The 72,089-nt window shown below is 36.9% G+C and overlaps 1 long non-coding RNA gene and 1 pseudogene across 1 annotated transcript; one reads left to right on the top strand and one right to left on the bottom strand.

Annotated features, from left to right (window-relative positions):
• Positions 1 to 25,645: 25,645 nt before the first annotated feature.
• LOC140510607 (uncharacterized) lies at positions 25,646 to 50,839 on the bottom strand. The gene is made up of 3 exons (XR_011969301.1): positions 50,753 to 50,839; positions 37,579 to 37,620; positions 25,646 to 25,735 (listed from the first exon to the last, which is right to left on the bottom strand). It is a non-coding gene; the product is annotated as an uncharacterized lncRNA (long non-coding RNA).
• Positions 50,840 to 60,387: 9,548 nt separating this feature from the next.
• Positions 60,388 to 61,476, top strand: LOC140512023 (perilipin-2-like; annotated as a pseudogene).
• The last annotated feature ends 10,613 nt before the right edge of the window (positions 61,477 to 72,089 follow it).

The following is a 72,089-nucleotide window of genomic DNA, read 5'->3' as shown; positions in this document are numbered from 1 at the left end:
TCTCATTCTGGATAAATAATTAGCTACATGAATCTGGGTAAGTCCCTTATTCTTCGTCATTCAGAGAAGGTCCCAATAGTCACTGGGACAATTTCCTCCTTTCAGAGTACTCTATGACAGTGAAATCCCAGATTCAATCTGTGATATCTCATCCCTGTGAAAAGTGATATGAGAGAGCTAGGTGGCGCCATAGTGCATATAATGCCAGACCTCTGGTCAGGGAGAACTGAGTCTAGTGTGGCCTCAGGCATTTAGTAACTATGTGACCCTGATCCAGATGCTTGACTGATGTCTCTCTGTTTCCTCAGCTGCAAAATGGGAATAATTATAGTATCAACTTCTCAGGGCTGTTGTGATTATGAAGTGAGATAATATTTGTAAAGCACTCAGCACATTTATTGGCGCCATGGTAGATACTTAACAAATGCTCATTGCTTCCCTCTGTGTAAAGAGATATTGAAAGACGTATGAGGTGATACAGTTTGGAATTAGTATAATTAATACCACATATATGTGAATATATGTATATGTACTCACAAATATATATACACACACACACAATAACATGCACAAATATGACACTACATGTAACTATAGCGCTTTATAATATATGTATGTATGTATCGTATATATAAATTACTGGAAAACAAAAAGGAAAGAAAGTCAGGGAATTTCAGATCGACAAGGAAGGGAACAAAAAACAAACGCAAATTCGTTGCTTTTTAAAAATTTTTAAAAATTGTTTGTAATTTATTTGGTGTTTGTTATATGTGAACATTTCGTGTAAGACTCTAGGCCCTATTTTGTAGGCTTATTGGATTGTTTTGATGATGATTGTCAAGTCTGAATAGATAGGTAGAAAAAGAGTGGGTCTGTTGTACCCCTCCCTCCTTCTCTCCCTCACTCCCTTCTTTGTTTGTTTGTCCAGGAAACATCCAAAGACAAAGTAGCATCTTCCTTTCAGATCCAGGGCTTAGAAGGCTTGGCCCTGGCTTGATGAAGCCTGGGAAGACCCATAGTTTATAGGTAGAGGCTTTGTTTCTCTTTCAAAATCCCAGAGCTAACAATGCAGGAGGAAGGGAACAAGTTAATTATTAAAGGCCTTGAATGAAAAGCTTTCCCAACATACTTTAATAGTCTGCACTTCTCTCTACTCCCCAATGAGACTTGGATTGCATCTGAGTGCTGCTCCCAATTATGCTTTTGGGGCCAGTGGCACTACTTAGACCACGCTTGTCTCTTCCCTCAGGGGCAGGAATGCCTGCCAACACACAATCCCTCTTCCTACCATTTTTTTTTTGTAAGAAAACTCCAAATGGGGTCACAAAGAGTTGGACAAGACTGAAACAACTGAACAGCGCCATCCTTTTATATGTACACTTGTGGGTGGGACACCGAGGGGTCCAAATGGGAAAAGCAACTGAAGTCTCTTCCTTTAGATAACTTAAACTGGAACAGATATTTGGTATTTGATGTGGTAAAGTGAAAACCAAGTTATATTTGTACTCAGAAAACCTGGAATCAGATTCTGCCTCTCCTCTTTCCCACCTACTTGATGTGAGGTAAATTGGTTCTTCCCTTTGGGTTCTTGGTTTCTGGATATGTAGAATGGTGAGGTTAGACTGGATGGCGTCCAAGTTGCAGTTCTAAGTTCATGTCCCCATGATCTATAAGTCAAATTAGAATGCTATGTGTACATAGGTGACACATAGTTCTTGAATTGTGGGGACTCCAGAAGACCAGTGCAGTCCAACCCCTTCCTTGTTCAGGGGCCCCAGGAGACTGTGATTTGCCCAAGGTCATACAAACACGATTTGAACCCAGGCCTTCTGATTGGATAGAGGGTGCTTTTTTCTACCAACTAGGTGGCACAATGAATAGAGTGATGGACCTGGAGTCAGAAAAACCTGAATTTAAATCTAGCCTCAGACATTTACAAGCTGTGTGACCCTGGGCAAATTACTTATCCCTGTTTGCCTCAGTTTCCTCATCTGTAAGATGCAGATAATAATAACATGTACCTCCCAGGATTGTTGTGAAGGTGAAATGAGATCATAGTTGTAAAGGGCTCAGAACAGTTCCTGGCACACAGTGGGTACTATATGAATATTAGTATTATTTTTAATGTTCAGATACGATGACTACAAATCTGAATGTCCTGTCACCTTCCGACATGTGGGAGGGTTAGCTCCCACCTGAGAAAAAACAACATGTTTTCAGCCATCAGAGGGTGCGTGTAATCAATTATTCAATAATTGCCTGAACAATGAGATCATGCCCTTAAAGGCTTGACCCAGTCCCTGGCACACAGTAGGTGCTGTAGAAGCGTTAGTTGTTGCTATAATCATTATTGCTACCAGATGGCTGCCTTACCTTATTCTACAAATGCCTGGTCATCTCTCCTGTTGGGGTTTCACACTGATGCCCAAAGTTTTCTGTCTCCTCCACACTCTCCATGGAGCATTCTTCTTCAGCTAAGGCTGTATTTCATGAGGCAGCATGGCATAATATTAGCACATGGTGGGAGTTGAAGTCAAGAAGACTTGTATTCAAATCCCACCTCAGATACTTTTTGACTTTCTTACCATGGGAATATCATGTAATCTCTGAGTCTCACTCTCCTCACCTGAAAAAAGAGAAAAATAACTCCTATCTTCAGAAGGTTGCAGTGAGAATGAAATAAGACAATATATTTAAAATCCATTGCCAAACCTAGTTCTATATAAATCTATCATTACTATTATTATTCACATCTCTTGCTCAGAACATCTTTTTTTTGAACTTTACCCTAACACCCTGTTAATGGCTCAGATTTTTCTGCAAGAACCCTTTATTATTTCCCCTTTGAAATCTTGAAAATCAGATGCTTTTCCACGGAAAGATTTTTTTTTTTTTGCTCGGACTGAGCAATTTAGATTGTTCGCTTTAAATAGCCCTGTAAATATGGGAGGAATCAAGCTTGCATTTGTAATGATGGAAGAAACAATATAAATGCCATACAGCGAGGCTGAAGCAATCATTAGTTGTTTGCTTTTTAAATGAATAATATGGAGGGAAGAGAACGCCTCCACAAATCAGAAAGGCTGCTTGAACTCTTCTGCCCCAGGAAGCTTTTTCTTGACATTTCTACTTGGGAAAAGTTTTCCTGAGTCATAAAGAGCAAAGAGGCAAAGTACAGCTGTCTGTTGTGGAGAGAAGGCTGACTTTGAATTCAAGAAATCCTCGATTCAAGCCTCACCTCTGGCACATATGAGCTGGGTGACCTTGGACTAGTCACATAATTTTTCAGTGTGCCGGGCAACTCTCTAAGACTATAAATTATTTATAGCTTGCTAACTTCCAACAGTGAAGTAAATTTCTGCATCTAGCACACACACACACACACACACACACACACACACACACCATAATATTGGGTGATTGCATCACTTGCATAAATGAAATCTGTGATCTGCACTGGTAAAGATCCCAAGCCACTCATGCCTGCTCACCTTCTCGTATTCCTGTACATGCCTCTGTGTAACATCCCATAGAGAATGTATCTACCCAGAGGAATTCCTCTGGTCCATGGATGGCAGTCACGTAAAGCTCAGACTGTCCATCTGTTTTCCCAGCACAGTGCTAATCTTTTATTCTGAAGTTATGGAAATGTTTTATGATGATAGTGAATAGTTGAAAAAAAGTTTCATGATTTTGGAGTTTTTGCTTGTTTGAGCGAACTTAAAGCAACAACTCATTAAAGCGCTGTTAAAATTGGGATCATTAAGCAATGTCTCCTATTTTGAGAGTTCAAGCAGCACTGCAGGGTATGATGGTGATGAGTGGAATTACTTAATGTATTCAATCTCATATGAATTTCTCATTATAATGTTGCTTAGTCACAGTATCAGAGGGAACTTAATCTCTGATCCTCCACACACTGAGACCTAACATATGATTTAAACTAAATATGAACAGATGAGATTACAAGCACTATGAACACAGGGCATGTATTATTGTTATCCTTGGATCTCCAGCTGTGTCTTATGTATAATAGGCCCTTAATGTTCAGTGGAAAAGAACAAAAGTTATCAAGAATGGTAAATAGCTCAATTAACTTGAAACAAATTAACGTGAACACTCAACCAAATTTTTGAGAGAGAATTCCAAAACCACTTGTAGAGGAAAGGCACATTGCAACAAAGAATACAATCTAGTGTGAAAAAGTCAATAAAACATCCTACAAATAAAAAAAATACTGTTAAGCTATCCATCCGTCCATCCGTCCGTCTATCTATCTATCTATCTGTCTGTCTGTCTGTCTGTCTGTCTGTCTGTCTGTGTCTGTCTATCTATCTATCTATCTATCTATCTATCTATCTATCTATCTATCTATCTATCTATCTATCTATTTATCTATCTATCTATCTATCCGTCTGGCTGGCTGGCTGGCTGTCTATTCATGTGAATGCATAGCTCCATGTATTCCAATTTTTATATCAGTGGTGTTACAAAATCCTTATTACTATACACAATGATAAACCTAGACAGAAACTTAATTAGCTATCCTTGTGCCTAGAGAATCAGCATGAACTCAGGTCTACTTTTGAAGAGAAAATAAATTGAATAAGATTGGATAGAGAATGGGTATTAGAGGAAAACATTAGGTTTGAGGATGAAAGGAATAAGGGAAGGGACTCCAGGCCTCTAGCCATTGCTGAGAAGAACATTTTTGAGGAAGAGACATGTTCAGCTGGGTCAGAGAGCTTGGAAAGATTAAGCCTGAACAGTGGAAGAAAGTATATCATCTGACAACTTTTTAACCAAGTGACTCTTTAATTTTTTTTTAAATGTGTTCATTTTAATAAAATATTAATTACAATATTACAATGTGTGTTAATGACAATATTCATTGTAGTTGATCAATTTTGGTGCTAGAGAACAGGTCATGAAAAACACTTCTCTTGGTAGGTGGGAGACCATGAAACATAGTATATGCAGTTAGTTATTATGTTACGTGGTTTTACTTTACAATTTTTCTTTGTTCCAACGGAGGGTTATGTGAAGGGGTGTAGCATATCAGGACAAGCCTGAGGGATGAACAAAAAGACATCAATAAAACAAAAATAAAATAAGAGCAGGTGTTACCCCTTCCAACTTTTGTGTTCTAATTTCTTGGATGATGGATGCCCCATAGTAGAGACATTTTGAGTAGAGGGAAGTATGTACACAAGATTGCCATGTTGAAACCAGAAATGCATGGACAAGTCAAGAGTAACAGTGGCATATGTATGGAAAGCTAGGCTGGACCCATAAGTCTGATAGGGCTTGAATTCCATGCCAGAAAGATCCAAACACACTTTTCAGGCAATGAGGAGCCACTGAAGACCTTTAATAAGGCAAGAATTTGACCACAGCTATGCTTTAGGAAGACTGATCAGGCCTCATTGTGAAGGATGAGATGGAAAGAGGCAAGGTTACAGTCTCGTCTGATGTTTTTTTCTTTTTCTCCTTTATCTTTCCTCTTAATTTCTGACCTTTGGCAATAGCCTAGGAGGCAGATTCCTGATAATGCAGACCTGGGAAAACCCATTCCAGAGTGGGACAGATAGGATTCAGGCCAGATGAGAGGCTCCTGTAGAGAAGACAGCACAAGAACTCTAGGAGGTCAGAGGACAGAAGAGCAACAGAGTGGAAAATGACAGAGAGAGAAGGAAAACAGTAGAGGGGAGCTAGTATGTAAAGGGGGGAAAATCTTACAGTGGAGGGTGTCTCCACCCTCCCAGTCATCTAGGCTCACAGCCTAGGTAGCATCCTTGACTCTTCTCTCTCACCTCCCATATCCAATCTGTTGCCAAGTCCTGTGAAATCTACCTTCACACCATCTCTCAAATACACCTCCTTCTTTCCTCTGATACTGCTACCATCCTGATATCTACCATTATCACCTCACCCTCGAGCTACTGTAATAGTCTTCTGCTCCAAGGCATTCCCCACTCTAACCCATTCTCCACTTCGTGCATTTCCCTAAAACATAAGCCTGACCATGTTCCCCACTCCCAATCAATAAATTGTAGTGGCTCATTTTTTTTTTCCTGAGGCAATCAGGCTTAAGTGACTTCTCCAGGGTCACACAGCTAGTAAATATCTGAAACTGGATTTGAACTCAGGTACTCTTGACTTCAGGAATGGTGCTTAGTGGCTCACTCTTAACCTCCAGGATGAAACATAAAAGTCCTCTGTTGGGCTTTTAAAGCTCTTCATAACCTGGCCCCTTTCTGCCTTTCCAGTTTTCTTCCACCTTACCCTTCTCTACTTACTTCATGACCCAAATGAAACTAGTTTCTTTGCTAATTTTTTTCAAATATTTGTATTTTATTTGTTTTAACAAAGCAGATACATCCCAATGAACAAACACACCAAGTCTTCTCCCCCCAAAAGAGTTAAAAAAAAAAAAACTAGTTGAAAGAGTGGTTTTGGCTGATAGTGTACATCTCTTCCTTCCTTCCTTCCTTCCTTCCTTCCTTCCTTCCTTCCTTCCTTCCTTCCTTCCTTTCTTCCTTTCTTTCTTTCTTTCTTTCTTTCTTTCTTTCTTTCTTTCTTTCTTTCTTTCTTTCTTTCTTTCTTTCTTCCTTTCTTCCTTTCTTCCTTTCTTCCTTTCTTCCTTTCTTCCTTTCTTCCTTTCTTCCTTTCTTCCTTCCTTCCTTCCTTCCTTCCTTCCTTCCTTCCTTCCTTCCTTCCTTCCTTCCTTCCTTTCTTCCTTTCTTCCTTTCTTCCTTTCTTTCTTTCTTTCTTTCTTTCTTTAGAAAATTGTCCGCTTCATTCTGCATTCTGATTCCTTAGTTCTTTCTCTGGATGTGGATGGCATTTTGCATCATGAGTCCTTTGGAAATGTTTTAGGTCCTTGCATTGCTGTGAAGGGCTAAGTTTGTCAGAGACAATCCTCATGCACTGTGACTGTTAATGTGTATAATATTCTCCTGGTTTTGCTCACTTCACTCAGCATCAGTTCAGAAAAGTCCTTCTGGGTGTCTCTGAAGTCTTCCTGTTCATCATTTCTTTTTTTCACTCTCAATAATACATTTATTCACTCCAAATGACTTAGCATCCAAATTTGTAAAGGAAATCCAAGTTACAAGAAGACATAGATAGTAACACAATAGTGATGGGAGCCCTCTATCAGTTTTACATAAGTCTAACAGAAAGATAATCATAAGGGAAAATATGGAACTGAAAAAAATTGTAGAGAAATTTAGAGGTTAAAGAGTTTTGACATCTTCTAAATGGTAATGTAAATGAATATACATATTCCCTAGGATCACAAAAAGCTTTTACAAAAATTGATCACGTACAAGGGCACAGAGGTATTAAAAACTAATACAAAAAGGCAGAAATAGCTAATCTATCCTTCATAGACTATAACATAATAAAAATAGTCATTGGTTCAGGAACCACAAACAAAAAATACAAACCAAATGAAGACTTGAAAATGAAATCCTAAATAATTAGTGAATCAAAGAAAAAATCCTAAAAACAATCAATAGCAATGTAAAATAAAATGACCATGATGAAAAAACATATCAAAATTTCTGAGATGCAACTAAAGCAGTCCTTGGGAGAAAAATATCTTTACAAATATACATTAAACAAAATAGAAAAATACAAAATAAACTAACTGAATATGTTAAAAAAAATAGAAACCCAACAAATAAACAAATATAAATAATCACAAAAGAAGAGATATTAAAATTTAGAGTTAAAATAGACAAATTAGAAATAAAAATTCCATAGAAATGATTAAGTAAAACTAAAAGCTAGGTTTTTGAAAATACTAATAAAATTAATAAACCCTTTACCTAATCTAAATTTTTAAAAAGAGATCAGAAAAATGAATCAATAAAATAGAAAATGAACAAGGAAAAACCACAGCAACACCAGAAGAAATAAAGAATAATAATCAGGACATTATAAACAGTTATATGCTGACAAAACTAAAACCATACACAAAAAAATAGAGGAATACCTTCAAAAATATATAATACCCAAACTATCAGAAGACCAGTTGAAGATCTTAAATAACTCAATATCAAACTAGGAAATAAATTTAGTTGTAAAGGAACTACCAAAGGAAAAAGAATGGCTGGTCCTGCTGGATTCACAGGACAATTCTATCAAACTTTAAAAAAAAGCCAAAACAATATACTTAACAAATCATTTTCAAAAATTGAAAAATATCCCAAATGAATCCTTTTATGATATATATCCTTAGTCTTTTTCATGCTTCTCTTGATTCTTGTCTTGGAAAGTCAAATTTTCTATACAGAGCTGGTCTTTTCCTCAATATGAATTATTCAAAGTCCTCTATATCATTGAATGACCATTTATTCCAATGAAGTATTATACTCAGATTTGCTGGGTAGGTAATTCTTGGTTTCAGTCCCAGTTCCTTTGACTTCTGGAATAACCCATTCCAAGCCCTTTGATCACTTAATGTTGAAGCTGCCAGATCCTGTGTTATCCTGATTGTATTTCCACAATACTCAAATTGTTTCTTTCTAGCTGCTTGCAATATTTTCTCCTTGCTCTGGGAACTCTGAAATTTGGCCACAATATTCCTAGGAGTTTATCTTTTTGGATCTCTTTGAGGAGGTGATCAGTGGATTCCTTCAATATTTATTTTGCCCCCTGGTTCTAGAATATCAGGGCAGTTTTCCTTGATAATTTCATAGGAGATAATGTTTAGACTCTTTCTTTGATCATAGCTTTCAGGTAGTCCCATAATTTTTGTTTTGTCTCTCCTGGATCTATTTTCCACGTCAGTTGCTTTTCCAGTGAGATGTTTCGCATTATCTTCTATTTTTTCAAACTTTTGGTTTTGTTTTTTAACTGCTTGGTTTATCTCATCATCATTCATTTCCTTGAACTCAATTCTCTCTTTCAACGGATTATTTTGTTCAGTGAGCTTTTGAACCTTCTCCTTCATTTGTCTAATTCTCCTTTTTAAAGCCTCCATCTCCTCATTGGCTTTTTGGACCTTTTTTTCTAGTTGAGTTAGCCTCTTTTTAAAGGTTTTATTTTCCTCAGCATTTTTTTGGTTCTCCTTTAGTAAGCTGCTAACTTGTTTTTTAAGCTCTTCCATTGCTTGAGTCAAGTTTAAATTCCCTTTGGAGGCCCTGGAGGCTTTAGTTCCTCCAAGCCAGCACTGGGGGCTGAGATTTAGATGAGTTGCTCTAAACCCTCAGGGGCTTTAGGTTGGGGCAGGGCTGCTATTCATGTTATTCAGTGTGAGATTAAGATCAGCTGCTCAGGTTGGGGCAGGGCCACTACAAAGGTCTCAGTCAGATCCCTCAAGGGCTTTACAATGAGACCTTCAACAATGGATGTGGTCTATTGCCTGCTTTGGGAGCCCCCATCAGCTGCTGCCTCCGCTGCTGCCACCTGAGGAGGCCCGAATTATGGGGACAACCTGCTCCCTTCTTGGCCAGCCAAAAAAAGACCCTCTCACTGACCTTTAGCACCTGTGGGTTGAAGGATATGAGCTGCTGCTGGAGAGTCTGTCCCTGAAGCCTACTTGGATCTACTTCTCTTGGTGCCTCCTGGCCAAGGCTGGGCTGGTCTGTGCTCCACGTCTGATGGGACAGACCTTTCCCATCAGTCTTTCAGGTCACTCTGGTCTAGAAATCTCCTCCACTCCATTGTTCTGTGGCTTCTGCTGCTCTAGAATTTGTTGAGAGTTCTTCTTTAGAGGTATTTTATAGGCTGTGGGGTAAGAGCTAGTGTATGTGTGTCTTTCTACTCCACCATCTTGGCTCTGCCCCTTCTTTGCTCAATTTTTAAAAAAAACACATTTATTTTAATTCTTTCTTTTTAAGTGAGTTCCAGACTGTCTCCCTTTCAACCCTCCCTCACCCCCTCAGAAGGCAAGCAAAATAATACAAATTATATATGTGAATTCATGCAAAACATTTTTACATTAGTCACATAGTAAAACAAAGAAAAAATAAACCAAGAAAATTATATTTCAGTTTGTACTCATAGTTCAGCAGTTCTTTCCTTCTCTAGAGATGGATAACATTTTTTCATCATGAGTCCTTTGGAATTGTCTTGGATCATTATGTTGATAAAAATGGCCAAGTCATTCACAGTTGATCATTACAATATTGCTGTTACTGTACTCAATGATCTTCTGGTTCTTTTTGCTTCACTTTGCATCATTTCATATAATTCTTGCCATGATGTCTGAAGCCACCCCCTCCATCATTTCTTATAGCACAATAGTATTCCATCAATCATATGCCACAACTTGTTCAGCCATTCCCCAACTGATGAGTGTCCCCTTGATTTCCAACTCTTTGCACTGTGAAAAGAACTGCCATAAATATTTTTGTATTATTTAAATCCTTTTCCTTTGATCTTTTTAGGGCACAAACCTAGAAATGGTATTGCTCTATCAAAGGGCACACAGTTTTATAGCCCTTTGGGCATAGTTTCAAATTGTCCTTCAGAATGGTTGGACCACTTCATTATTCTACCTAAAATTCATTAATGTACCTATTTTCCCTCATATCCTCCAACATTTGTCATTTCTGATAAGAATGAGTTGGTACCCCAGAGTTGTTTTAATTAGGCTTTCTCAAATCAATAATGGTTGAGAGCATTTTTATATGACTATAGATAGTTTTGATTTCTTCTTCTGAAAACTGACTGCATATCACCTGACCATTTATCAATTGGGGAGCTGTAATTTTTTATATATAGTTGACTCAGTTACCTATATATTTGAGAAATGGGAACTTTATCAAAGAAACTTGCTGGGCTTTTTTTTTATATATAATACTTCATCGTCTATGGTACCTTTTAGCTAAATGTATTTTTCCTGATTATCTCTTTTAATTAGTTCTATTTTTGCTCTTTCTGTGTCTGTGATCATGATTTCTACCCCTGCATTTTTTACTTCAGGTGAAGCAAAATAAATTCTGCTTGAGGCCTCTGTTTTAATTCTCTGTGTGTCTTTCCGTTCCAAGTGTCTTTTGCACACAACATATTGCTGGGTTCTTTTTTCTAATGCATCCTGCTACCTGCCTTTTGGTTAGCTTCTGACTTAGCTCATCCCATTCCCATTCCCAGTTATGGTTACCAATTGTGTGTTTCTCTCCATCCTTTTTTCTTCCATTTATTCCTCTTTTTTTTTTTTATCTTTTTTTTTTTTTGGAAGTTGGTATGAATCAACACTTAATATGTAAAATTATTAAATTATGGAATGTTAAAATCAAAAGCAACATTTGAAGTTCTGTTGTGATGAATTTCTTTATTATAGAAGTAAGGAAAATAAATTCCAGAGGTGAAGTGATTTCTCATAGGTCATCTAGCTGATTACTGGCCATGATGGGACCTCTGTCTTCTGACTCCTTCCTTGCACACTGTCTTTCCTATGAGACAATACTGACTGTTAAATCAACACCTCTGGAAATGAGGTCAACACCCAACCCTTCATTTTATAGTCATTCATCCTAACCCATTCTCAACCTCTGTCCTCCAGAATGCTCTATGGACAGAATACTGAGTTTGTAGTCAGGAAGCTTTGAGTTCAAATTCTGCCTTAGATGCTTACTATCTCTATTACCCTAGGAAACTAATTTAAACTCTCCAGGCATCAGTTTCCTCATAAATAAATGAGGAGTTCCCTTATAAACATGTAATTCTCATTGTTTTAACCTGCCTTGTGAGCCCTTTTTTCATGAGCAAGACATGAATTTTTTGCTCAGTTTTGTTGGAATTCAATGGAAAGAGTGTTAACTTGGAGCCAGGGGAGCTGACTTCAAATCTCACCTTTTCCACTTATGATCTGGGTCACCTTGGGCAAGTCACTTAAACTCTCTGGTACTCACTTAACCATCTGAAAAACGATGGTCTCTAAGTTCCTTCCAACTCTGATCCTCTGATCATTCCTAGCTCAGTTCTGTTTCTCTGGTTGTATGGTGAGCAGAACTGAACACAGTCTTCCTGATAGAGATAAACCAGGATTTTATCCACTGTGCATTCTGCTCCTTCATTTTCGATTCTCTTTCAAATCCAAGGGCTAGAAACTTGTAGTTTTAGAAATAGAAATGTAAATACTATCAGGTTTCTCTGAGAAAGTAAGAAAAATAAAGTGGTAAATATATTTAGATTTCCAAAGTCATACTATAAACATATGAACGTTAACATAATTAGATTTTGGAATTGCCTCTTTGCCTTCTCATTTTACATGCTAATTTCTTCATTTCCGTTCCTGCATAGTGATATTATGTATATATTTTAACACATCCTTGATTAGCTCATTTGATGGATTTGTGACTAATATAATTTTATAAGCCTGATGTCACAGACTCCCCAAACATGACCTGAGTAGAACTAGTGAGAATTTCTTATTCATCAAGCAGCTAAAGATATCATTCTGAAATTCTGGGAAAATCACTAAACCACTGAGTATGTTGATGCCAACTCCTTATGCAAGAATGCAGTTTTCTAAATTAAAACAGGAACACTGTATTGATAGGTTGGGGAAAATAAGTCTGCTCCCTCAGAGGGAAACCCAAGTATCTGTGAAAATACTAGGTTCTCAAACCCCCTCATTGCGTACATTGCTCTCCTACTGATTTCCTCTTGCACTCAGTAAACATTTTTCTCCACCATAGTGTCCTAATAGGTGACAACAGTATTAGTCTCTATTGAGATCCTTTTGATGGGTTCTTACAGTGGTTTCCACCAAATGTGACTCCCTCTAAATCAGTTACCTTCCTTTTGCATGCCCAAAAAAGAACAAAACCCCATAGAGAGGCAAAGACTTTCTATATAGACATGTTTTGTCTTTACAACTATGGGAGAAAAGCCTCAAGCATCTTTCTTATGTGGCAGGAAACCAAGTTTTCTTTACTGCATCCCAGGTCTACTGATGCAGTACCAAGGAATTCTAGTCATTAGGGTGAATATCCTTTATCATTGTTCCTGCTCACCTGTCACTCCTTTGAAGCTCAGCCTGAGTCCCCTCACTCTCCAACTTCAAGGGAATCCTTATTGCCAACTAAGTAGCCTATTACGTAAAGGATTTGGCCTGGAAACAGGAAAATATGAGTCCAAATCTAAGCTGAGATGCTTACTAGCAGCTTCTGCTTGCTTCAGTTTTGTCACCTGTAAAATAAGGATCATAATAATCCCTACCTCCAGGTGTTGTGAAGATCAAGTGAGATCATCATTATAAAGTGCTTAGAATGGATCCTGGCACATAGTAGGTGCCTTATTATTGTTATGATCATTTGTAATTGCTGTTACTGTTCAGATACCATGACTACACTTCAGAATGTCCTGTCGCCTGCTGATAACTGGGAGGGATAACTTGAGAGAACGCTCCATTATTTTCAGAAGTAGATGAATCAGCCATCAGATGCAGCTTGTAAATAAGTAGACAGTAATTATTCACCAGTTGCCCAAACATTCCACATGTTGCCTGCCCCTATCTTTGTGCATAGCTCAAGATGTTCTATACCTATGGCTGGGCTGGGTGGGAGGTAGTATCACTTAACTACGGCAGAAAGGATGACAATTCATTCCATTTTTTGTTGGCTATTCCCCACATAATTATTTATTATTGAGATTGAACCACAGAATTGATGTAATTTTTTTTTTCACTGTGCTGTAAGAAGTGATGTTTCCAGGTCTTTTGGTTTTCCTTTCCCTTTCATAGGGTTGTAGGGCTAGGGTGGGATGTGCCTTTTAGGTCCTTTAGTTTATAAATGAGAAAACTTTGGGCTGAGAGACCCAAGTTCAGCCAGGAAAGAATTCTCAGAGGCAGGATTTGAAGTCAATCTCTCTAACACCAGAGCTGGTATTCTCTCAGTGGTACAGCAATGTCACCTTGAGCCCTGCTTCCCACAGGTGAATAACTAGCATCATTCCCATCATTTTGGAAACTAACCTGCCTTTGTGTGCATTGAGCATGTAAGGGGTATCTGAATTATTCCTACTGGCCACTGGGCTTCTCTTATCTACTGATACTTATAGTCCATGGCTTTGTGTATGTGCATATAGAGGCATATGTAGATGTGTGAATGTGCATGTTTATATGTGTGTATGTGCATATGTGTAGGTAATGAAGTGGATACAACATCTGGCCTGAAGGTAGGAAGACTCATCTTTCTGAATTCAAATCTGGTGCCAGACACTTACTAGCTGGGTGATCCTGGGCTAGTTACTTAGCCCTGTTTGACTCAGTTTTTCTCTTTTGTAAAATGAGCTGGAGAAAAAAAAAAATGGCAAATCCACTCCAATATATTTGCCAAGAAAATCTCATGGACACTATGGTTCACAAGGTCACGAAGAGTCACACATGACTAACTGGCAGAACAACAACAGTTGTCACTGCCTTTTTGGCAGTTGACCTTTTTCAGGGTAGATCCTGAGCAAGCTTACTATGGAAATGAATCCTTAAGCAGGAGAAATTCTAGAATTAGTTGAATCTCTCTGAGTGACCACATCTGTCCCATGTTGGGGTTTCTTATTATCAAAGTCTAGAACTCTAGTGTGAAAGGTTGTTTCACAGAACAGCCATCAGGTTGTAATTATGAAGATCAGTTATGAAGAATTTGCATGTAAGGGTTAGACAAAAATTGAGAGTGGGCAAAGCTGATGGAAGTGACCCGAGGTCATGTTGTAGTAGTCAAGGGCTATATGTGTTTCCCTCTTGGTTTGCTCTTTTATCTCTGAATAGAATCACTTCTATCTCTGAAAAAGCTTTATAAGAGCAAAAGTGATATGTGTTTCCTGGATCATCTGTGGGGTTCATGATTGAGGTGATACAGTGACAGTCCAGACATAGATTATACTAACTGAGGAAGCCATGCCATGGTAGAGAGAAGTACCAGATTCAACCTAGGCTGGTATATATGAGTGTATGAGTTGACCCCTCAGCCCCCAAGATCATTCCAGTGGCAGTGATCTGAGGACTTTTAACCATCACTTCCAAACTCTGGATAGCAGTGTTTACCTGGGTGGTGTGCTGACTTTTGGGCTGGATGAGAAATGAGGTTAACGTTGGACACAAATGGGAAAGAAGAGATTCAAGTAGATTTTTATCATTATTTGTGTCCAATTTATTTATTTGGCAAACAGTATGCAAATGTGAGCTAAGCTTTCAAAATAGGTTTATATACTATATGCAAATGAAGCCATCCTGTTTACTTGATCAAGTAAATCTGTCTCAAAGTGGTAAGCCATATTCCTTCCTGACAAAGTGCTGTTAATTTTATGTTCCCAAGCTATTTTTCTTTGTCCTATACTACTGTTACATAAAATGGGGTAATATACAGTGTCCTAAAAGTCTTAGTGCAATTCAAGCAGCTACGAGATCCTGAAGCTTAAACCGCACTAACTCTTTTGGGACACTGTACTAGGAAACACTTTTTGGAGCTAAAGTGCTGTACAAAGGTGTTATAAAAGTAAACACACACTGATACTTTGGAAAGCACTTTACAAAAGAGCAAAGTAGAATATAAATGCAAATTGTTTATATCCAGGCTTTTATTAATATGGTGAAGCCAATCATCAGTGTTTATTGCAACCCTACCTTACCGGAGTCCATCCTTCCATGTTCTGTCTCAAATTCCACTTCCTACATATGGCCTCTTTTGATCACCCCATGTCTTCCTGACAATGTGATGTCTACCCTAAAGCAGGTAAACTCCTTGAAGTCAAGGACTGAGCCATTTCCTTTTCTCTTTGTATCACCAGCACCTAGCATGGTGTCTAAAATGGTGCCTGACACATGGGAGATATTTAATAAGTGTTTATTGATTGATTGATTGATTTTGAATTTTGAAAATAAAAGAGATAATATCTGATGTTTCTATGGTAGTTTAAGGTTAGCAAAGCATTTATCACATAGTGTATCTCAGTTGTTACTCTCCACTATTCCTTGGGGTAGGTGATTAAAGATGTAATCCTTAGTTAAGGATGTTAGCCCCATTTTGCAGATGAGAACAGTGAGGTTGAAAAGAATTTGGTGGCTGGTCTATGATTTCACAAAGCTTATAGATGTATTGATATATTGTTTTTATTATTTTTGCTTCATCAGGTTAATTCTTTGTACAAAATTCATTCTCCCTTCTCTCCAAGGATTGATGCTGAATAATGAGGCATTTGAAGTCATTGACCATTGGCAGTAAAAAGCATTGCAGTCTTTTGTTTTGTTTCTTAAGATGGATTGAGACTTGTGCTTCAATGGTTTCTTTTTCAGCATTTTCCTTTCTCTCATATTTAATTAAACTATATGAATGTTTGATATTTTACTGGTCTTCCTTGTCTGAGTGTTTTTTTTTTTTTTTTCTGAAATATGATCTATATGATGGATTAAGAAAGCATTTAGATTTAGAACAGGAGGTACCTGGGATGACCTGTTTAGTCATCCCTGGCCATACTGTGCTGCTTCTCAACTGACACCTTCTTATGTTATACCTTTTGAGATTGGTGTATATGGATTGGAGGGGGGGGAAAGGGACATATCTCCTCTCTCCTATTGGCTATCGTCAGAATAAGAAGTGTCAGAAATCTGTGCTTTAAAATAGTCATGTGACTGAATTGAAAAGGCTACTTTATATTTTTAACAGGACTGAACCTACTTGATTAAAAACTGACTTGTCATGTGCAGAACCCATGTAAGGTTGCATGGCGTCTCGGGGAGAGAAGAGGGAGAGAGAGAGAGGGAGAAAATTTAAATCTTATAGGAGTGATTGTTGAAAAGTGAAAAAGAAATAAATCAAATAAAAAAATAAAAAAAAACCCAACTTGTCTTTTGGAGAGTGGGGTACTTTTTCTGATACTTAGATCTGCCATAGATTTTGGAATGCAGAAGTATGATGTTGCCTTCAGTCCTCCAGGGATGCTGTTCTAGATAGAGCCACTAGCTAGTAGAGAAATAACTGCCCATACCTGGCTGGTCTAAAATTTGTGGACAGGGCTGAAAAATTCCCAGTCTCTCTCTGTCTCTGTCTGTCTCTGTCTCTGTCTCTGTCTGTCTCTCTGTCTCTCTCTCCCTTCCCTTGAAGTCTTGTATGTGACATAGTTTCTCTTTGCAAGATTGCTTATGTAATTTTATTTTTCTTGTCTGCTGTTTATATATCCTGTAGGCACATAGTAATTTACATGTTATCTTCTCCAATAGACTATGAGCTCCCTGAGGGTAAGGACCATTCTTTTGCCTTTGTATTATTGCATAGCACTCAGCACAGCTCTAGGCGTATAGTGATTGTGTAAAATAGAGATTATTTGACTGAATGTCAACGTAAAGAATTACATTCTCAATTGCTCGAAGTTCTCTTTGATGGATTTGCGTATTTATACTGAGGTAGACATTTTTGTAAAAATACTACTGATTTCTAAACCTCATTCTTCTCAAGCAAAATACACTATTTATTCTGTGGGATGTAGTTAATAAAAATTAACTGACCAAAAATCCCCCAAAACAAACAAACACACCAAACAAACCAAAACAACCCAGTTTCTAAGTGGGAAGGTGGAGGTACTTTTCTCACTAAATATCTTTTCAGGGTTGTGGCCTTAAGAAAATCCAGTAGAGAATAAAATCAGAGAATTTTGTTTTTATTTTAATGTTATTTTATTTTGACAGAGAGACTTGGTGTCTTTAGTAGTTCAGATCTTGTCTTGGCTACTTATGATCTGTGTGATGTTTCAGATGGCCATTTCATCTGCAGTGAATCAATTTCTTTATCTCTAGAACAGATATAATAATGCCAGCAGTCACCTACTCTACAGGGTTGTTGTGAAAAGCAAGATACAGATGGATGATAGCCAGATATAGAGATAGGTAGATATACACACCTGTTGCTTTATGATTTATAAATTATATGTATATATATATAACGTACTTCATATATATACAACTTTGTAAGTTTACACACATATACAACTTTGTAAATCATAAAGTATCATATGAAAATATTATTTAAATGTAAGCTAAGGTAATATTTTATTTTTTAGGGGGGAGTGTTTTAAGTATTGAATAATTATTATGGATCAACAGATCATTCAATTACTGCCATATTCATTCCAAACTTACACCATTAACGAAAGCCAATTAATTTTTCAGTGTTGCCCAAGGAGATTTTAAAAATTGTTGAGAAATGACCATGTATGGGTTGTTATGGTTCCATTACCTACACAACTCTCTACCCGCCTCCCCCAAATCCTCTCCATGCACCCAAACAAGACTAAAAGAATGTCAAGGGAACACTTCTGGAACTGCTGTTCTGGCAGTGAGAAAGAACTCCGAATCAGCTGGCTTCATTTGCTGCAGGCACCCTTGCTGGAGTTTAGTAGCTGCATCTTTCCCAGGATTTGTGGGCTAAATCAATTCACTTCTTTTCCCTCTCCCCAGCCCTCTCCTCCCATCTCCTCATGTTCAATGTATTGTTTCCATATACAGGCTATTAAGTATTAAAATGTAACAAAATGATTAGAATTTCTTTGCTGATTCCATGAAACTTACCAAGGGGAACTTACCCTAGGGGCTCCCTTCAGTGCCAACCAAGAACTGTGAAAGCGGTTTTATTGAGTGCCATTTATATATTGTATAAAGTAACACCCATGGAAAAAGCTGAGTATAAAGTTGGTAGTTAGGAGCTGAGAAACACTGCTGATTTTATTTCTGGGTATGGTGCATTTTTTTTAATGTTATCATTGAAGGGAGAAGGGATTAATGGTTTCCATTATTTCTCCCAAGTTTTGCAGTTTTTCTTTAGGGTAATTGCAATGAAGTAATGCAAGATTAGCGTATGCTCTGTTGAGGGATCTCCCCAGGGCTCAGGTCTTGAGGGAAGGGGCTGGGCATACTGACCAGGTAAAAGATTCCTGTAAACAAAGAAAATTAAAAACAAACAAATAAGGCATTCTTTCTGCCCATCCACAGTAAGTGGTGGTGGGCTAAGACTGGGCTCGAGCTTTGTATTGAAGTGTCTCATTTGAAGAAAAATCAATCAAATGGGAATGGACTGAATATATGGCAGTTCATCTTAGCCAGCATCCATTCAGAGTTGTAAATATCATTTCCCTCACTGTTCAAATGCCTGTAAATACCATGAGACTTGGTGGCAGAACAAAGACTAAGAAATAAACAATGATTATATGCCTACTATATGAAAGGCACTGTGATAAATACTTTACAAATATTGTCTCCTTTCATCATATTATCTCATTTGAAAGGAAAAAACAAATATTCTTACTAGCTAGTTGTTAAACTTGGTTATTTCAGATTCCACATGGGTGGATAGAATGTTGGATTTTGAATCAAGAAGACTTGAGTTCAAATCCTACCTCAGACTCTTACTGGCTATGTCACCTGGACAAGTGACAATCTCTTTTGGCTCTCTGTTTCCTCATTTACTTTAATGGTTGATAGTAATATCACATAACCTTGTAGAGTCATTGTAAAGACTAAATAAATGAGGTGGCATATAATGTGCTGGGCAAACCTTGAAGCACTATGTGAATGCTAGCTATTTAGTGATGAGGAAGGAGTCTTTCCCCTTTTGCTGCCGGTTTCTCAGAAGGTCTGTCAGTGCAGTAATAATGAGGGTATAAGCACGCAGAATCTCCAAAGGTCAAGGGCTCCCTGGAGGTCACATGGTGGTGGACCCCTTCTTTATGCACTTGTTTGGCTGCTCAGGGAGTGCTCTTCTTGTTAGCCTAGATGGCCTCTGATTTCCCCCAGGTAGTAACTGATTGGGATGACTATTGTGTTCAGGGGGAAAACAAAACAAAACAAACAGAACAAGATTGGAAGTGGTAGTTTATATAAAAGGGCTTGTGTGAATGAGTGGACTGAGATATGACAACATATCATGGGGGGTAGAAGGATGGCCCTTTCTTCCTAATCATAGGCTCTATGGTGCTGAAGATACTCTTGTCAGGATTAGTTCAAGCACTATACATGTCTAATATGCTAGGAGAAGGTTTTTCTTTACCATGAAGAGTGGCATGGGTAATGGGTAATGTGAGATAAATTGAGTACCCTACTTGGACTTAATATGGAGGGAATATTCTGGTATTAGAAAGTCAGCATCAGAAAATTTGGGTACATGCTATCCTTCCTCCTACCCTGGATAAATCATATTCCTCAAAGGCAGACACTGTGTGTGTGTGTGTGTTTGTGTGTGTACACACAAACACATGCACACAACACATGTACACATGCAGATATGTGTGTTTATGTATCCCTAGGTTCTTACACAGGACTTTATATATAGTAGTGTATGGTAGCATATCAAGTAATACTTATTAGATTGGGTAGAATAAGAGTTAAGATGAGCAGCCATGGCCACGAGTTGAGACTCAGCACAGGGAAAGCAGTGAGCCATGTTTATCAGGGTGTCTATTCCCACCAAGATTGCCTCATCTCTTGAGGGAAAGGATAGGAGGATTGCAGTAAGATCTCATTAGTATCAATAATGAATCAGATAATGTTACACGTACTTTAAGAAGAACAAATGAAAAAATTTCACGGGTTTAAAATATATATTTTACAAGTAAAATATGGGACAGGTGTCTCTCAATGATAGTTTTTGTGAAAGAGAACTAAGTCAGCAAACTCTATATCAATAAAGAGTATGATAAGACATCAAAACAATAACCTTTATATAGGCACAAAAGAAACAATTTTGAAAATTAAAGGAGAGATAGATAAATTGGAAATTAAAAAGATGAATGAACTGATAAACTAAGCTAAATGCTGATTCTTTTAAAAGATTAACAGAAGTGATAAACCTTTAGTCAACCTGATCAGAAAAGGGAGGATAGAAATGATACCAACAAAATGAACATGATGAGAAGAGATAAAAAGGATTATGAAAAGCTACTGCATATACTTGCATGCCAACAAAAATGAACACACACTGGAAATAAAGACTTACTTTTAAAAATATAAAATACCCAAGCTAACAGTAAATCAACTAGAGAACTTAAATAATTTAAGGAAATAGAACTATCAAAGGGGGAAAATATTTCTGGTCCTAAGACATTTACAGGAAAATTCTGTTGTTCAAAGAATAACTAATGCTTGTACTATGCAAATAATTCTCAAAAATTGAAAAATCAAGTATTCTACCAAATTCCATTCATGAGAAAAACATAATCCTAATACCTAAACCAGGGAAGTATAAATTGTAGAAAGAGAACTATAAGTCAATCCCCTTAATGCATATTTATGAAAAACCTTAAATAAAGACATGGAAATAACAATGGCAGTAATAAATCTGTTCAGTGTTGGGTTAAATTAAAAGCAGCATAATGTCCAGGTAGAGAAGGGAGCTTGTTGTTCTGCTGAACTCTTTAATGGCCAAACTACATCTAGAGTATTAGAGAATTTACTTTTAGATGCTGTATTTAAACAAGGACAGCTACAAGTTACTATGCATTCAGAAGATATGATAAGGATGGTCAAGGGAAATAAGAATGTCATATGTGGATCAGTTGAAAGAAGATGAATGTTTAATTCAGTCAGTCAACTAACATTTATTAAGCACCTACTATGCTCTAAGTGCTACACGGGCAATGCAAAGAAAGGCAAAGGGGCAACATGCTCTCAAGGAGCTTAGAGTCTAATGTTGGGGATGTGTAAACCAACACTTCTTAAGCTGTGGGTTAAGACCCCAACATAAAAAGGTTTCTCAGTGTGCAATGACCAAATCTTAATTAAAAATTAAACATGTAATGAATCCAAGGTATTTGTGACAGTGTTGGCCATGTTTCATTGCACAACTTCAGCCTTAATTCTCAACACAAAGCTAGTGCACTTTACACTGCATGCCCTTAGGACAACACCAAGGAATGCTGCCTAAACTAGGAAAGGGTTCATGAGTGGAAAAAGGTTGAGAAGCCCTGAGGTAAACAACTATGTAAAAATTTTATATATATATATATATATATATATATATATATATACACACATATATATACACATATATATATATGATAAAATGGAAGTAATAAATGGTGTCTGTCACAGGCAGAGAACTAGAAAGATAAAAAGTATTTATTAAATGCCTACTATGTGCCAGGTATTTTGCCAAGTGCTTTACAAGTATTATTTTCATTTTTTTCTTATGGTAATTTTTAGGATGATATTTTTGTCATTCCCATTTCATAAATAAGGCAACTAAGGCAAACAAGTTAAGTGACTTGCCCAGGATCATACAGCTTTTGAGTGTCAAAGACTAGATTTGAACTCAGATCTCCAAAGGCTCTATCCACTGTGCCACCTAGCTGCCAAGGGTGGGGCAAGTGGGAGGTACTTCTAGTGTATTAATTCCAGAGCTGGAGTGATCTTTAGAATAAAGTGATTTCTGGGGCATGGTATAAAAGCTTCAGGTGTGTCTTTGCTGAGAATATGAAGATTTAGTGACTTACTTTCTGGACCACTTCTTATTATTCTCTGGTTTTCTTCCTTCAAATTATGTTTAGTTTATAGTTTACCATACAGGGATGGCAGAGAGAGAAAAGGCCTATAAAGAAGGAAAATGGAGGAAAAAAGGAAATATTTTTTCCCCTTAGACATGCAGGCAGGCATCAGTTCTCTCCAGCACAGTGCCTAGTGGTAAAGGGACTCTGAAGTTCCTGGCCCATGTGGAACAAAGACAGAAAAATTGCTAGGGAAAGCCCTAAATCTGGGAAGATTGGAGCTGAGAGGGGTTATTAACCCGTTTTCCATGAAAGAAGTTTCAGCTTTGCCCATATTGTGGGTTTTGCCTTTTTATATGAATTTATTCCTAGCTACTAGACAAAAGACCAAATCCCATTTATCTTATTTGTTTAGCTGGAATTAATGTTTGTGTTCAGAATCTTTATCACTTGCCTTAGCTGTTAGCTGACTTGAATATCCTAGAATTGTGATGATTCACAGACTGATTTGGGTAGTGACATAAGTCATGTGGCTATTATTTCTTAGTCTCTTGAATGGTACCAGATCTATCTGTCCTTAATTAACATGTGGGTTGTATATATTCCAAAATTATTAATTAATTAGCTAGATCTTGCTTTTTCATCTCTAACTGAATCATCTAATAATAACAATTAGGTTATTGTTTTCATTTCTAATTTTGCTATTATCTCATTCTTTGCTTTTACTCACTTAATTTTTTTTTCTGTTGCTAATTAGAGCCATTCTCCCTCCAGTGGGGTAGTAATTTTTTCATAAAAAAGAATTGCTATCCTCATTTCTCAATATGTCCATGCTTCCCGTATGTCATGTGTTCTTTTAAAAATTTTTCATATTTTTCACCTAATTTGGATATCTGATCATCTGATGCAAGCCTATCCAGTTGCCAAGTTCCTCATTTCCTAGCCTGTTTTTCTAATTTTATATCTTCCTTGAATCTAGCTCTAGATTGTCTTGCCTATAACTGCATGGTGGCTCTCTCCCTACTGATAATTCCTTTTCACTCTTCAAATGCTATCCCAAGGGTTGTACAGTTAGATCTATGCATAATTTTACAATAAATTGATTAAACAAAATTATTCATTCAAGCTTTTACAGTTCACAAATCATAATCTCCCCTTGCCCCCACCATTTTCATATAGTTCATGTCTATACCAAAGGGTGCTAAGCAATCGAAGGAGTTACTTCTTAGAAATATTTCCTTCCCATTGCTTTTTCCCCCCTAACAGGCAAAGTTATAGTTCTAAAGAAAAAAAAAAGAGATGGAAGATGAGGAATCTGAGAAAATGAGATGAAATGACTTGCCTATTGTCATGGGCCATTGTAAGAGGCAGCATTTAAATCTAAGTCTTTGTGATTCCAATTCTATCATTTTATCCAATAAGCAAATAAGCATTTATTGTGTACTTTTTAATATGTCAGGTACTGTGGCAAGTATTGGGGTTTGAAAGAAGGGCAAAACCATGTTCCCTGCCATCAAAAAGCTCATATTGTAATGGAGGAATCAAGACACTAACACTTAGATACGTTCAGAATAGGATGGCTGTTCCTAATGACCCTGTATTGTCTTGAGGCTAGGAAAATTATAACAAAAATCAAGAAAACTAAGAAATTAATAATAATTAAGAAAATCAGAGAATTTTGATCTATATGTCTAGTTGTAGTAGCAAGCACTGTGACACATACAGGAAGGTCTGATAGCACAGGTTCTTAGATCTACCTTTCTAAAAGGAAAGCAACTTTTGAAGAGTCAACAATCTTCTTTAATCACATATACCAACAGAGAAAATACAAGCAGAAAAATAAATACCAACACACAGGGCTTGTAGCTGTCTGACCATAAGCAATATATACATCATAGATCAACAGACAGGTCCAACTGTCTAACCATTACATACAGACAGTTACCAGAGAGAGAAGCACTGTCTGGGTTTTGAAAGAGTTCTCATTTGGCACATGAACTTTCTTCCAAGCCCCTTACCTCAAAGCAAAACCTCACCTCAGAGTATTTGTACACTTTTCAGAACTGGAGGGCAACAGAACCCTCATGACCCAGTGCGTCATTAGTTAGCAAAAGGTGTGGGCCTTCCTACAAAACAAGCCTCCCCTAATCAATCTTCCCTTAATTGCTTTACCTGAAGCCTATTAATGGGCAAGGAAGATCTTTAACTCTTACATAACAAGCCTCCCCTAATCAAGCAACTCTTATTAATATTATACTAGGTTGGGTTGAGGGTGAGAAGGTGAAATCTAACAAATACCTGTCTCAACTCTACTCTATGAATTGCTCCCTTAATTCTAAATATATCTCATCTCTCATAGTTATAAATTTATTGTCCTTGTTATTCCTGTTTTCTTCCCTTAAAAACATGAGGACTTCATCTAGAAAAGAGTCTAATATTACCAAAGTAAAAGAATCAAAAATAATGACAAAATTGGATATTAGGAGGTGTTTTGAAAGTCACTTCCTTGACTTAGTGTTTAGGAGCTAGATTTTCCTCCAAATATTCTTGTCTTTAGGCATAAACTTTTCTAATTTTCCATAGGGGATCAAACCTATATTACTTTAAAAAATAGAAGTAGAAAAAGTTATTTAAAGGGAAACAGGTCTTTATAAGCGGCATCAACTGGCTCCTCCTCCTCTAGCCAGTGAATCATACAAATAAACAATGGTTAAGGATTGAATTTGGTGATTTGTCTTAACCATTTCACTCATCCAATAGATGAAGTTTTACATAGAATTGTTGACTCTTGGGGACAAATGCTTGAACAGCTTAATATGAACAAAAGAGCTCTGCAACCACAAAGTTTGGAGTATCTCCATATTTACTATTCACATGCATATCCTTTTCTCTTGTGAGTTAGCATACTTCTAAGAAAGCTTGGGTATTCACATAAAGGATTGGGATAGGGGAATTGTTTCTATTCTCTATCCCAATAGAGGAGGAATCTTAAATAAAGACCCTGTTTGTACATATCTTTCTGTAGGAATCCAGAAACAATTAGAGAACATTATTTCTAATTGATGGAAAGAGTTGCCACCAAGGATTGGACTACCCTAGGGAAAAGATGGTGGCTCAAGTGTTAAACTCTTGGCAGCTGGGTTATGTTATAGCAGGGAGCAAAAAGAGGAGCCAAGAAAGGAAGTGAATGATGGTAAAGGAAGACGGATCTTTGTGGCCATGTCTGCTTGAGTCTCAACTTGTAGATACTGGGGCAATGCTTCCTTCACCTCACTCTTTTGTACTCTGTCAGCTCCAAGAAACACTCACCTCTCTGTAAAAGAAAATCAGCAATTAATGGCATAGTAGCTCAAGCTGGGAACATTCTCAGACACGCAACTAGCTTTTATTAAGTGGCTAGTATGTTTCAAGGACTGTGCTAAGAACTGGGGGTAGAAAAGAAAAAGAAACTCCCTTACATTTTAATGCTTTGGGTCACTGAAATCATGAGAGAAGAGCCCCAGAGACTTGGTTCTGAGGTTGTTTGCCTAGGAGGTTCATCACAACTTAGGAAGTAGACAACTCCTGTAGCAATCATCTTTCCATGAATAACTCATATAGTGTGAGAATGGAAAATTGCTATTGGGTGAAGGAATTTCCTGATTTCTTTTGCTATAACTTGGGAGTCACAGGGGAGGGGCAAGCAGCTGAAGTTTCACCCTGAGGAATGAGTGTGGAGATTCGCAGTCATTTCTACTACTTCTACTATTGCTGTACTTTAACTAATGAAACTATCTCTCTTGCCTGTGGTTACAACATGAAGTCTAAGTGATTTGTGAACAAGATGTTGGACCTGAAAGGATAAGACTTTCCAATGGGTATGAATATATAAATCAGAGAGCAAATCTGGCACCTAAGGAATGACTGAGAAAGCAGATCTGAGCAGGAATTGTGTGTGTTTGTGACAGTCAGTGTATATGAGTATTTTCAGGGCATCACATTTTATTTTTGTTATTATTTAATATTGAACTTGACACCACATAAAATACATCCATAGTACAAAAAAAAAAAAAACCGCATGGTACATGACACTCTGAATCTCTATTATGTTTAACTTGCTTTACTTTTATATCACAAATTCAACATGTAATTTCCAAAGCTGTCAGAAAAGTGCTTTTAGGAAGGACTGTCCTGGGGTGGAACCAAGATGGCAGAGAAAAACCAGAATGTTTCCTGAGCTCTGCCCAGTTTACCTCAGTAACAAGGGTAAATCAAGCCTCTAAACAGATTTTGGGGCAACAGAACACACAAAAAGATGGAGTGAAATAATTTTCTACCTTAAGATAACTTTGAAAGACTTCAGGAAGAGTATTTTTGACTTAGATAAAACAGATGGTGTCCTCAAAAGCCAGCTGGAGGCTCTTAGCAAATGAGACCTTTCTTTTCTGGCTCAGAAGGCTCAGTGGCACAGCAGGTCAAGTGTGAGGCTTCTAGCCTCACTGAGAAGGCTAATTGTAAGCCCTGCAACTCTTTTCACAAAAGGAAGAATTAAGCCAGGCTACCCCAGCACCATGGGCAAGCCACAAACACCTGGAGCCCCAGTGTGGAAAGCCCCTATCCCCCACATAGGAAACTTGGGATAGTCTGCCCCAGGAGCAAAGCTCAACTTTAAAAGTCATGAAATAGACTAAAAATGAGTAAAAGAAAAACCCCAAAAGAGCCCTGACAATAAGAGAACAACACTGTCAACATGCCTATATGTGAAGCCCCAAAGGGGAATGTGAATTGGTTTCATGCCCAAAAAGTCCTCTTGGAAGAGCTCAAAAAGGACTTTAAAAATCAAGTAAGAGAGATAGAAGAAAAATTGGAAAAAAGAAATGAGAGTTATGGAGGGAAATTATGAAAAAAGAGTTAACAGCTTAGAAAAGGAACCAGAAAAATGGAGGAGGAACAAAAGCTAACTGAAGAAAATAATTCTTTAAAAATTAAAAATGGGCAGCTTGAAGCTAATGAATCTATGAGACATCAAGAATCAGTCAAACAAAATCAAAAGAATGAAAAGAAATGGAAGAAAATGAAAAATATCTCACTGGAAAAATGACTTCTGTGGAAAATAGATCCCAGAGAGATAATTTAAGAATTATTAATCTACATGAGAGCCATGATCAAAAAATAGCCTGGCTGGCACTTCTAAGAAATCATCATGGTGGGTGAAGCCAAGATGATGTAGTAGAAAGACACATACTCTAGCTCTTCCCCCACAGCCCATAAAATACCTGTAAAAAATGACTCTTAACAAATTCTAGAGTAGCAGAAGCCACAGAATGACAAAGTGAAAGAGATTTCCAGCCCAAGGTAACCTGGAAGGCCAACAGGAAAGGTCTATCACATGGAGCATGGAGTGGAGTGCAGCCCAACCTTGTCTGAGTGGCACCAGAGGAACAAGACCAGAACAGGCCTCGGGTTGGAATCTCCAGCAGTGGTAGAGGTTCTCAGATCCCTCAACCCACAAACACCAAAGATAACTTCAAAGGTCAGTGAGAGGGCTTTTTCAACTGTGAGAGAAAGGAGGAGAGTCCTCCCCTAGCCCTGGCCCCAGGCAGCAGTGGTGGAGACAGTAGCAGCAGCAGTGGTGGCAGCAGCTGCAGCATTCATTTGTGGATCCATCAAACTAAATACCCTGAGGGAATTGAATAGCTGAACTGAAACTCAGCTCTGAGCATGATCCTGGAGTGCAGCACAGCTGGAGGTGGTTGTAGAGAGGGAATTCTACATCTTTCAGATTCTGGGCAGAGAAATTTTTGGTTACTCCAAGACCAGTGTGCAGGCCAGGAGAGGAGTAGACTCTTCTCCCTTGAGTGGGCCACCTTGGAGGAAGTGAGATCTTACAGGTCCCCAGAGTATACCCTGCTCTTGACAAGGGACTCAGAAGTCAAATAACTGTCTGGGAAAATGCCCAAAAAGGGAAAAAAATAAGACTACAGAAGGTAACTTTCTTAGTGAACAGGTATTTTTCTTCCATCTTTTCAGATGAGGAAGAACAATGCTTACCATCAGAGGCCTCCAAAATAAATATGCAATGTTCTCAGGCCATGAAAGAGCTCAAAAAGGATTTTGAAAATCAAGTAAGAGAGGTAGAGGAAAAATTGAGAAGAGAAATGACAGCAACACAAGAAAATCATGAAAAGTGAGTCAACAGCTTGCTAAAGGAGACCCCAAATAATGCTGAAGAAAATAAAACCTTTAAAAATAGGTTAACCTAAATGTTCTTTAAAAATTAGAATGGAGCAGATGGAAGCTAATGACTTTATGAGAAACCAAGAAATTCCAAAACAAAACCAAAAGAATGAAAAAAATGGAAGATAATGGGAAATACCTCTTTGGAAAAACAACAGACCTGGAAAATAGATCCAGGAGAGATAATTTAAAAATTATGGGACTACCTGAAAGCCATGATCAAAAAAAGAGCCTGGATATCATCTTTCATGAAATTATCAAGAAAAACTGCCCTGATATTCTAGAACCAGAGGGTAAAATAAATATTGAAAGAATCCATTGATCACCTCCTGAAAGAGACCTGAAAAAAGAAACTCCTAGGAATACTGTAGCCAAATTTCAGAGTTCCCAGGTCAAGGAGAAAATATTGCAAGCAGCTAGAAAGAAACAATTCAAGTACTGTGGATATACAATCAGGATAACACAGGATCTTGCAGCTTCTACATTAACAGATCAAAGGTCTTGGAATATGATGTTCCAGAAGTCAAAGGAACTGGAATTAAAACCAAGAATCATCTACCCAGCAAAACTGAGTATAATACTTCAGGGGAAAAAACAGTCATTTGGTGATATAGAGGATTTTCAAGGATTCTTGATGAAAAGACCAGAGCTGAATAGAAAACTTGATTTTCAAACACAAGAGTCAAGAGAAGCATGAAAAGGTAAACAGAGAAGAGAAATCATAAAGGACTTTCTAAAGTTGAACTGTTTATATTCCTAAATGGAAAGATAATATTTGTAACTCTTGGGACTTTTCTCAGTATTTGGGTAGTTGGAAGGATTTTACATACACACACGCACACACACACACACACACACACACACACACACACAGATAGAGAGCATAGCTTGAATTGAAGAAGAAGGGATGATATCTAGAAAAATAAAATCAAGGGATGAGAGACGAATATATTTGGAGGAGAAAGGGAGAAATGGAATGGGGCACATTATCTCTCATAAAACAGTCAAGAAAAAGCTTCTTCAATGGATGGGAAAAGGGAGGAGGTGAGAGGGAAAAAGTGAAGCTTACTCTCTTCACATTTGGCTTAAGGAGGTAATAACATGCACACTCAATTTGATATGAAAGTCTATATTACACTATATTAAAGTAGGGGAGAAGGGAACAAGTGGGGTGAGGGGGATGATAGAAGTGAGGGCAAATGGGAGAAAGGAATAATTAGAAGTAAACACTTATGGGGAGGAACAAGGTCGAAAGAGAGAATAGAATAAATGGGGGGGCAGGATAGGATGGAGGGAAATATAGTTAGTCTTACACAATATGATTATTATGGAAGTCTTTTGCAAAACTACACATATATAGCCTATATTGAATTGCTTGCCTTCTCATTGGGGAGGGGTGGGGAGGGAGGAAGGGAGAGAAGTTGGAATTCAAAGCATTAGAAATGAATGTTGAGAACTGTTTTTGCATACAACTGGGAAATAAGAAAAACAGGTAATGGGGTATAGAAATCTTTCCTGTCCTACAAGGAAAGAGAGAAGATAGGGATAAGGGAAGTCTGTGGTATGATAGAAGGGAGGGCAGATTGAGGGAAGTGGTAATCAGAATGCAAGGTGTTATGGGGTGGGGAAGGGGAGAGATGGGGAGAAAATTTGGAACTCAAAATTTTGTGGAAATGAATGTTGAAAGCTAAAAGTAAATAAATAAACAATGAACATTAAGAAATTATCATGGAAAACTGCCCTAATATCACAGAAGCAGAAGGTATAATCATCATTGAAAGAATCCACCATTCACCTCCTGAAAGAGATCCCAAAATTGAAAACTTCACTGAATATTGTAGTCAAATTCTAGAATTACCCAAAAAAAAAAAAATACTGCCAACAGCCAGAAAGAAACAATTCAAATATCAAGGAACCAGCATCAGAATTACACAGGATTTAGCAGCTTCTACATTAAAGGATGTGAGGACTTGGAATATGATATTCCAGAAGTCAAAGGAGCTTGGATTACAACCCACAATCAACTACCCAGAGAAACTGAGCATAATCTTTCAGGGGAGAAGATGGATATTTAATGAAATAGGGGACTTTCAAACTTTCCTGATGAAAAGATCAGAGCTGAACAGAAAATCTGATCTTCAAGTGCAAGATAAAAAAGAAGCATAAAAAATGTAAATGGGAAAGAAAAATGTTATTCAGTAAGATTAAACTGTTTACATCCCTACACAGGAAGATGATACTTATAACTCTTGAGAACTGTATCTCTATTAGGGCAGTTAGAAGGAGTATACAAGAGAAAGCATGTCAGTATAAGATGATTTGGATGTGATGATATAAAAAATGTTAAAAAAAATATCACACTGGGAGAAGAGGAAAGGGGGAAGTAGAATAAAGTAAATTACATCATATGAAGAGGTGAAAAAGATCTATTATGGTAAAAGGGAAGAAGAGAGTGGATGAGATTGTTTGAACCTTAATCTCTCATCTGATTTAGCACAGAGGGAATAACATACATACTCAGTTGGACATAGAAATTTATCTTAGCCTACAGGGAAGTAGGAGAGGAAAGAAGAAAAAAAGAGAAGAGGGGACTGATACAAGAGAGGGCAGAAGTAGAAGGGGAAAGAGGAAAGAAAAGTGAGAGGCTAATAGAAAGGAGGGCAGAAGTAGGAGGGAAAAGTAGAAAGGGAAAAGAGAAGGGGGAGACTGATAGAAGGGAGGGTAGATTCAGGGAGGTGGTGTTCAGAAGCAACACTCTGGTGAGGTGGGACAGAGTGAAAAGAGAGAAAAAAGCATAAGAGAGGGAAAATAGGAAAGAGGGAAATACACAGTTAAATCAGAACGGTGAATGTGAATGGGATGAACTCTCCCATAAAATGGAAGCAGATAGCAGAGTGGATTAAAAGCCAAAATCCTACCATATGTTGTTTACTAGAAACACATTTGAAGCAGAGTTACACACAAAGTAAAGGTAAAAGACTACAGAAGAATATGTTATGCAGCAGCTGAAGTTAAAAAACAAAACAGGGGTAGCAATCTTGATCTCAAAGTAAAAGCAAAAATAGATCTAAATAAAAGAGACAAGGAAGGAAACTACATCTTACTAAAAAGTACCATAGACAATGAAGCAATATCAATACTGAATTTATATATATAAGTAGTATAACATCCAGATTCTTAGAGGAGAAGTTGAGAGTTTCAGGAAGAAATAGCAAAACTATACTAGTGAAGGAACGTTAGCCTCTGCCTCTCAGAACTAGATAAATCTAACCACAAAATAACCAAGAAATAAGTTAAGGAGGTGAATAGAATTATAGAAAAGTTAGATATGGTAGATGTCTGGAAAAAATGAAATTGAGATAGAAAATTACATAGCACCTACACAAATGGAAATATTTTTAACATGATTGTACATGTATAACCTATATCATATTGCTTGTTGTCTTGGGGAGAGTGGAGGAGGGGAGGGAGGGAGGAAGACAAATTTGTAGCTCAATGTCTTTCAAAGATGAATGTTGGAAACTGTCTTTACAGGTAATTCCAAAAGATTCTATTAAGTAAAGAAAGGAAGGACTGTCCCACCTATTACCCTTACAACATTCTCCCTACCTGAAATTTCTTCCTCTTTCTGTTCAGTTGGACAATGGGAACTCTGAACTTCTAGTCCAGGCTTTTTCATTTAAAATTTATATGAGCTCTCTATGGCTTAATTTTCTAGTTTACATATTGGCAATAAGTAATATTTATTTTACATATTTCACAGGGTGGCTGTGTGAATCAAATGAGGAACTATATATACGTGTTTATAATTGTAAATAAGTCACAATCAATATACATTTATTTAACACTTACATAACAATTATTTTGCAAGTATTAGGGACATAAAGACAGGTAAACAAAAATAATTCCTCCTCTCAAACCTCCTCCTCATTATCTCCTATACTTAATTCACCCCATCTCCTCCAGGAAGCTTTCTCAAATACAGTCCTCAGTCAACACATCCTGCTTCATCTTTCTCTGTTACTGTATTGTTTTTTGTTACTCCTCACATTTACCACATTAATTTCTTGTATTGTTAGTTTTTTGTTTTCCCATTGATCTTTTTCTCCATTACTTGATTGTAAGCTTGAGAAAATCACAGAAACATGCAATTTTCATTCTGAAAGATGACACTGAATTCATCTCTTCTGATTACTTATTTTACAAAGAAAGAAAATGAAAGAACAGAATTGAGATCTGGGAAGTGTCTCCATGCACCTGGCATTGGAATACCTTAATAGGAAACATGCGAGACAGTGATAGTTTCTGCAATAGTAGCTTTGGAAGGAGAAACTAAGAAAATAATACCATAGTTCACTCCCGAAGCTCTGTTTATTTTAACAGATTAAACCAGCAACAGGTGAAAGGACTGTGGACCATATACCAGAAAGACTGAATGCAAAGGTGCTTCTGTACAGTTGAATACACTCTATTATTGGGCTTGGTTGAGGAACTGGTCTTCTGGTTAATTAAATATTCAGATTAATAGAGTTAATGAAATTGGGTCATGAATCATCAAAGATTAGAATGCCATAAACTGTACCTAAGCTTAAATCCATACTAAACATAATTGAATATTTCCTGTGTGATTTAGGAAGTATTTCAGGATCTTGCAGTTCCTCAGGTTCATTACTATGAGGGTTGATTGCATTTTTGCTTCAGTTAGATGGAACTGTCATGTAATAGAGGTTTCTGATTGATAGAATGCTTCCTTTTCTAAATCACTTTGGGATGTGGAAAATCCTATGAACTTTTTTTTTTTTTTTAACTGAAGCCTAGGAGTAGTTGGGTGTGCACTTTGAATTTCTCTTCTTCAGCTTGGCAACCCCTGGTAGCTGATAATACCATTTTCTGAAACGTCCCACAGCTGTGGAAATGAGTGAAATAAAATGACCCACATTGAGAAGCAAACCTATGACCATGAGACTATGATCTCTTTCGTATTGTACTCTGAGCAAAAGAACTTAAAGAAACTCACTCTCATATCATGACCTTGGGTAAGACATAATCATCCTCAACCTCAGTTTCCTGATCTGTAATCACAGAATCTCTGAGTTGGAGGGAACTTGAAAGGTCACTTACATCCACTTGGACTCGTATAAGAACTCTCACTATTGTGACCTTTCAACATCCCCAAATAATCACCTATCCTCTCTTTGAAGACATAAACTTAGGGCAACCCATTACTTATTGAGGTAGTTTATTCAAGTCTAGCATATCTCTAATTGTTAGAAAGTTTTTTTCCTTACATAAAATTTAAATTTTTCTTCTGGTAACTTTAACCCTTTACTCATAGTTTTTCAAGTCTAATCCATCTTCCATATGAAAACCCTTAAATATTTAAAGGTAACCATCATGGCCAACACAAGTTTTCTCCTGACTAATTATCTTCAGGTCATTCAGTTGATTCTCATATGAGACGACCTCAATGCCTTTTTTTTTCCATTTCTATTCTCATTTTTCTTTTTAATTTATTTATTTCATTTCAGTTTTCAACATTCATTTCCACAAGATGTTGAGTTCCAAATTTTCTCCCTATCTCCCCCATCCCCCCACTCCAAGACACTGTGCATTCTGATTACGCCTTCCCCCAATCTGCCCTCCCTTCTATCACACCCCTCCCTTCCCTTATCTCCACCTTCTCTCTTTTCTTGTAGGGCAAGATAGATTTCTATACCCCATTACCTGTATTTCTTATTTCCCAGTTACATGCAAAAAACAATTCTCAACATTTGTTCCTAAAACTCTGAGTTTCAACTTCTCTCCTTTCCTCCCATCTTACCCATCCCAGACAATTCAATATAGGCTGTATATGTGTAGTTATGCAAAAGACTTCTGTAATAGCCATGTTGTGAAAAGCTAATTATATTTCCCTCATCCTATCCTGCCCCCCATTTATTCTATTCTCTCTTTTGACCTTGTCTGTCCCCAAAAGTGTTTACTTCTAATTACTCCCTTCTCCCATTTGACCTTTCTATCATCCTTCCTATACCCCACTTGTCCCTTTCTCCCCTACTTTTCTGTAGTGTCAGAAAGATTTTCATATCAAATTGAGTGTGCATGTTATTCCCTCTTTAAGCCAAATGTGATGAGAGTAAGCTTCACTTTTTCCCTCTCACCTCCCCCCCTTTCCCTTCCATCGAGGAAGCTTTTTCTTGCCTCTTTTATGAGAGATAATTTGCCCCCATTCCATTTTTTCCTTTTCTCTTCCTCTCTCACCCCTTAATTTTATTTTTTTTAGATATCATCCCTTCCTATTCATCTCACCCTGGGTCCTCTGTCTATATGTATATAATCCCTCCAACTACCCAAATACTGAGAAAAGTCAAGAGTTACAAATATTATCTTTCCATGTAGGAATGTAAACAGTTTCACTTTAGTAAGTCCCTTATGATTTCTTTTTCCTGTTTACCTTTTCATGTTTCTCTTGATTATTTTGTTTGAAAGTCAGATTTTCTTTTCAGCTCTGGTCTTTTCATCAAGAATGCTTGAAAGTCTTCTATTTCATTGAATGACCACTTTTTCCCCTGAAGTATTATACTCAGTTTTGCTGAGTAGGTTATTCTTGGTTTTAATCCTAATTCCTTTGACTTCTCTTTGTTCCCTTAATGTAGAAGCTGCTAGATCTTGTGTTATCCTGATTGTATTTCCATAATACTTGAAATGTTTATTTCTGGCTGCTTGCAATATTTTCTCCTTGACCTGGGAACTCTGAAATTTAGCTACAATATTCCTAAGAGTTTTACTTTTCAGATCTCTTTCAGGAGGTGATTGATGGATTCTTTCAATGTTTATTTTTCCCTCTGGTTCTAGAATATCAGGGCAGTTTTTCTTGATAATTTCATGAAAGATGATGTCTAGGCTCTTTTATTGATTATGACTTTCAAGTAGTCCCATAATTTTTAAATTGTCTCTCCTGGATCTATTTTCCAGGTCATTTGTTTTTCCTATAAGATATTTCACATTGTCCTCTATTTTTTCATTCTTTTGGTTTTGTTTTGTAATTTTTTGGTTCTCATAAAGTCATTAGCTTCCATCTGCTCCATTCTCATTTTTAAAGATGTATTTTCTTCAGTGAGCTCTTGAACTTTCTTTTCCATTTGGCTAATTCTGCTTTTTAAAGCATTCTTCTCCTCATTGGCTTTTTGGATCTCTTTTGCCATTTAGGTTACTCTATTTTTAAAAGTATTATTTTCTTTAGCATTTTTTTGGGTCTCCTTTAGCAAGCTGTTGACTCACTTTTCATGATTTTCTTGTGTTGCTCTCATTTCTCTTCCCAGTTTTTCCTCCTCCTCTCTTCCTTTATTTTAAAAATTCTTTTTTGAGCTCTTCCATGGCCTGAGACTATTCATTTTTTTTTTTTTGGAGTTTTTGGAGGTAGAAGCCTTGACTTTGATTTCTTCCTCTGATGGTATGCTCTGTTATTCCTCATCTGAAAGGATGGAAGAAAATACCTTTTCATCAAGAAAGTATCCTTCTATAGTCTTACTTTTCCTGCCTTTTTGGGCATTTTCCCAGTCAATTACTTGACTTTTAGTTCTTTGTCAAGTGGAGGGTATGCTCTGGTGACCTGTAAGTTCTCAGTTCCTCCAAGGTGACATAATCAAAGGAGAGGATTTCACTCCTTTCCTGGCCTGTGCTCTGATCTGGGAGCAATCACAAACTTTTCTGCCCTGCATCTGCAAGTAGGGTTCCTTCTCCAGAGCCTCCACCATTTCCACCACATCAGTGCTCCTCCTCACCTCAGAATTGCCACTCAGAACTGAAACCCAGATTCTCCACTCAGTTCTCCCAGGATATTTAGTTGGAGGGCTCCAAAAGTGGATGCTGCCACAGCAGTGGCTCCCACAATCCTTGTGAGGGGGCTAGGGTCAGATCCTGCTCTTTCTCACCCAAGTGAAAGAACTTTCTCACTGACCTTTGAAGCTGTCTTTGGCATTTGTGGTTTGAGTAATCTGGGAACCACAGCTGCTACCTGTAATTCTGTGCCCTAAAGCCTACTCTAGTTCTGTCCCTGCCTCACCACTGGCCAAGGCTAGGCTTCCCTCCACTCTGAGCCTAGTGCAATAAACCTTTCCTGTTGGTCTTCCAGGTTGTCTCAGGCTGGAAATTTCTTTCCCTATTATCATTTTGTGGCTTCTGCTGCTCTAGAACTTGTTTAGAGTAATTTTTTACGGATGTTTTATGGGCTGTGGAGGTAGAGCTAGAGCAGATATGTCCTTCTACCCTGCCATCTTGACTCCGCCCCCAACCTCAATGACTTTTGTCATCCTTTTGGCCTTCAGTGGACTCTATTCAGGTTACCAATGTCTTCCTTAGAAGGTGGTGCCCAAAATAGAATACCATTTTCCAGACCATGGTTAGACTTTATACTTCTTTGTCCTAGGCACTATGCCTCTCTAAATGTGGCATAAGATTATATTATTTATTCATATCTAAAGTGTGATACAGTTTTGAATCAATTCAAACTTCAGGAATTTTTAGTCATATTGATACCAACCTATATTTGTGAAGTTATGCTTTGAAAACTAAGATGTCACATTTTAAAAATTTATTTGATATGATTTGACCTAATTTTCTCTCACAGCGGGAACTTTATGAATCCTGTCTCTGTCACTGAGTGCATTAGCAATTTTCCCCATTTATTGTTTCCTTTGTAAATGTGTCAAGTATGTCTTTGCCATATCTAAATCACTGATAAAAACATTTGAGAGCACTGGGCCAATCATTGTTCTTTGAGTTAATTCTTTGATAACTTCCAGCCATATTAACAGATTGCCTTTTGAGTGTGGCTATTCAACCATTTATAAATCTGCTTTATTTTATTTTTCATGGATAGTTCACATTCCTCTACAGTATGAGATACTTTATCAAAAATCCTTGGTAAATATACTCACTCACACTTATAGTGTTCCCTCTCATATGCCAAGTTAGTAATTCTCTCTGAAAAAAAAAGAATTAAGATTAGTTTGGTACAATTTATTCTGAAGGAAACTATATGAATATTTCTGTTATCATTACATCCTTTTATTCAGGTTATGCAGAGTCAGTCCCTCCATTTCATTATTCTAACAACTGCATTATTCTATATTCGTTATCCAGTGTTAGAATTAACATTGAGGATGATTCCATATATAAAGAGAAGCAAATATGAAGAGTGTATCACATTTTAAGAAGAGTATTGATAAGGTGGAAAATTATCATGGGAAGCTACTTGACTAACACATTTTTGGCTGGTTTAATTCCTCCCACAGTACACGTAAGTATGTATATACAGAATCATATATTTATAACTTCAAGTGCCATTCTTCTCTTTTGTGAGTATTAAATGAACATTTGCTCCCAGATGATATACAGAGTCCTTGCTCTGTGGAATGGAATGTCATTCAACCAAGTGTGTATGTTTATGGTTGCTTTAAGATAAGCACAAACCCTGTGGACTGTCTGGTTTTTTTTTATATCAGTAAGTTGATTTCCTTAGCCCACCCTACCATGCAACATGCCTTTACTTTGTAAAATCCTCTTTTTCATGAGTTATACAATTAAAGGCTAAATCAATCTACTATGTGAGAAGAGACTTAACACCTGAAAGGAAGTAGTATAGTTCTTTTTCCTGACAAGTCTTAATCTAGAATGTTCTCTCTGCCCACACTTATCAAAATTAAAGAAAAGCATGTAAGTTCTGGTGAAACACATTTTCCTAGAGGATGTAACCTTGCATGGAAAAAATAGTTAAGGGGATTTTTTAGGTTTATATTTAAAAGTTGTTGCCTTAGCTAAAACTTTCATATTTATTACTATGTTAGAATTTTGTGAAAATGGTAACCACAAGAAGCATGACTTCCGAAGAGATTTTTCAGATTAAGATGGAAATTATTGTATGAACATTTAGGTACATTCACATACATTTTATCATACATTTACTGCTAGTTTACCAAAATTTTATTTTTTCTTTTATTTCATATTGTTTTCTGTTGTATTAGTGATTTATTTTAAGTCTTTACTGTCCAGATTTCCCATTTAGAAAGTATTACAGGACAATCTGTGAAAAGTGGAGGGTCCTCATAGCCTTGAGTAAGTAGAATAGATAAGAAGACCCTACCATATTCTAGGCAAAGCCTTTTATTTAATAAAGGTTAAATATTCTTATAAAGTCAATTTTGGGTCCAGCTGCTCTGATTTTACTCAATGTCTGTTCCCTAATGCCTTTGAAATAAGACTTGAAGTGAGTAGAAATGTTTACACACCCAGAGACATATTAAGGGCTAATATTTTATTTACATAAAAGCATGAGGACTGAGTCACTCATATTAGAGCTGCTGTGTTCCATCCATTTTCCATGGATGTAGGTGCTTTTGTTAGAGGTCTGGTCACTGGTTTAGAGACTCTCTAGGCTTGCACTAGGACATGACCATTATCTCTTATCACTTGTATGGTTCCTTTAGTAACCATAATCCTTGTACTTGCTGTCTATCCCTATTCTTCTAAGTTATACCCTTCCATTCAATCAAACCAGACTGAAAAAGTGAGTTGAATGTTGTATTTTGCCATTATTTTAGTAGTGCCACCCCTGAATTGTAACTATTGATTCAGAAAGCATTTATTACTAAATGGTGGGGAAATAGGTGAGAGATAATGATCATCACTTCAGTCTGTAAAGATTAGCTACTTGAACCCCAGGCAAAAATGTATAGAGGAGTGCAGTTGATATGGTGAAGATTTCAGGATGTGGTTATATAATGACCAGCAAAGGAATTGGAAATATATCACTTGGAGAAAAGAACACTGGTGATAGGAACAATCTAGTAACCTTTAAGTAATTAAAGAACTATTATGTGAAAGGCAGTTCAGTTTATTTTGCTTTATTGTGGGTAGTATAATTAGGATCAGTGGGTAAACATTGCAGAAGGACAGATTTTTTTGCTTGATCCACAGGGGAAGGAAAAAAACACAAACCCTCTAACAATAAGAATTATCCAAAAGAAGAAACAGCTACCTTGGCTGGGGGGGCAGTTGTTGCCCTTCATTTTTGAAGAAGACCAAAATGGCATCACTCTGTTGGGATCAAGGTTCAGTGTGTACCACTGTAGATGATCAGACCAATACAAACTCAGAACGATCTACGATAGGTATATATGAACATTGGAAATAGAGATGTCTCATGATTTGCAGATCTCATGTTTGTTTTGAGCCACTGAATTCTGCTTTGCTCATAGAGCACTGTGTCTTCTTTGATCCAGGCATACCATGCTGGATGTTTCTGTGCCATGTGCCCATGTTTCATAATCAACATCAAAGTTCTTCAGAGAAATCTCTAGAATGTCTGCATTGCTTCTTCTGACCTCTGTGTGAGCACTTGCTTTGGGTGGATTCTCTGTAAAATAATCTTTTTAGGAAATATGCAGTTGTCACCTGAACAAAATGGTCAGCCCATCTGAGTTGCAAACTCTGCAGCAGAGTTTGAATGCTAGGCAGTTCAGCTTAAGAAAAGACCTTGGTGTTCTGTACCTTATCTTGTCAGGTGATCTTCAAATTCTTACCACAATTCAAAAGGAAGTGAATCATTTTCCTGGAATGATGCCATGTTACTCAAGTATACAACAATGAGGTAAGTATAATGCCTCTGTAGTTTTCCAGCTTGGTAGGCATCCTAATACCTCTTCTCTCCCACACTTTCCTTTGGAGTCTCCTAAACATTGAGCTAGCTTTGAAAATGATGTGTCAATCTCATCATCTATGTGTACATCCCTGGAAAGTATACTGACAAGGTAATTAGACTGAACCATATCATTTAAAATCTTGATTTACTATAACCAGTAGTTCCATATATGGATGGTGAGATGCTGGCTGGCGGGGAACCTCTGTTTTCTTTGTGTTAACTGTTAGGACAAAAATAGCATAAGCAGCAGAGGATTGAGACATGTTTTGCTGCATCCTAGCATCTGAGGATGTATCAAGTACACAACCATCAAAAAAAACTCACGTGCCAACTCTCCTCCTACTTTACTCTTGGCTTATAACTTTTTCAAGTTAAATAATTTTGTTGATAGGCATCCCACAACATCACTGAAAATCTCATGCTAAAAAACATGAGAGTAAGCACACAGCCCTGCTTCACTCTGTTGGTGACTGGGCAAGCAGGAGAGTATGATCCATTATTCAGAACTTGTTCAAGCATGCCATGATGAAAATGATGTATAATACTGATCTCCAGGCAACCAAATTTTGCCATGATTTTCCACAACCCACAATCCACAATTGACAGTATTAAAGATCTTGGTCAGATCAATGAATACTATATATAGACCTGTGTTTTGCTGCTGGCCTTTCTGCTGAAGTTTTTGGGCAGCAAACACCATAATAACCATTCCATGACGTTCTGAAGTCACGCTGGCTCTTGGGTAGATGGTGACCATCTTTCAGGTGAAGCATCAACCTGTGAAGGAGGAGGATTCAGGCAAGAATCTTACCAGCAGTGACTAAGAGAGAGGCCTCACTGTGACTCTCACGGGACAACATATTTTCTTTTCCTTTATAGGGATGGACAGTGGAGGCATCCTTGAAGTCTTGGGGGATACGGTCCTTTTTCCATATAACCTGGCAAATTTCAATCAACTTTTGTATGAGCGATGTATCCCTTGCCTTATAAATCTCAGCTGGAATAGAACTATTACCAGATACTTTGCTGATACAGTATAGTAATCTTTACCATAGTATTGCTATAATAATTCTAACAATTAGAATTATCTGAAAGAAGAATGGACTACCTTGGATATTGTGACACAATCAAAGAGTTGTTATAAAAAGATTTAATGATGAGTTATAAATGAATGGGAATGGGAGATACTGGAGAAAGCGGGCTGAATGAGCAGGCTGTTGCAACTATTGAGATGAAAAGTTATGATGGTTTGCATGAGATTGGAGAAAGATTAGAAGATGAGATCATCTGTATAGATTCATAAACAAGGGATAATATTCTAAAGAAAAAATATAGTAACAAAATATGATCATTATGCACATATTTCTTGGTGAGTATACCCTTGACAAATCCTTTGTAAGGTTGAAGAGAAAGTGTTATTGTTTTTAGGTGATGGCAATTTCAATTTTTAAAAATGTCTGAATCCCCTACAGAGTAACAATGTATTACATACAGTAGATTTGTAAGAAAAAAGTTATTGAATGAATGATGAAGGTATTGATAAAAAGGATTAAAATAAAATAAGTTTGTTTGTTTTCAACTATATCAGATTAACTATTCATGCTCAAAAATTCATTTGAGTTAAGAGCAATTATTCTCTACTACTCTTTTAATCATCTAGAATAATATTGAGATAATTATATTTCAAGAAAGTTGATCGCATCTTGGGCAAAGTATTGATTGTCTGAGCACCTGGAAGAAAATCGCACACACAGCAAGTAGTCAATAAATATTGAGTGACCCTCTCTCATTTCCACACGAGACTGAATAATATTCCTCAGCATGTTTCAAACTGGCAATGATTTTCCACAGCTACCTTTATATATCACATAGCTCTGTCAGTAATACTAGAATTAGAGTTAGAAAAAAATCTCCCCTTCACAGAAGAGATGTGTGACTGAATCCCAGCCCATAGGAAAAAATATACCTGCTCCAGAAAAAATAAGAATGTGGTTGCTATGGTAGGAGAGCTTCACTGTATAGAAGCCATAGGAGATGCTGAAGCATAAAGTAACAGCAGAATGACTAGAGGAAAATATGAGAAAACTAGTGGATAGAATCCCTTCTAACCAAACTAGGATTCCTTTCCATTAAAAGATAACCATGCTTTCAGTAAGATCTTAGACCACCAGGATAGCAAGGCTGGTAATCTGAATGAGATCTGTGATCAGTACCTTACCTGAATAGTGTTATTAGGATCATTTCACTTTAAAAAATATTATGAGTTGGTTTACAAGCATGAATAAAAGACTGAGATCCCTTCCTTGGTGAATTGAAGATTCCTATTCCTCCTCACCAAGTAAGTGAGTTTATGACTTGTCCCTGGGAATCTAGTCCCAGGGACTAGATTTACTCTCATGAAAAAATAGTGTATCTATATATCCCCTGGGGAATGGTAATTCCAAATAGCAATTCTCCATGTACCTATGTTTTTCTGGGCAGTAGAATGTGTATGGTGAGGTGTTCTGGTCTTATGTAGTCAGCCTTCTAGAGAAGACAGTCCAGTATGAGGTATAGTACCACACTAGGCTGATTGCTGATGTCTAAAAATATGGTCCTGAAACTCTTCTGTCTTTATTTCTGAAGATCATATTCTGGGAGGATCTAGATCACTTATCAACTTATGTATAAAGACAATTGGGTATCTCTTAGAAGGTCTAACTTCTCAGATGTACAAAATTATAGAATTGGGATAAAAATCAGAGGTCATGTAATCTACCCTTTACCTGATAAGGAATCCTCTTTATAATATAGCCAACAAGTCATCTGGCCTTTGCTTATAACATCTAGATAGGGAGAAAACACTACCATTTAAGGCAGGACATTCTTGTTTTGGATAATTCAAATTATCCAAACTATCAGATAATATCTAATTATCATGTTCTGTGAACATGCCTTATTTCCCCTACAAGATTATAAGCTCTTTGAAGACATGGCTAATGTCACATTTATCTTTGTAGCTCTCCTAGTGCCTAACAGAATCTCAGAGGTGGTAGAGATACAGTGTTTTCTTGAATTAATAAATGAATGAATTTTGGAGAAAATAATGTACTAGAAATAGCCTCTGATTAAAAACTTAAGGAGTAGCAGTCATTTAAATTCACTGCCACACACAAAGTTTCTTACTTCCAAATATGAAACATCAGGCATAATGGCTTCCTTTTCCTTCTTTCATTGTAAGTGAGAACATCAATTTGCTGTATTACTAAAATGAACAAATATATATCGAGTGCCTTCTACATATAAGGTTTTTGCTGTTAAATAAGACATGACCCCTGCCTTCAATATCATAAAGGAGGTAAGACATATACACAGATATTGGGAATATAAAGTTGAATGGAAAGCACATGAGATGTTGGCAAACCTCTTATGGGGGTTCACTAGAGGAGATAGATCTCTTTTGGCTGGGTGGCTGGCAGCAGGAATAAGGATCAGTTAAAGTTTAATGGAGGAGGTGGCATTTGGGCTTGACCTTGCAAGGATGATTGACAAAAATATTTGTCACCTTGTCGATGGTACTTTAAATATTGTGCTTGATTGATTATCTCATTGGATAACCAATAGTTGATGTTGATGAAGAGGTTCCTTTTCTTCACATTGATGCAGCGATGCCTACATTTTAAATGAGTGACTGGGAAATGACTGTTTATTATTAATGCACATGATTTGGAAGGGTAGATAATTGAACATGGTGCATTATTAAATGTGCTGAGCATTTTAAGATATTCAGTTTCTAAAAATCTACTTAAATGGAGGACTATTAAGCAAAATTCTTTCACCAAGACACGAAGGGAAAGAGAGAACATTTTTTCCTCTCTCAGAGGACCATAGGAATTTTATTATTCTGTGTTAAGTAGGACTGTGATGGAGTAGAAAGAACGCTTCACTTGAATTTGGAAGAACTAGGTTGAAAGGTCAAGTTTTAGCCATGCCAAAGAATGTTAGTCAGTACTCATTTATTAAGCACCTACTATGTGCCAGTCACTGTGCTACACACTGAGAATATGAGCTCATAATGAGCTCAGAGGTGATCTAATGGAGTCAATATGTGTATATATATATATATATATATGAATTACACCTAAAACATCCCTGCCACATAGCCATCAGATTTGATTTGAAGACCGCCTTTGAAGAGCCAACCCCTTTCAGTTTCAATTGAAAAGCACAGATCTCATCATGTTACACTTCTTCTCAAGAATCTTCCATGCTGCCTAATGTCTCAAAGGAAAAAAAAATGCATTCCTTATTAGCCAGTTATTTAAAGTCCTTCATAATTTAGCCTACATTTCCATACTTGGACATTTTTCACCATCACAAATTCTATGTCCCGGCAAAATGGTACCACTAACTCTTCTCTGAACCTCACATTCCATTTTTTAGTGTGGTATTGGCCATGCCCTATGTGCTCCTTCTCTTGCACATCTTAAAATATTGAACTTCTTTTAAGGCTCAGCTCAGGTACCACCTTCAATAGGAAGGCTTTTCTGATTGCCATAACTCCTCATGTTCTCTTCCCCAAATGCCAGTATATTTATTTGTATGCTTATTTTGCCATATCCCTGGAGTGTGATGTAAGTAGCCCAAAGGAAGGGATTGCTTTGTTTCTTTTCTTTTTTTTCTTAAATCTCCTGCACCCAGCAGAATGCCTTGAACTTGGGAGACACTTAATTGCTTCTTATCAAATTGAAGTGAGTTGAATGTTCACTGGAAATAAATCTGGCTGTCTGCCACTTCTGCATATTTTCCTAGTTATACCCTTGGGGGAGGGGAAATAGAATTAGTCTAATTTTTCTTCTAAATGTCATCTCCTCAAATACTTGAAAATAGTTATCTTCTCTAGGCTAAACATCACCAGTTGCTCAAAGATTTCTTCAAAAGGCAGGTTGTTAATCTGATCATTCTCCCCTGTTATGCATGAGCAGATGCTTACTAGCTGTGTGACCCCTGGCAAGTCACTTAACTCAGTTTGCTTCAGTTTCCTCACCTGTAGAATAAACTGGAGAAGAAAATGGCAAACTACTCCACTATCTCTGCTAAGAAAACCCCAACTGGGGTCATAAAGAATGGGCAAGACTGAACAAATCAGGCAGCTAGGTTGGCAGAGTGGATAGAGTGCTTGGCCTGAAGTCAGAAAGGCTCATCTTCCTTAATTCAACTCCACCCTCAGAAACTTTGTAGCTATGTGGCCCTAGGCAGGTCACTTTATCCAGTTTGCCTCAATTTCTTACATGTAAAGTGAGCCAGAGAAGGAAATGCCAAAATACTCGAGTATCTTTGCCAAGAAAATGCCAAAAGGACTCATGAAGACTTGGGAATGACTGAACACCAACAAAAATAAAATTTCTTTTTGTAAAATGTAGCAACTAAAATTGAAATCATACTGAAGGTGTGGACTGACCAGGATAAAGAGTAGGGTGAATACTCAACCTTATCCTAGATTCTATATCTCTATTAAAGAATTCAGAGACCACATTAACAAGCAGCCACATCAAACTATTGACCTATATTGACCTTGTAGTCTGATCAATCCCTCAGATCTTTTTCACATGATCAGTTTAGTTGCCAGATACTGTACTTTCTTTTTCTACAGTATCGCTTTCATGTACCCTCTCTATACTCATACAGCCTGACCAACCCAGTTCAGTCTCTCATCACCTTTCCCTTTAACTACTGCAATCACATTTTAATTGGGCTCAGATCTCTTCCCCACTCCAATTCATTCCCTGCATCTCATCAAATTGATTTTTCTCAAGCATGAGTCTGACCATGCTTTACTCTTAGCTCTAGGATAAAATATGAACTCTTCTACTTGACATCTAATGCTCTCACAGCTTGCCCCCTTTCCTATCTTTCCAATCATTTCATGCACTTTTCCTCTTCCTATGCTTTTCATTTCAGCTACATTGTCTTACTTGCAATTCTGCTCACATGACGCTCCATCTTGTGTTCCCCTGCAAAAGCACATTGTGTTTTCCCCATACCTCTGCCCCCTCACTCCTGCCTCTCACAATCCCTGGCTTCCTTCAGTACTCAGAGCAAGGTCTTTTCTATAGGTTGCTTTCCCAGGTTTCCCCAGCTGCTAGAGCCCCCATCTGTAAAGCATTCTTACATCTGTTCTGTATTTATCTTGTATGTACAGATTTGTATAGTTGTTGCTTCTCTCTAGTGCCTTGAGGGGAAGAATTTTATTTTTTTACTTTTTCTTTGTATCTTCAGCATGTAAAATGGTATCTGGTATGTTATCTTTGTTGTACAATCATGTCTGATTCTTCATGAGCCTGTGAGCCATAGCAAGCTAATATTGTCCATGCAGTTTTCTTGGCAAAGAAAGATACTGGAGTGCTTGGTTTGTCATTTCCTTGTCTCATGGGTAATGGCAAAAATAGGTCAAGTGATTTGCCCAAGGTCACACAGCTAGTAAATGATTTCTGATTTGAACTCAAGTCTTCTTGACTCCAGACCTGGGGTTCTATCCATTGAGCAATCTAGCTGCTTCTAGTATGCTATTATCTAGTTACTTTGCATATAGGTGGTACTGAATAAATGCTTATTGACTGACTAGTACGCTATGACTTATTCTTGTTGAATCCATTTTGATCTGTTAATGATGTTTCCTTTTTTAAAGCTTGATGGACAGATTTTTGTGATAACACATTCTAAAATTTTGCTAGGAATCAAAGTTAGGAGCACTGACGTATAGATCACATGCATGACCTTCTCCTCCTCCTCCTCTTCCTCTTCCCTCCTGCTTCTCCTCCATCCCTCCTCCTCCTCCTCCTTCTTCTGGAGACATTTACCTGACTTAAGTTCTGCAATGCCTCTCTTACTCACCATTGCCTTTCAAAGATCCAGGAGGGTTTCTCAGTAATCTCACCCTCCTGTTTTTCCCTTAACCTGTATGTAGTTTAGTTAAGCCCTGATTACTTGAAACCACTGAGGTCAGCAACAGTATGTATTTTCTTAGGTTTAGTTTATACTTCTTGGGTTTCAACTCCTTGTAAACCGTTTTTGATCCAACCTTCCCAGGGCTTGTGACTAACTTTACTTCTCAAAGACTGTGTCTTCATCTTTAAAATGGAGGTCCTCATGTGCATATCACTTCCCTTACAAGACTGTTATGAACAACACTTTCTATAAACCATTAAACACTATATAACATTGCTATAAAAAATTAATGCACAAGAAATGCTTTCTTGTAACTGAAGCCAGCTCTACATTAATGAACTGAAAAAGTGAATTAAAGCAGTTTTTCAGATAATTTAGATCATGTCCAAGAGCAGAAACTATGAAATCATGGAATGTGAGAATTGGAAATTAGTGAAGCGGTCCAGTGTAATAACTATCAGAAGAGTGATCTTATCTGTAGCATGATTGATCAAAGTGGATTTAGAATTTATTTGCTTCTTTCCCACTCCTCCCTAACTCTGTACCTTCATGAATGCGCATGCAATGGATTTTTATTTATGGAAGTTTGGGGGCCCAGAGGGAAAGGAAGGAATTGTTCCTCTGATTTCCTGAAAACTTTTTGTAAAATTTCTGTCTCGAAAATTAGTAACTCACCTGTAAGATATAATCTTACAGGGATTCCTGGGATTAATAAGGAGTTAAATGACTTGCCCATGGTCATGCGATCAGTGTTCTTGAGAGATGGAATGTAAACTGATACTGGCCCTCTATTCTATTCTATTTATCATATCTAAAGTTTGCTTAAAATTATTTTTGTTTTTGTAGATAAGTTGGACACTGATAAATGTGACTTTGGGATAAGAATTCAGTCTCTGAAACCAGAGCACCTGGGTTCACATCCTGCCTCTGTTATTTGCTACCTGTGTGACTCTGAGTAAGTTATTTAACCACTTTGGGCCTCATTTTTATTATCTGTAAAATGAGAGGAGGGGGAAAAATAAATAACTACTAGGATCCTGGTGAACTCTTGAAGGAAGTTCAAGACACAAGCACCTAAGTCTCAATGAAGTCCTGAGTCTCCATAATATTCCTTCCCCAATCACATCAGTTAAATTTCACAGTCATTTTTCTGAGCATCTATTATACAGATTTTTGTGGGATTTGTAACAGAATTGTAAAATTACATTTCTGACTTTAAGCAGCTTGTGGTTTTCTTGGATAGATAACTATGCGTGGCACAATTAGTATTCTAAGATCATTGGAAAATACGGGCTCTGCTTTAAGGGGGACAACTCATCCTTTCTAGGAGTTCACAAAATGGAGTCAGAAACCTGAGTTGGAATAGCAGAGGGTGACTTTCTTAATTTATTTTTGTTAGAACTCTAATGGACCTTGGAGGTTACCCAATGCAAACATTTGTCTTGTGGATGAGTTGTGATCTACATGAATCTGTACTGTGCTGCTAACATTTTATCAGTGACTTGGATAATGGAATTGATGCTATGTTCATCAAATTTGAAAGTGATGATAAGCTTACATACTGAATTACATTAACAAAATATTTTTTTCTTTTCTTGTCCTTTTTGAGGTTCATTTGAGTAAAAACATCACATAAAAGGCACCACAGCCCCTTTATCCTCTTGGAAGTGGTCTCTCTGGGTGCAGGGATATTCCAGTGGTTCATAGCTCATGATATATGTGCAGGGTATGGTCACACATTTGCCACAGAGCTGGTTTTTGACATTGTCAGTTTCTCAAAATATCTTGATACCCTAGGGTATTGGCCTGAGTCTAATAGAAATAATAATAAGGATGATTACAATAATTTGCTAGCATTTATATAGTGATTACTATGTGTCAGTCATTGCAGCACTGTACCAAAGCTATCTCATTTTATCTTTAAAACAACCCTGGAAAGCTTGGTGCTATCTTCTCCATGTTATCTCCAGTTAGATGAAGTAACTGAGGCACATAAAAGTTAAGTGACTTGCCCAAGCTCGCATAGCTAGTAAGAGTCTGAGGCCAGATTTGAACATGGATCTTCCTGACTCCAGGCCTGGTACTCTATCCATGTCCTAGCTGTCCTAATAATAAAATGAAGCAATAAAATTAAAGTCAGTGAAGTTTTAATTCTTACCATTGGACACCAGAAAATACCCCAAACTCATTAGTACTAGTTTTGGGAGACTCAGATAGATAACATTTGCATATTTTGTTTGACTGAAAGCTCAATATATCCAGTAATGTGATAATATCCTGTGAAGTAAGAGACACCTGAATTGGGTCAGGGTGAAGGTGGATTGCAGGGAGGGGGTTTGAAAATGGCTATGTCTCATTATGCTTTGCACTTATCAGACTTCATCAGAAACACTGTTCTCAGTTCTGAGGATTTAGTTTAGGAAGGACCTTGATAAGCTAGAGAATATATAAAAGAGGACAATTGAATGGTGGAAACCCAACCAGGATGATGAAAGCCCAATCAGAATAGTGAAAGTCCAACCTGGATGGTGAAAGCCCTTAAATCCCTCAGCTGAGAATCAAAAATGGACATTTTTATCATGGAGCACTGAATACTCAGGAGACGTTGATAGCTTTGTTAAGGTTTTTAAAGCACTATCGTGTGGAGGAAAGATTAGGTTTGTTTTTTCTTTGGCCCCAGAAAACAGAACAAAGAATAAATGTTTCACAAGGGTCTGTTTAGGCTCATTCAGGGGAGTGCACCAAAACCAATCAAGCAACAACAACAGCCACAAAACCAAAACAAAAAAAAGATGACAAAGATCTTGGTAATTAGAGCTGTCCAAAAGAGCACTGGGCCCACATGTAGAGATAGGAGATTCTTTCTCATTGAAAAATCTTCAAACAGAGGCTGAATGACCACTTGCAAATATGTTACAGTAGGGTTTCCCTTCATGGCCACTGAGTTCCATTCCAACCATAAAACCTCCCAATTCTGGGACCTGAGGCTTTAGCTTGGCCTAGAGATTGAATGACAGGTGTCCTTGCATTTCATTCATCTGATCCAGTCTCTGACAGTGGTACAAATAAGAAATACAGTAACCAAAGAAAGTGGGACAAGCAAAGGTCTGGATATCACAGATATTGGAAAATTAGCCCCTTGGAGAATTGGTTAAAACCTTATCTTTTCCCCCAAGGCTTCCTTTATTATGGAAAACAGGAAGCTTAGCTTATCTGTCACCTCCCAGGTTGCTGAGATGCAATTTGAAGTGACTGAAGATTCTGCCTGTTTGCTGTATCTCATTTGTGTGGTAGATGAAAAATATAGTCCTCTTAAAGTTCTCTCCCTCAGAGTACAATCCTCTTACTCATTTCATCCATTATGTTCAGGTATAGGGGGTTAGGGATGAAGAAGTATTTTATAGCAGTTTTGCCTTTTAAAACATGGAGACCTTTTCTTTTTTTCCTTAACCCCAAGAGGTACTCTACCAACATTTTCTTTCTACTTACCACATGCTGCCCCTTCGTTTTCTCTCTTAGTAATTGATCCGTGGGGTTAGATCCTCTTGGAATTGATGCATTCAGGCAGCATCTGCATTCTCATGGGGGTTGGTTGCTAGGCAACCTCACCTGTAGACAGGATGGCTGCTGGGCCACTTTCACTCTGAAAGCCTTGCTTGAGGAGGACCTGAGGAGTAAGTTACTCTGAATTGTTAAGGTTCAGGGAACAGGGAGCTCTGGGAAGACTTTAGGTGCTCAAAAGGCATAATCAGGGGCTAGAAAAACTGCATAGAAATTGTAGTGGAGCTTTTTAGGCCATTTTTCTTAAAATGGCAAAATGAAATTAAAAAAAGTCCCTGAGCAAACATAAAGGATATTTAAGTACCCAGCCTATGTGTATGTGTTTTAAGATTTTAAAATATGAATAGTGTAAAAAAATCATTTTAATTCTCCTCCTGAGAACTTCTTTATGGCCATATCTTCTATTACTTTATAATTTAGCCTCTGACTCTTTCCTCAGAACTTATATATTAATATACAACTTGGTTACATTCCTCTTGAACACTATTTCTTTAATTATAAAATATTCATTTCTTAAGACAAGGCTGCAGGATGAGCTTTTACATACTTTTTTAATCTATTTAACTGTAAGAACTTCAGAGGATGTTAGTGCTGAAAGGGGGCCGTTAGATGTTATCTTGTCCAAGTCTTGCATTTGACCCAAGAGGAAACTTTATTAGCAGAATAGTTTTTAGGAAATTTTGTCCTTGGAGCAAATAGGACCATAACATCATGGATATAGAGATGACAAAGACCCAGAGATCATCTAGTCTAACATCCTTATTTTATATGTGAGAAAACTGAAGGCAAAAGAGATGAAATGAATTGTTTAAGATTATACAGCTGGCAGGGCTGAGATTCAAACTCAGGTCCTATGATCAAAAGTTTAATATCCTTTCCCTTGTAAAATACTATCATGTTCAGTACCACAGACAGCACCCTGGATACGTGACTTAACTTGCTGGTGCAGTTGAGGAAAGATGGGCCATCCATCAATCCATGATGAGGAGACAGAAATTCCCAAAATACTAGTAAATTTTCACTGCTAGTAATAGAGCTAGGGAGGCAAGGGGAAGAAAATCACTTCAGTCTACCATGCTCCATTAGCATAGTATTTGAAGGGTTATGATAAGCCACAAGAGTAGGATATCTGTAGCTTCTTATTTTAATTAACTTTTCTGGCTAACTAGTTGCACTTTTTGTTTTTCCTCAACTGACAGATGCAAGTGAGGTCAGGCATCCTCTACATATGGGCTTCCAGAACAAAGTCCAATTCACTTCCATTCAAAGTTTGTGACTTTGTATAATAGCTAGGGCAGTAAGAGGCATCTGTCATGACTATGTTCATTTGGGAAGTATTGGCTAGGCCAAAATGAAGTAAAAATCTGAGAATCTATCGTTAGCCTCAGGCTATGCAGGCAGCCAATCCTGATAACTGATGAACAGCCCAGAGAATTTTTTTTAAGTTTTAAATTTTTATCTTTGCAAAATTCTAGGCCCTGTAAAAGTAGTGTATTTTCTTTAGGGGAATTTGAGAGATTGATCAGTTACCATCACTTCTCCCCTACACCTCTTCAGAGTTCTCACTACATTAGGAGAAGTGTTTTGTTAAATGTGATTTGTGCCCAAGGGCATTGAGGATATAGCTTGAGTAATTCTGTTTATTAGCTTGTGTTCTTTCCTAGTTAGATCAGTGGAATGTGAGCAAAAGTAAGAGAAAGCTAGAGAGATTCACAAAATATTAGGCTTTCCAGTGATTTCTCTAGAGTATTTTTGAAAGATAATTATGCAAATACCTGAGTACATATTTTATTGGGCCTCTCATTTATTTCTCCCCGAGTTAGATAATTTTGAATTAGTCCTGTTGCTTCCAAGCTTCTGAGGAGTGCAGAGGAGATAGGTACCTGCTGCTGTTGGAATCTCTAGATGACTAATTCAGGGATGAGAAGACTGTGGAAATTGCCAAAATATTTCAGCCAAAACCAAATTTTTTTTGCCCTAAATTACCTTAGTGTTGTCTTAGTTCACTCTTTCCATGAGTACGGGAAAACTACTCAGTGACTGAAGCTTGAACGAAGAGAAAGGATGAAACAAATTATCCAGATGGCCTCGACTTTTCTTTCCAATTTTATTAGTGACTATTTACCTACAAAAACATTCTGCTATGAACTGACTGTTCTAATTACCTTCATAGTAAGGTGACATGGACGTTTTCACTTCCAAAAAACAGTTTGCTGGAGCCAGTTCAAATTGACTGCTGATAGCCAATTGCTAAATTTTCAATGTGAGCATGTACACCTTGAAAATTGGCAAGCTACAAATCAAAGCTTCATTTATTGATTTGTTCATTTTCCAGCGTTAAGAAAGTGATGGAGAAACTGTTATAGCAGATTAAACTTAAAAGTGTACAGTGTGTACACTCCCTTCTCTTCCTAAGCTAAAGATTCACCAGCATCCCCTTGCCTTCATACCTTTCCCCATGTCATTTATGATCTTTTCTCATGCAATTAAAATCTTGCTGTTTGTTTAAAACCTCCTTAGGTCATTTCCCTCTTCTGGTGTTCTGAAAGCTTCCCCTTTCATTTCCGCTCACAGCAATGTCTTTTTCCTCTGTACAAATGGTACCTGCCATTCTTAGTTTTCCAAAGAGTTCTAGAACCTCAGAGTTGGAAATGAACTTAGAGACCATCTAGTCGAACGTACATACAAATGAGAAAAACACTAAAAAAAAAGGAACAAAGCAGGGGTTAGATAATAAAGAAGATGATGGATAGGGCCCTGGAGAATTGGTCAAAATAGCTTATTTTCCTGACCAAGAATCCTTTCAACAATAAATGGTCATTTAGCTCCTACTTGAAACTTTAAACTGAAGGGGAACCCACTACCTCCTGAGTCAGATCATTCCATTTTTAGATGGGCATATGTTAGGAAGATTTTCTTCATGTCAGACTTAAATTCTTCTCTTTGAAGCTTCTATTCATTTCTTCTACTTATGCTACCAGCATCCTAATAGAACACTCTCCATCGTTGTATGCTACTTTAGAACTCTTGTTTAGTTATGTAGCTCATATTTTTATAGATATATAGACTATGAGATTAGAGGATCATTACATTTAGCTCTTGAGAATGTCATAGAGCTATAGATCAATATCCTCATTTAATAGATCAGGAAACAAGCCTAGTAAGACAAAGCAAGTTGAGTTGTAAAAGTACTTAGAATATGAACTCTCACAGAATACTTGAGTCACAACAGTTCTTAGTTATCATCTGGTTCACCTGGTTTTTATTGTCATCACTAATATTCATTTTACATTTTAGGAAACTGAGTCCCAGAGAGGGCAAGTGATTTTTGGCAAATTTAATAGAATTTTATTTTCCTTAAGCTATATTACCACATTTGAGGTGAAAGTATTTTAGTGTGCGTAAGTACACTGCAACTAGAAGAGTATCACTGACTTGGAAACCTTCAAGCAAGCAATACCTAATCGCTTATCCTTTAGAAGTAATGACATAAGGGCAAACAATAGCTACTGGACTTGCCTTTGGTGTCCGGCTTATCCTGTCTGCATTATGACCATGTGTTTTTCATACAATGAATGAATTATTTTTGAACCAATAGTTGGATAACCATTTTCATGTGATAAACCCAACCTTTCAAGTGGGTAAATGAAAGAGAAGATGGGAGGAGTATAGTGACTTGTATATGCTTGGAGCTCTTTAAATGTTTTTTTGAATAAATGAATGAAGTTCTGGGCAGCATTCAGTGAGTACAAGCCACTGGCTTGTCCATAGAAGCCACTGTCTGTTATAAGAACTCGATGTCTTCCATGGACCCTCTTAGAAAGTTTAATAGCTACAACATAAAGAGGATGATGATAGCAAGAGGACTTTAGGTTTTACAAAACATTACAAATATCTCATTTTATCCTCATTATTATCTCCATTTTACAGGTGAGGAAAATGAGGCAGACAGAAGTTAAGTAACTTGCTCAAGGTAACATAACTAGTAAGTTTCTGAGGCCAGCAGAGTTAGTGGATTGAGAGGTAGTAGATTTCCCCTCTTTGGAAAACTTTAAGCACAGATCATACAGACACATTCTAGGTGTGTTATCTTGGGTATTCCCTTAGACTAGATAGTGGCCACAGTACTTTCCAATACAAAAGTTATGTGATTTTGAGATATTCAAATGACGTTTTAAAATTTGACAGATGTTTCGCATGCATTATTGTATTTGAGCCTTGTGACATGCTTATAAGATAGGTATTATTAGCCCAATTTTATCGATGAGAAAGCTGCAGGGAGATATAGTTACTTGCCCAGGGAGATATACAGATAGTAAGTGACAGAAATCTAATTGACATTCAAGGTCTAGTCTCCTCCTCCCCTCCTCTTTACTACTTTTTTCTTTCCCTCTCTCCTTCTCCTTCTTCATCCCCCTCCCTTTCCCTTTGCTCTCCCCTCATCTCTCATCCCTCTCATTTTCCTTCCTTTTCTCCATTTATATAAAGAACACACACACACACACATTTGTATATGTGTGTGGATATTTATATACACACACACACACACACACACACACACATATATATATATGTATATATACACTGGCAAATCATATATACATACTATATCTGTATATGTACACATATATTAGCATTTTTGCATCTTTCACTTATTTAAAAATATATCAAAGTTTTTAAAAATGAATTTTGAAGGGAAATTTGCTGATAAGATCTCTCAGTCTATAATAAGCATCCTTTTGCCATAGGTGATTGAACGCTGAGATTTTATCCTCCAGCTAACATATGAGGATGTACCCAGTAGAATCCTTATCATATGAATTCAGATATGCCTGTCACATCTCAAAAAGAGAAATGGAAAATAATTAAAATGAAAATAAGTAGAAATTATTCATGAGATTCATTTTAGAGTCCCTGTAAATATAAGTAAATTAGTTAAGCAATCAACGAATTGAGTATTCTTTCTGGCTCCACCTCCTGTTACTGAAAAGATAGTGTACCACTGACATAGAAAATTCTATGCTGGACAAAATCAGAGTGCTAACCCTTTTAGTTTAGACTAAGTCTGGGATCTATACTAGATTGCACTTCCCAGATATTCTCTTGCTAATTGAATTGGAAGATTAATCCAGATTTTCACATAGAATCACCTAAACTTTAGAAATACCTTCTAGGGTTAGTAACTCAAAAATACACTTAGTCTAAAGTGTAATTATTTTGATTATAACAATGAATTCTATTTACAGTGGTGCATTTGGAGCAAATGATAGTTTTGACTGATTTCCTTTTGCGATTCAGTAGTCATGGTAGCGTACTTCTGCTAACACTAGGGCGACTTGATTGCCTGACTTTGATTAAATAGAACTGAATTGAATTAGGTTCCCCATCTTAGCTTCCTTTCTGTTGAATGCTAGATTTAAAGCCATCTACAGTTAGTCCTACCCTCCATCTTACCAGCATCCACAATTTTTCTGCTTCTGTGATGACAAGCAAGATCTGATTGTCTGATCATACTTTTTTATCAATTAACTTTTCCTATGCATTAGAATCCCTATCCCCCCTTTTAAAGTATGTTTTTATTGATAATCTTTTTAATTACTATATTTCCTTATACTGCCTGCCATATATGTCCATCTCAGAGAATTATCCTATTTAAAATATTTTTAAAGAGAAGGAAAAAGAAATCAGTATAACTAACCAATATATCCCTTAAAGTATAAATATAAATATATATATAGTATGTGTATATACATACACATACATACATATACATATACACACACATGTATATATGCATATGTGTACATACATATATACATACATGTGCATATGTATATGTGATATGGACCGCCCACTTCTTCAGAAGGATAGGGTGGGGATGTCTTCTCATATTTCTTCTTTGATACCATGCTTGTTCTTTATAATTTTCAGCATTCACCTTTTTGTAGTTATTCTTTCCATTTGTATTGCTAGTGTCATATATGTTTTTTCACCTATACTTATTTTACTAATCAATTTGGATACATTTTTTCTCTCTGTATTAATGATATTCATAATTTCTTATGAATATCATTAATTATATTTATAATTTCTTATAGAATAGTAATATTCCATAGTATTCATTCACCATGCAAAATATCTACTCTATCATCAATGAACATTTACTTAATTTCTAATTCTTTGATATGACAAAAAGTGCTGTTAAATATGTCATACGTATGGAGGCTTTCTTCTTATCAGTGTTCTACTTTGGATATAAATCTAGGAGTATGAATTTTTTATCTAGGGATTTTGAAATTTTAGTTACTGATTCCTAAAACTGTATTAATTTACAGCTCCACCAAGAATACACTAGCACTAACATTTCTACCTTCCTACAACTCCTCCAAAGGTGATTATTCCTATCTTTCATCTTTGCTAATTTATATTCTTATCCTGCGTTTTCCTCACTCCAACCCCCATTCTCTCCACTCCTCACTTCTTTCTCAGGTTCCTACTTTGTATACAATCACTTTCCTTCAATTTCCCAACCATTTGGTTCATCAACTAAACAGTACACTATGCTTTATTCTTGAGTCCTTCATGCTAGTAATCTATAAATTGTCACATCTAATGGCCTTTTTTACTTCTTAATCTCTCTCCACATTTGAAGCAGTTGATAACTTTTCTTTTTGGAAACCCTTTCCTCCAGGTTTTCATGACATTGTACTCTCCCTGTTCTCCTACTGTTTGATGGCTATTTCTTGGTTTCCTTTGATTGATCTCCATTTGTGGCATCCTGTTTACCCTGAGTATCCTCCAACTCTCTCTCCTAGGTTTTATTCTCTTTATCGTCTATCCTTTTTCACTTGATCTCATTAACACCTGTGATTTCACTTATCTCTCTGTAGATGATTCCCCCAACTCTAAATTCAGCTCTAATCTTTCTCCTGAAGCACCTCTCTGTATCAACAACTGCCTGTGGGACAGCTTGAATTAAATGCTCTGCAGGCACTCAAAGTCAACATCTTAAAAACATATATATTTTTTAATCCTTCCCTCTAAACCCTCTGCTCTTTTACTCTCAGTTATTGTTGAGGGCACCAGTATTCTCTAAATTATCATGGCTCAAAAATGTGATATCACCTTTGACTTTTCACTAGAACTTACCTCACAGTCCAAACCCTTTCTAAATTGTTCTTAATACTTCACCAACATCTCTCATTTATATTCCTTTCTATTTACACAGCCCCCTTATTTAAGTCCATTATACCTTTTACTTAGACTATTGTAATAGCATTCTAGCTGATCTCCTTATCTCAAATATCTCCCCAATCCAATCTACTCTTCACCAAATGCTTGAATCCTACTTTCTTCTAAACACTGCTCCCAATCCCGTGCTCCCATGCCTTCCATTTGAAAATTATCTTCCACTTGCTCCAAACATATTTTGTATGAACCCAGGTTTTCAGATGTCATCTCCTGCATTAGAATGAGAGCTCACAGGGGTCAAAGACTGTTTTGTCTTTCTTCACATTCCCAGGGCTTATTATTATGCCAAATATAAAATGAGAACTTAATAAATGCTTCTTGATTAATTGATTGATTGTTAACAAGATTAGACATTGGTTTCATAGGATCATAGACGTAAGACTGTCTGCTTCAATGGAGCTCAGAGGTCATCTACACCAAAAACCTCATCTTATACATGAGAAAACTGAGACCTAGAGAAGCTAAATACCTTACCTTAGGCTACTAGATTTTAAACTAGAAATGACCCCAGAGTTTGACCCAATTCTTGATCTCTCTGTCTCTCTCTGTCTCTCTGTCTCTGTCTCTGTCTCTGTCTCTCTCTCTCTCTATGTGGAAATTGAGATGCTTGAAGGTCAAAAGGTCTCTATAACCTTGGCTAAGGTTATAGAGATAGCTACACAGCCATATTCAAACCCAGACCTTTTGACTCCACAATTGGTGTTCTTTTAACTGTAACATACTTAATGAGAAATACAGGGTGTACTTTGACATTTATTTTATTATTTTTGGCACAAAAATTAGTGCAATTTTAAGAAATTAACATTTGTAGCTTAAAATTATACTAAAACTTTTGGGACATCCTGTGGAAAATTCACTATTGACGTGGCATTTAAGAAATTATCAGTGAGACATGAAGTAGGGAGATACCAGAGGTATTTGCTGTTGTGATCAGGTAGATGCAGTATAGAATCCAAATTGGATACAGATGCCCTATGTATGGTAAGACCCTTCTGATTCTTTGATTTGTGGATGATATTGTATTAATAACATTTCATCAAATCATAGAACATTCATAATTATACAAAAGCATATGACCTGAGCATCTACACAGGGAAGAGAAAAGCAAAAAAGCAAATCACAAGAGAATGAAAAATACTGATGATGGTTCAATAGAATCTCTTCACATCTTATTCATATATCTGATCTTGCAACGTACTCTTTAGGAAAAAGTTGGTGGGTTTAGGAATTCTTGCAATTTCTTGAAATTAGCTTTTTTTAAAAAAAATTCAATGATAAGGAATGCATCCCTCCACATGTTTAGAAAACAACAAAAAAATGAACCCATGTAACAGATACACATAGTCAAGCAAAACACATTTCAAATTAGCCATTCCAACAACGTGTGTCTTTTTCTGCCTATTTGTCCATCACTTCTCTGTCTAGAATAATGATAAATCATAGCACTGATCAAAGTTCTTAAGTGTTTCAAAATTATGCATTTTTACAATGCTGTTGTTATAATATGAATTGTTCTGCTTGTTCTATTCACTTTATTCTGAGAGTTATGCAAATCTTCCATAGTTTCTCTGACACAATCTCTTCTGTCATTTCTTATAGCACAGTAGTATTATATCACAATCATATGCAATAATTTGTTCAACCATTCTCCAATTGATAAATACATCCCATATTTTCTAGTTCTTTTACACCACAAAAAAGCTATCAGTGTTTTTTTTTTTTTAAATCAATACAGGATCTTTTCTTCTTTTATTCTTTGTGCTATATAGGTCTAGAAGTGGTATTGATGGTTTAAAATACTACTTAGTATTTTCTGGGCATAGTTCAAAATTGTTTTCCAAAATAACTGTGCCAATTCACAATTCTACAAAAAAAATGTATCAGGGTGTTTGTTTCCTTAAAGTCCTTCTGTCATATGTAATTTTCTTTTTTTAATCACCTTTGCCAATATGATTAAGTGTAAGGTGGAACCTCAGAATTGCTTTAATTTGCTTTTCTCTAATTATTATTGATTTGGAACATGTTTTTAAAATGACAATAGATTTCATCCCCTAGGAATTACTCACACATATCCTTTGACCACTTATCAATTAAGGAATGATATTCCTATAATTATTTATATAAATCCTAGTCCATTATTTACGTCTTAGAAATGAGACCTTTATCTGAGTAACTTGCTGTAGAATCTTTTCCTTAATTAAATTATTTCCTAATTTTAACTATAATGAATTTGCTTTAACAAAAACTTTAGAATTTATGTAATCAAAACAGTTCATTTATGTTCTCCAGTTCTTCATATTCCCTGTTTGGTCATGAACTCTTCTTCATCCATAATTCCGAAAATAAATTTCTTCCTTATTCCTATGGTTTGTTTACTGTGTGACCTTTTATATCTAAGCAAAGTATCCATTTGGAACTTACTTGGCATAGGATGTGAGACATTGGCCTAAAACTAATTTTTACCAGACTGCTTTCCAGTTTTCCCAGAAGTTCTGATCAAATGCTAGGTCTTTGCTCCAGTAGCAGATATCATTAGGTTTATTGTAAACTGTAGCACTAAGTTATTTTATTTCAGTATGTTATATACCTAATCTGTTCCACTGATCAACCTCTCCATTGTTAGTTGTGGATATTTTCAAATCTGCCACTGAAAGCCTCTTTGTTTCTACTTTTTAAAATTTATTCCCTTGATGTTCTTGACCACCCAATCTCACCACACATAGCTAATATCCAAGAATTTTCAGAGAAAGATAGAGATTATTTAGAGAAGAATTTTCAAGAGGGGAAGGCTATTTTGCATCGCTAGATTCTCTGCCAAGCAACCTCGAGCCCTAAGCATATAAGAATGCTATGGAAATATCAGAGGTGCAAAGTTTGATATCAGCAAAGTCTTCTGCCAGCTCTATGAAGCAACTGAATTCACTTTTGAAACCTTGCAAGGTTCTGAGGATCAGCAGAATTGTCTTAAGGCACTGTGTGAGCTGTGAATCAAGTGGAGTAGGAGTAAACTGGAAAATGTAGATGGTGATATACAGCTCTTTTGAGCATGGACTCTGGTAATGTCCTGTAGCATTGCCCTGAAATAACAGTCAGCCTTCGTGGATCTCATGCCCAAAGTCCAAGGTTTCCCAAGCAGCTTACAAGACAAGTTCCAACAAAATTGTTGTGACATACAGGAGCTTCATACTGCCTTTTCCTTAAATAATGTCTTTGAAGACATAGCCAAGTATGATCTGACCCAGAGCCAGTTTAAGCTGACCCAAACTCAGGGAAATATGGAAGATTTTTTGTTTTTCTCTTGGGCTTGTTTGTGTGTGATATTTTGTTGGGGAAAGAAAAAAATCTTTCAGTTATCTTTTTGCTCTACTAAATCTAAATTTTCAATAGTCAAGAAAGAGTAAACCTAGTGGAGATCTTCTATTCTCTTCACCTTTCAGTTATTCTTTTGATTATAAAAATATAATTTGTTAGAGAATATAATTTCTGAAAGTATATTGTCTTTTTTTTACATTTTTATAAGGTTATTCTCAGAACCTTCCCTTTTAAAATCCCCTTTCATCTCCTTTTTATATTTTGAATGCATCTTATTTAAATATTATTTCCCCCATGAGAATGTAGGCTTCTTGTAGGCAGGAAATGTTCTTGCTTAGTCTTAGAAGGCAGCATAGCACCAGGCACAGTAATAGTTAATAAAGCTTATTGATTGAATTAATGTGTGTAGGTCATTGTCAGAAAAAAATGTAAAAATTAGAAAGGTGATATGTATTGACAGTTATAGATATCCCCATGATTTTCTTTTCCACTTATAATACAGTATTTGATTCCCCCATGCCCCTGACTCTGAATATTTAATGTTTTGCACCTTTGAATTTCGTAATATTTGTCTTTTTGTGCCTTCAAAATTCTGTAACCCCCAAGCATGGGGTGTGTAGGATGTTAAAGGAAAATAGTACCTCTGGTGTGAGGGCTGCCAAGCCCTTTTGCCAGGGATGATTTCCAACATTGGTATCCACCTGATTGACCTAACTCTTACCTGTGGTTCCAAGAAGCTATAGCATGCTCAGCAGCCACACTTGGGTAAAACTATTGCAGTAGATAGGCTAAACCAGGTTGAGGGAAACCAACTGACCTTAAATACTTCAATGAGTTTTCAGGGTGTCTACCCCAAGCAAGTGAAAACTTCCCTAGTAGAAAAGCCAGGTAAGAACAATTTTTTTCCAATGGACTATGACAACCTTGGAAGCAGGTTCTGTGGAGCACTTAGAGGTTAGTTAGATTGAAGATGCCAAGATCATCCCCTGCATCCTGAGCCATTAACAGTTGTCTTGACTTTTACTTTACTTCTGGACTCCCATGACTTTGGAAGAGAGATGGAGGTTAATGACTTTGTGCAATTCTGCCTCACTTAAATCCAATTTATTCATAAGTCAAAAGACATCTCCCATACTACTTAACCATTATTACATACCTTGAAGTCCTATGGCAATGGGTAAGTAACAGAGCAGGAGGAACTGTAGTCACAACCCTGCACACAGTCAACCCACTTGCAGAAAAATACCTTACCACCATCATTGATGCATATGCTCCTGCCATTATGAACCCTGATGAGGTCAAAGAGAAATCTATGAAGATCTGGAGATCTTCATTAATGTTCCTAAAGAGGACAAGCTTGAAATTCTGGGTGACTTTAATACTAGAATAGAAGCAGTCTATCAGACAGAGCAGGGAATCCTTGGGAGGAATGGAGTTGGAAACAGCAACAACAATGCTCACTTAATAGAGACTTCTCATCATTGACATTGTCTTCCATTTACCTGACTGAAAGAAAACTTTGTGGATAAACTCTTGCAGCAAACATTTTTACTTAATAGATTATATCATTATAAGGAGAAGAGACAGAATGTGTGAGTGATGAAAGTGATGTGTGGCATAAAGTACTGGACCAATCACAGACTTATCCTCTCTAAATTAAATGTTCCCATTTAGCAAAAACAGTTGCCCCAAGGCAAGACATAGTGTCAGTAGCTTTGAGTGCTTCTCCATGCATGAACAGTTTGTTGCTAACTTTGAGAGAATGCTGAACCAACACATGGTTGGCAACAGTGGAGCTGAAAAGGAGTAGTTAATTTTCAGAGATTTGACATATAGCACCATATTTACTAATCTGGGCCAGGACACTCATGAGCATCAGGGTTGCTTTGATGAAAATGATGGGGAAATTCAGAAGTTACTAAAAAAAAGAATGATACAGACTTTACCAGCAGGGATGGTTTGTCCATCTTGAAGAAGGCAACATTTAACTCCATGAAAAGTAAAAGGCAAGCAAAATTGAGAGAGATGCAGGATTCTTGACTCAGTAGGAAGACAGATGAAATTAAGTTTTATGTTGATAGTAACAATCCAAAGTGCTTTTTATGATTCCCTGAAGGCTATTTTTTGGTGAAAGACCATTAGTGCATCTCAAATGCTCAGTGTTAATGGAGCCACATTGATTAGTGCTAAGGACATGATCCCATTGAGAGATGGACTGAACACTTTCATAATGTTCTCAATAGATCATCTTCAACCGATGCTGAAACCACTGACCATATACATCAAGTTGAAGTCAAAACCTCTCTCAGTGAAGAAGTTATAAATGTCATTAGGCTTTTATCATGGACAGGGTGCCTAGTTCTAATTCTATTCCATCTGAGATTTACAAGATAGGGGGTCCACTGCTCAGATAAAAGCTGATTGAAATCTTTTGGGTTATATGGCAAGAGGAGGTTATTCCTCAGGAGCTCAAAGATACCTCCATTGTCCAGCTATAAAAAGGAAAAAGGTTGTCCTATGACAACCTAAAAGGGGGTATTTCTCTTAGTCATTGTCAGTAAGATACAGAATTCTTCTTGATAGGTTGATCTTTCAATTAGAAATGGTTATCTACTTGAAAGCTAAGTTGACTTCAGCAAGGCCTGAGGAATGGCCATTATGATGTTTGCTGCCCAAAAAGTCCAGAAGAAATATTAGGAGCAGAATGGAGGTTTCAGATAACATTCATTGATCTAAGGCTTTGAGTTTCAAAGGACAGTTCTGAGGTCTTGTGGATGATCATGACAAAATTTGGTTGCCTGGAGAAGTTCAACAGTATTGTATGGCACTTTCATAATGCCATGTTTTTGTAGGTTCTATATAATGGATGATGTTCTCTTGCTTTCTCAGTCACCAATGGAGTGAAGCAGGGCTGTGTGCCTGTTCCATTGCTTTTTATCATGATGTTTTGGACAATGTAGGATGCCTTTAATAAGAACAAAAATGCATTGAGGTCAGCTACTGTTCTGATGGTAAATTATTTAACTTGAAAAGGTTATAAACCAAGACTAAAGTGGAGGAAGAATTGGTGCATGTTTTTTTGTTATTGTTCACAGATGATTATGCATTCAATGCTGCCTTTGAGACTGAGATTCAACCAAGTATGGATCAATTCTCTGTTGATTGTGCTAATTTTGGCCTGACAATGTCAAGAAAACAGAGGTTCTCAACCAGCCAACATCATAACATCCATATGAGGAACTGTCAGTTAAAGCAAATGGAGAAATCTTGATTATTGTGGATGAGTTCATGTGCCTTAGCAGTATACTTTCTAGGGATGTCCACATAGATGAAGAGGCTGATAAGATGCATTGCCAGAGCTAGCTCAGTGTTTGGGAGGCTCCTAAGGAAAGTGTAAGAGAGAAGTATGGTTGCCTACCAAACTGAAAATCTACCAAGCTGTTGTGCTGACCTCACTGTATATCTGTGAAACCTGGACAGTCTACTAGCACCATGACAGGAAATTGAATCACTTCCTTTTGAATTGTTTTAAGAAGACTGTAAAGATTACCTGACAAAATAAGGTAGCTGGCACTGAGGTCCTTTCTCTAGATAAACTGCCAAATATTCATGCTCTACTACAGAGAGCACAACTCCAATGGCCATGTTGTTCAAATACCGAACACATTTGCCTAAAAAGACTATTTTACATAGAACTCACACAAAGCAAGTGATTGCACAGATGTCAGGGGTGATACAAGGACATTCTCAAGTTCTCTCTGAAAAAAAGCCTTTAGAATTGATTATGAGATGTCAGAGACTCTGGCACAGGACCACCCAGAATGATGTACCCACTTCAAAGAAATCTCTGTGCTCTATGAGCAAAACAGATATGCAAAAGGAAATGTGGGATGCACCAATTTAGGAACATCTCCATTCCCAATGTTCATATGGACTATTTATGCCTGACCTGTGACAGAACCTTCTTTTCTTGTATTGGGCTGATCAGGTACAGTCAGACGTACTGTACAATGACCTCTAAAACAGTCATCTCATTTTGGTCCTCTTTGAGTACAAAGGATAACAACAACCTCCAACTTGAATCTTCTCAATGTATACGTGGTTTGATTTTGTCATTCCTCATCTCCTTCTGTTCCCTCTCCTTTGATCTATAAAATAATAAATCTAGAGCTGGAAAGGATTTCAGAGGCCAGCTAATCCACCACCACCCCATTTTACCATTGAAGAAACAGACCCTCAAGGAAGGTTAATTGACTTGCCCAAAGTCACCTTTGTAGTAAACATCAGAGGCATAATTTGAACCTAGGCCCTCATCTTCTTGATTCTCCCTCCTTTCTTTTTTTATCCCTTAGTAAAACCATAGAGACCAGACAAAAAAAGGAGGTCTGAAGAGATTGTATTTTCCCATAGGTCAAAATCATATAAATAATCAATAATAGCTGATATTTGAACTTCAGTCCCTGACTTTAAAGGCATCAGTCACCTTTTTGTTGTACACCATTTTACTGGGGATCCAGATTTAACTGGATCCAGTTAGCAATGCTATAATTACAATGAGTTTGATACTTTTTCTTTATTGTCCTTCTCACAGAAAATTTCTGAAGTGTTTCCAAAATGTGTTAAGGCAGATTTCAAAATGAATTTAAATTCACTGCAACAATAAAAATTATAGATATTTTGATTAAAATTTTGATGGAACTAGGAATGGTGCTCCATCTGCTAACCTGTCATATGGGATACTATTTTCCAAATCTTCATATTCACAGAGATGGATCATTAATAACCTTGGGATGCAATGAAAAATCAAGAAAAAAATAAGGGGATATGGTAGATAGTTATGAAAGAAGACAATGTAAACATAGCAATAAACAAAAACATGAGTATTCTTTTTATTGCTTGCTTTTATTAAGTGTTCTTCAACACTTATTGAATGGAAATTTATTCAGCCTTTCTAGCACTAGGTAGTTCAGTGGAAAGTGTCATGGGAGTCAGAGGAACTGGGTTCATATGCAGACTTTGCTTCTTACTACCTATGTGATGTTGGAAGTTATGTGGTTTCTCATCTTTACATTGAGGGAGAATAGATTAAAAGACTTGCAAAGCCTTTTACAGCAACTTTCTTTTTGTTGTAATTTTAATTTCTTTTATTTTTAATTTAAGGAATAAATCAATCATTTCTATAATATAGTACAATAAAAACAGTGATTTCACATAAAACTGTAAATTTATGCATGACTTGCTAATCCTTTTAAATATATAATAGTCATCCTGTAAATTTCTGTTTATTTTCCTTTATTCTCTCACCCACCCTAGAGGTGTCTATTATATGTATGTGTATGTATACACACATATATTTGCATATATATTACATATTATATATATATATGTAACTATGCAATGAATTTATGACCTTTTTGAAAGAAATGTGCTAAATATTGGGGGATATAGAGTCAAAAATAAATCATAATTTGCTTCCTTCAAAGAATTTACAATCTAAAAGGACAGATAAACCAGGTATATAAATAACTAGTATTAAATCAAAAATATAAGTTCATAAAAGACAATGTAATAGTGTGGATGATATGCTGTACTTGGAGTTACCTACTAGCCTTGTGGCCATAAGGAAGTTAGCTGTATTCTTCCTGGAAAAATAACAATGATGACCGTAAAAGCTCTAGTTACACCTAATAGGAGTGTTGAGAGGTTGAGTGAGATTTAAGTATCACTTGGGAAACTTTAAAAACCCTGTATAAACTTCAGTTAGATAACTTTGAGCTTTCAGAATGATCTTTCCTTAAGTGTAGAGCTGACCATGTCACCCCGCTATTAAATAAACACTGATGTCCTCCCTGTTGCTTCCAGAATCAAATTTAAAAGCTTAGTTTGATATTCAAAGGCAAGCATAAGCAGCTCCCCACCACTTTTTCAGTTTTCTTCCTGTTCTCCAGTGACACTAGGCCTTCTTCCTGTTCCTCTTACAAGGCACACCATTTCCTGATTTTGGGCATTTTCACTGGCTCTTCCACATGCCTCACTTTTTCTCCTTCTTCATCTCTACCCCCTATTTTACCTGGATTCCTTTAATCCCCTTTGAAAATCCTGCCTTCTCCATAATGCCTTTTCTAATCCACCTTAATTCTGGTGTTTATTCTATGATGACTCTTTAAAATTCATCTTCATACATAGTTGTTTGCATGTTGTCTCTCCCATTAGACTGAGTCCCGTGAGAGGTATTGCTGGTTTTTGCTTTTCTTTGTATCACCACTGCTTAGCCTAGTGCCTGACACATGAAAGGTCTTTAATAAATGTTTACTTATTGACTGATGATGGCAAATGAGAGAGATTTTAGACAGAGCTTTGAGTGTTCAAATTAAAGGGAGATTATTTCTGAAAAAGGGTTTCTATACTGGGCCATGAAAGGAAGGTAAGATCTCACCAGTCAGAGATGAGTGTTAAGGATGAGCTTTCACACGTAGGGGATGGTGTAAACAATGACTTAGAGGTAAACTCAAGACGTATTTAAGCAACATAAGTAAGTCAGGTTGTTGGATAGAGCTTAGATTTACATGAGGGGAAATAGATGTGACATGCCCAGGAAGGCAGGTGTAGCATTTTTTCAATGTGAGGCTAGAGAGTCAGAATTTTATTTAGTAAGCAATTGGGAGTCATTTAAATTTTAATGCATTCCCTTATTTAAAGCCCAAGGTTGATCTACTGACCTGTTAAATACCTGAAAAATCTTTCCTTTTTAAATATGTTTACATCTTGAAAATGTTTAATGTCTATAAAACTAGCAAAATGTAATGCTCATTAGGAAACTCCCTTCCTCTCAGTTTGTGTTTAATATTATTACTGTGATTCCCAACCATTTTAGTGTGAGAACCATTCTTGAACATTAAAAACAAAGCTCCACAGATCCTCTTATTATTGTTGTTATGAGTATCCTTAAATAATAGCCAAAAAGCTACTATGAATTCAGTAATGAGTTTAAATAAAACTTGCATTTTATTAATCACAAGGGCATCTATATCCATTAGAAAAGTATTAGTACACAGACATGGAAAGCATACTATTCAGATATTTTTGCTTGCTTATGGATTTGCACCTGCATCTATGAATCCATTCGAATAACCCTTTTGTTACTCATGGGTCTGTGGCCCATAAATGGAGAACCACTGTAGGAATGTAAGCTATTAGCACAAAATAAACTTACTCTCCATCATATTCTGAGTTAAAGTTACAACTCCCAAGAAATTAAGGATCCGGTTTTTATTGCTCTTTTTAATTTCCTCAGTTGACACAGAATGTACAGTATCATAACTTTTATCTTCAAGAATTTCCTGAGGCTCAGGTAGGTTAAGTATTTGTCTATGGTCAACTAGCAAGGGTTAAAGATGGGAAGTGAATAATTGAAGCAAGTCTTTTTGACTCTAAGATCAGCATTTTATCTTCTGTACTACAGTTATGTCTGTTTCCATGAAAATTTAAAGGAAAAATAAACCTCTTCCACTATGTGAATCATACCAGTGACCATCACTGTGTCACTAGAGTCTACATTCTGAGTGTTGACACCACTGAAGAGTGGTGATAGATTTGTGTGCCCCTTGTCCTATTGATACTACCATATAACTGTGATTTTTGTGTGGGTACATTATCTAGATATTTCAAAGACCTTACTTATATCTACTTCATTACATTTCTAGTATCCATTTAACTTATAATGGTTTGACATTAGTTTAGATTTTCACACTTTTTAATATTGTTATATATTGCAATGGCATACTGTGAATCCTGACTTTTTGAAGGCTTTGATCATGGATCCCAAGCTCTGTAAGGTCTTATCAGTCTAGAGTGACTTCAAGCATATTGTCAATGGCCAACTGGAGATTAGCATGCCAATTTGCCACCTGGGTCATTCAATTGGGAGCTGAAATCTGCATCAGGAAAGGGAGTAGCCAGATTGCTAATGCTAAAGTTCTTTTGAAATATTAAAATATGAAACCTGCATTGGTAACACTTTGGTAACATATCCAAGATAGTTGATTATTGCCCGTGGTGCTAAGCTAGAAGTCTCTGGGCTTTTGATTCAAGTGAGCGACAATAGTTAATATTGTGAGGATTGACCCAGAAGGTTGTGACACTCAAATAGAATAATGGATGTAAAACACTTTGCCACATCAAATGCAATGCAAATGCCAGTTATTAATAGCATCAATATAGTAACAAATGACAATATTAGCAGTGTTATGAAATATTATTAAGATAGCCACCAGACTTTCAGTCTGGTGATCATTTCAGTGTCTGAGCCTTCTCTTGAACTCCTGACAAACTCAAGCAATGTTTATAGAGTAATAAGGGAGTGTGTTGGTAAATGTTTAACAACCAGTCCCTTTGGGGAAAAAAATACATGAACACCCACTTTTAAGTTCAGTCTACATTTTAAAAGGCTAAACAAGTGAGTTAACAAACCCATTTCTGCTTTGTTGCAGTTGCTTATTTCTGAGGTGTAAATACTCCCATGAAGAATTTAGCAGTTGATTCCTTAGAGCTGGTTCCACCTGATCCTTGGATGAACGTAACCTGGTGGAAATGGAAACCATCTGCTCCTATGAAATGACTAAGATGTTCTACCACTGACTGCTTATCATTTACATTAGATCCTTGTTTCCCACCCCCTATAGCGCAGCACCTTTTCAAAGGAATCTTTCTCATGCAATATCTGGTGAGAAGTCTTTGCATCCCTGGTGTTATGAACTCTGAGCATCCTACTTCTGGCTAGGGCTTCTGGCACTGCTCCAGGCTGGAGTTGTTCCTTGTGTGCTCAGCTGCCTGAGCATCCTTTATGGTTCTGTCCCAAACTGTGCTCTTCCATGAGGACTCCTATCCAACTGGAGCCGGATGCTTGGCACGATGAGCGAGGAGTAGGATAGGTGCCACACCTTTCATTCTAGTCTTTCCTTAGATTTTTTTCTCACTTGTAATATTCTCATGTTCAAGCCTTATACATTAGCAAAAGGAGATCTATTAGCCATTATTGTGAAGTTAGGTTCACTGGTTTCTAGTTAAGGGTAGGCACTCCACATCTACTGAAATCATTGATTTCCTTCCCCAGCATGCTTTCCTCCTTCATCTCTGGCTACGTGATATTTTCTACTTTATTCTCATAATTTCCCTGAGATGAGTTGAAAAACTCGATTAGCATCTAAGCATGGACACATTTATATACCACATACAATAGGCACGAATTAAAATTTCTTTGCTCAAGAAATATTATCTTTGAAAGTTTAGCAAAAATCTATGTACTAATGTTTTTAAATGTGAAAAAAGGAATAGAAGGTAATTTAGATCAGAGAGCAAGTGGTAAAAATCTGAAAGTCACAGAAAAACAGTTTCATATGTATTTCTTTTTTGTGTTCTGATTTGTTTGTGAAAATATTCTATTGTGTTTAAGTTCGGAATAAAAATAAAATTTGAGAAAAATATGTATTTTTTTCATAAAAATTTCAAAGACCTGTAAGAAGTACTATTATAGGTCTTTTTTCATCTTTAAATTTATTTTTAATTTTCAACATTCATTTCCACAAGATTTTGAATTTCAAATTTTCTCCCTCTCTCTCCCCTCCCCCCACCACAGGACAGAGTGCATTCTGATTACCTCTTCCTCCAATCTGCCCTCCCTTTTTTCATCATCCCCTCTTCTTTTGTCCCCTTCCCTTCTACTTTCCTGTAGGGCAAGATAAATTTCATTATAGGTCTTGAGAGGTATATTCATTTAAATAAGATATATTCTCTGTCTTCAAGGAAATTCCAATCTACCAAAAAGGAAGAAATTTGTAGGCGGATACATAGACCATGCAGTCAAAATGTGAAGTTAATTAGAGGCTTGTGCAAAGTGGCATACTATCAATCACCCATCATTTAAATACCTAACAAGTGCCAGACACTAAGCTAAGCATTGATTTAGAGAAAAGGAAAGATGACTTGGGAAGATTTGTATGAGATGATGCAGTGAACTATGAGCAAAACGAGGAGAATGATTTATACTCTAACATCAATATTATAAAAATGAACAAATCTGAAGAATTTTATAAACTGATGAATAATGAAATGAGTAGAACCAGAATAATTTATGCAATAACCACAACTCTATCAATACAAACAACATTGACAGCTGCATGAGCTCTGATTAATGCAATGACTACCCATAATCCCAGAGGATCTATGATGAAGCATGTTGTCTAAATCCTGATGGAGAAGTGATGGATTCAGAGTACAAAATGAGACACATTTCTTTTAGTATTCCTGATGAGGGAATTTATGTTATCTGACTATACATATTTGTTGAAGGTATTTTTTCTTTTCTTTTTATTGTAGTTTGGAACTGGAGATAAAATAGATCTGTTAATTAAAAAATAAAATTTTCATGTCACTTGTCATTGAAAAGAAGAAAGAGAAGCTGTTAAGAAGGCATGCAGTGCTGAAAGAATAGAAGGAAAGTATGAATAAAAGGGGCCAGAATTTGAGAATTAAGGCTGCTTGGGCCAGTCTGGTAGGAGATGTTAGCCTATTTTGCTAACGACCTCAGAATAAAAAACCTGTAAGACAGTGGCAGCTGTCTTCTAGAACTTTTCCTTTTCTCTTTCCTTAAGGAAGAATTTACTTTTCTTTGTTTTAGATACTTACTTTGTTGTTATAAATAGTG

This window comes from Notamacropus eugenii, chromosome 6, assembly GCF_028372415.1.
Source record: "Notamacropus eugenii isolate mMacEug1 chromosome 6, mMacEug1.pri_v2, whole genome shotgun sequence".
NCBI classification, from domain to species: Eukaryota; Metazoa; Chordata; class Mammalia; order Diprotodontia; family Macropodidae; genus Notamacropus; species Notamacropus eugenii.
Note: the sequence above shows the minus strand (reverse complement) of the source record. Positions and strands in the feature narration are given on the sequence as shown.